The sequence below is a fragment of the Sapajus apella genome, unplaced genomic scaffold (genome assembly GCF_009761245.1).
Source record: "Sapajus apella isolate SASKATOON/1434 unplaced genomic scaffold, GSC_monkey_1.0 scaffold4, whole genome shotgun sequence".
Taxonomy (NCBI): Eukaryota; Metazoa; Chordata; class Mammalia; order Primates; family Cebidae; genus Sapajus; species Sapajus apella.
The window spans coordinates 9997059-10069147 of NW_022436944.1; the positions used below are offsets into that span (position 1 = coordinate 9997059).

Genomic DNA, 72089 nt, shown 5'->3' on the forward strand with positions numbered 1-72089 from the left:
CAAAGATTTTTGCTGATCAGCTGTCATTCTTGGCAGAGTCTTCTCTGAAGAGGGTTGAACATGCACTGCCCTTTACTTGACACCATGGGCCAAACCCATTGTAAACCAGACACTGGTCATAGAGCAAAACATGCACAAAAGGTCAGTGGCTATCAATGTGCTTACCTCTTATTTAGTTCCATCGGGAGCAGGACAAGAGGTTAATTTTTCAACAGGATTACATACTGTATATATCAGCACTAACAGTGAGGTTTTATTTCCCTGAGTCAGCTTTAAAAACAATGTTGACTTTTATGGTCGATACATTATAGATCACCATATTTATGTCAGAACTTATTGGCAGGAAAATAAATCAATCAAAATATTAATACATGAGCCTTGTGTTTAAATGAAACCCCTTGCAACTCCATATCTTCCCCTCATATTTTACCCTAAGGCTTCCAGAGACCTCCCCATTGACATGTTTTACTGAACAGGAAATCAAGGGTTTTATTCATTTTCTAAAACTACTGTTTTTAATCTGTCTTATATATAATCAGGTTAAAAAATACACACTTTGCTCTTTTACTATAAACATATATAACTGCATTCCATCATTAATAGTACTGTCAATTCAAATGTATGGTTTATGCATGAACAAAATATCTCAGAGCCAAAGCTCTGACTGGCATGCTATTAATAAACGCTCTGTGTTGGAGACCAGCTTCAAATATTACATTTGCTATTCATATTTGTTCTAGAGTCATGAGAAATTTCTATGTGTTTCACGAAGTAAGCTCATAATTTAGACATTATTTAAAAACATGAAGTGAAAAAGACAATTTGCTCTCTTAAGTGTATTTTCTCTTTCTGCTGCTTTTCTATACTCACAGGACATGCCATGTACCTGTTACTCCAGCCCCCTTCTGAGAGGAACACTGTTTCTGAAAGACCCTGCAGACTGAGCAATCCTAAATATTCATCCATCAAATGTGCACTGCTCATTAATTCCGTGAGCCCCATCCCACCAGCCTCTGGCCATAAGGAAGGGGCCACTTCAGCCAGCTAATATGTGTGCTGACCTACTGCCTGGTTAAGAGGCCTGGCTGTGCTGTCCTACCCAACCAGAAATAATGCTGACTACATGGGCCAATCAGTGTCTGGGAAAATTTCTTTGACTCTACCTGCAGAGTTAGTAATTTGCAACAGAAGCAGAAGCTAAAGGATGCTCAGAGGAAAATTAGAGTCAGGAGAGGCAAGGAAGAACTAGGAAGTGAATAGAAAAAAAAAAGCAATGAAAAAAAAACGAACACAAGAAAGGTGAAGGCATCAGTTGGTGGCAGCAGAAGAGTTGCTAGGATTAGTCCTTAAGCCCTCCCTCACCCATATATTTAATTCATCAACAAGTCATGTTCGTTAGCCCCCTACATACTCACCTATTCCTCGTCTATCTTCCAGACTAGAGCAATCGCCTCCTAATTCATCTCCCAACACTCCCTGCTCTCCAAACAGCATAGTGATATTTTTTAAATATGCAAATCTGAGCCGGTTTCTCTGTTTTTCTTACACACACACAGAGCAGACACACATACAAACACTAAACCCTTGAGTGAACCAAATCAATTTGATCTAAAGGGGAAAGGCTTTCCTATGGTAACGCAGAATATCTTTATGACCCCAAGGCAGAGAAAGATTCTTAAACCAGATGCAAAAAGGGCCATAAAAGAAAAATTGATAATTTGGACTATATTAAAATTAAGAACTTCTATTCCTCAAAAAAATCATATGTATATGCCTTTAAGCCAGAGAAAAGGTAAGGCACAGGGTAGGAAAAAATTATTGTAACATGTAACTGAAAAGACTTTTACCCAAAATAGATTTTTTAAACTCCTAGAAATCAATGACCAAAAGATAGACAACTCTATAGAAGAAAAATTACTAAAAAGAAACTGGAAAAATCACTTCCCATGAAAGTATCCAGGGCCAGATACAGGACGAACCCTTCATATCCCATGCAGAGGTACCCAGGAGTATGTGGGGAGGAAGGGTTTAATACTTCAATGGGCAAAAGTAAAATAGGGTTCCATGAAAACAGGAATCCTCTTTCTTGTGTCTTCTCTTTCTGATCCTCTTCTGTTCTCACAGGACGTGCTATGCACCTGCTATTACAGCCCCCTTTGGAGAACTCTCTTTCTCCAAGCCCCTGCAGGAAGAACAGCCTTGAAGCTCATCCAGGGAGCATGTACCTGGCCAGTAGGAGACAGGAGCTGCTAGATAAATCCTCCCATCTCCTATGCCTGAGAGTATGAGGCACAGTCAATTCCTGAGACACAGGAGATTCAGATTTCAGATTCTCAGAGGACAGTCCCTTGGGACTGGACACTCAGTTGCCTTGGGTGCAGGCCAACTCAACAAGGCATCTTCAAATCCTCACATTTGGTTCTCCCTCCTTCAACAGGTCATTCCCCCATCCCTCACTCCTGCTCTCTGGGATTGCACTCTCCCATGAAATGGTAGCCCATTCAGCCCTGGCTCTGCTTTCTGGGTGGCTGAAGCTAAGACAGCATCGTTCTCCCTCCTCCCCAACATGGTGAGTTTCCAGAGCTGCTGTGGATTCTTCCCCACAAGGGTAAGTGGCATTTTCCAGGCAGCCTGTCAGGGGAACTGCCGCCTGAGGGTAAGACCAGATCAAAGGAGGGGTCCTGGGATACAGCCCCTACTCTGCAGATGCCTGAGGCAACTTTGCCACGACTCCTGGAGCCCCAGGCTCTGCAATTGATCTCCTATCTTGCCCCAAACCAAATCAGCTTTCTACATTTCTTCATACACAGCACTCAGGAAAGACTCAGTCATGATGCATTTAAAGATCTTTGATGCTAAACGAAAGTAAAAGGAAAAAGGTTTCTTCAAGATCCCCTTTCAGGGTCCTGAGCCCAGAGGCAGTGATGGGCTTTCACAATCACAGGACAATATAGCTACAGCTATTTTTACCATGTCATTAATTGAGGTTAAAAATTCTGATTTCAGAGTCAATTTGTGGTATCACACAAATGTACAGGTGGATTAAAAAGAGAAAGGTAGCAATTATTTTTCCATACAGAGTAACATTGATTTCACAGCAGCCACCTTCTCTGCTGTGACAATACAATGTTTCACTCCCCCTGTTTCCACAAAATTGAAGATGCCAATCGTGTCAGATCCTTGTAAACAGAAAACAAAAATGTGCAAGCTGGTATACAAATTAATTATTAAAATTAAGTACTCACTGTCTCTAGAAAGTCTTCTAAATTATTTAAAGAACCTGATTTGCTGTCATTGTGAAAAATAAAAACCCTTGGATTCCCATATTTCAGGGCAATTCAGACATAGAAGAGGAGCCCAAGTGGAGAGAAAGTGTAAGCCTACATTGTAAAAATATAATACAAAATCATTAAAAAGCTAACATTAAGTGTCTTTTATGATCAGACTCAAGGTATATGTTAAACTGAGTATAGGGTTGCTATGTGTCTACGGCCATACCTCCCTAAATGCACCTGATCTCAGAAGCCAAGCAGGGTGTGGCCTGGTTAATACTTGGGTGGGAGAGGGGTCTCATTCTTGACAGTCTTTTTTCTTAATATTATATATTGTTATCTTTCTTTTTGTTATCTCCAGATCATGCTTTTTGAGCTAGGGCTCTGTCGTCTATGGCAGAGGTGCTGTATCTAGTGACTTGAGAGGTGACTTGCTATTTTATTTCCGCATCTTTCTTTTTCCAGGTGGTGGTGACAGGCACTGGAGAGACAAGTAGTAAGAAAACATTCCCTGGAAATCAGGGAACTTGCTTAAGTGTCTGCTTTGTAAAAAGTCCACACTTTCCCCAAATCATCATAGACATAACCTCTACTTAAACTCTCTGAACCTCAGTTTCCTTAGCTGTAAGATGGGGAAACAGTGCCTGCCATGCTTCTCTCACAGGATGGTTTGAAGAATCATTGCAAGAGGCAGCTTTCAGCTGGCTACATTCCACTACTTTGTGTGAACCTAACATAGTAACTGTAGACAACAGACCAATAAGAGATTGTTTGATTGGTGGGATTTTTTTTATACGTCCGCAATGAATTATATCTGTTTCCCAGCTGCTACACCTGGACAGGAGCCCAAGCCTAATTCTGGCTTCTATTTTTGGGGTGGAGAGGCAGTGAGGGGTGGGGTGGGGTGGGAGGGATTGTAACCTGTCTGTCAGTCTTCATTGCCACCTAGTGGTCAGGTGGCCAAATAACATCAAGTTATCTGGTGGATTTCAAGCACGTTAGAAAATCAATTCAAAATAAACCACCTGCTACTTTAATCCACCACCTAATTAATTGTACCCAGGAGACCCCCCTCATATAAACCTGTTAAAAATCAAATAATTATTCTGTGATGTAAATAAGTCCCTAGTTCATCCGTGCAAATTAAGAATTGTACATATGAATCAAGTTATTATTTTTAAAAACTTGTAAAACAAACTTCTATTGTCTGAAGGCATTTATGAGACTCCATCAAATGACTTCATTTGTTCAAGAAGTTCTCCAGATGGAGATAAAATATTAAATGCTGAAGTCAATTCACAGATTTAAATCCATGTGTTTACATGGCAGAGAAAGGGCAAGCTTTTTAATGTCCCCCTTTTTTTTTTTTTTCTCTTTCTGAAATGGAGTCTCACTCTGTCTCCCAGGCTGGAGTGCAATGATTTTGGCTCACTGCAACCTATGTCTCCCAGTTAAAGCAATTCTCTTGCCTCAGCCTCCTGAGTAGCTGGGATTGCAAGCGCATGCCACCACACCCGGCTAATTTTTCTATTTTTAGTAGCAATGGGGTTTCATCATGTTGGCCAGGCTGGTCTCAAACTCCTGACCTCAAATGATCCTCCCACCTCAGCCTCCCCAAGTGCCTGATTACAGGTGTGAGCTGCTGTGCCCAGCCAGTGTCCCTTTTTATTAGAATCCTAATCATATCTGACTAGGCCCTCCTTATGACCTCATTTAACCATAATTACTTTCTTACTCCAAATACAGTCGCGCTGGGGTTAGGGCTTCAACATATGAATTGGTGGTGGACAAAACTGGGTTCATAAACAGTAACAGACAAGAATAAAGTGACTCTGTCCAGTCCTGGGATAGCAAAGCCACACCTGCCCTTCCACCTAGCCACATAAACCAAAGAGCTCCAGAGTACACTGTCTCTAAAAAAGGGAGAGAGAAGAGATGGGAAGAGAAAATGTGTTGGTTCTCTCCCTTGTGGCAGCCCTGTGGGGCACCTGCCTCTCTTCTAGGTAATTCTCACAGCAGTCTCCCCAGAAAGGGATTGTCTCATTTTACAGCTGAGGAAATCGTGGCTCAGAGATAAAAGGAGTACTTTAGAGGGCATACTGGTCCCTGGCAGAGGCGGGATTTGAGCACTTCTCACTACCCCAACCAGTCCTTTGAAGGGCATTAGCCTGTGGCCAGATCAGTGTATTGCCTGCTAGATTAAGGGTCCTAACGGGCTCTAGAGGGTTCCCTGACTCTCAATTTCCTCATTATAAAACAGAGGTAATAATGTTTTGCTCACAACGTTGTTCTAAGGAGTAAGTAAAATCACGTGTGTCAACTGCCAGACAAGCCAGTGCTAAATCATGGCTGGATTCCCGCCTCGGCTTCCCTCCGAGAGCCGACACTGAGATGGGAAGGCAGCTTCACTAGAAATGACTAAGCATTTTCCAGCCCCGCAGCATGAACAAATTACAGGGTACAAAATGAATGAAAACGGCTTTCTTACTCACCCAGCCATAAAAGCTTTGCTCTCCAGATGTTAAAGGCAGGGAGCAGGATGGTGAGCCCCTCAGCAGGCTGAGGCATGGAGAGATACTGTCCCCCACAACCTCAGAATGCCAGTCCTCAGCCTCGTGCTCTCTCAGGCCCTCACCACCCACATAGTCCCCAACACTGTAGAGCTCAGAGACACCCTCAACTCATCTGGCTCATGCCTCACATCCAATGAGGGCTGCCACTCCTGCCTCATTAGCGTCTCCTGCTCTGCATCCACCCCGCACGGCCTTGCTTGGGATACTGGTCATCTCTCACCTGCATGTACTGCAACAGCCCCGCACTGGTCTGAGCAGTCTCTCTCTGTTCCAGGCCCAGGTCCATGTTGCCACCTATGTCTCCTATACAGATACAGGAGAGGAGATCTGTTACGGCAGCTGGCTTGAGCAGTTTTGGGGCCGAGAAGTCCGCCAATATGCCGTCTGTCAGTGGAGAAGCAGGGATGCCGGCGGTGTGGCACATTCTGAGTCCAAAGCCCTCAGAATCAGGGGAGTCAGTGTTGTAACTGTCTGAGGCTCGAGGACTGAGAACCCAGTGGGCAGATGGTGCAAGTCCCGGAGAACAAAGGCCAGTGAACCTGGAGTTCTGACGTCCAAGGGCAGGAGAAGGGTGCCCCAGCTCCAGTAGAAAGAATGAATTCACTTTTCCTCTGCCTTTTTTTTCCTATCCAGGCCCTCAATCTGATTGGATGGTGCCCGCTCACACTGGATGAGGGTGAATATTCCATACTCAGTCCACTGATTCACATGCTAATCTGTCAGAAACACCTTCAAAGGCATATGCAGAAAGAATGCTCTACCAGCTACCTGAGAATCCCTTAACCCAGTCAAGAAGACACCTGAAACTAACCAACACGGCAGCCTTATCCCATCACCATCCTGCTAAAGACAGCTGCTTTAGCTCCTTACAGCTGCTGACTCTCCTGCTCTCCCTGGACACACTGTGCCCTCTTGGCTTCCATTCCCGTGGGTGTGCAGTTCAGCCTGCACAGTGCCTTTCACCCACCTCTGCTAGCAAGCTCATGTTTCTTCTCCCAAGCAGCTCAAGTGCTGCGTATTCTACGAAGCCTGCACTCAATTCCCTCAGGGGAGAATTGGCTGCATCCTGCTGATTTTCACAGCACTTTCTTGGCCATTTTTCATATCATATTACAATTAGCTGTTTCTATTTATGTCTTCCCCACCAGACTGCGAGTTCCTGAAAAGCGGGCTGTGTCTTATTCATCTTCATGTCCCCAGGGCCTGACTCAACAAATGCTCAATCAACGTTTGCTGATTGATGGAGTGAATGAAGTCTCTGTTTCTTTGGTTCTCTCTGTATTATAGTTTGCAGGCAACACTCAATTTATCCCAAAATTACCTAACTTATGCCTTTCTCTCCTCCTTTGTTTTAGCCTGTCTTTCTAAATGTTTAGCTTCTAAGGTGAAGCCCTAGAATTAAACGTCAGTTCCCGTGGCTCCACGCCAATTGGCTGGCCGACACATTGGCTCCCCTTCACGCTCCGCACGGGGCTTCCTTAGCTACTTGGGCCCACCTATTGCATCTACTTTGTCAGCAAGGAAGGATTAAGGAAGAAGCTGCACCTGGCTTCATGGCTCAGCTTTGTTTTCTTGACTGCTCGGATGCTAAGATGGTTAATAAGCAAATCAGCCCCAGTATTCAAATACTCAGTTAAGAAATCCTGAAAGAGATACAAATACAAATGCTCCAGCAGAGCCTGTAGGCAAAACCTGTGCTTTTCCTAATCCTCTCTAATCCCCAAGATCACTTTCTACTCTACTATGGTCTGTGTGGTTAGGACCAACTTGTGGGCAATTTTGGCCCCTGGGAATATACCAGCGTCTCTGGCTAGAATATCTCCCCTTGGAGATTTCCTGACTCTATGCAAAGGATTCTAGCAGGAGGAGGAGCCACAGAGTTGGAGGTTCTGAGTACCCTGTTTAAATGACAGTGTCATCCCACCACCATTCCTATCACAACCCAGCCTAGAGCAGAGAACATACAAGTCCATGTGAGGCCAGCCCTTTGGACCCGGTAAGTCTGGAAGCCCAGTTTTGAAAGACTGCTTGGCCCTTAATATTCTATTTTCCTGGAGTTGGTCTCTCTCAAAGAAAGCCTCTGACTAGACTTGGGGAGACAAAGTTGAATGCCAGGCTGAGGCAGAGGCTGATGCCAGGCTGAGGTCATGAGGCTATGCTGTCCATTTTGTTTCCTTCCAGGGGAAGCCGAAGCAGGAGCTGTTGTGGAGTTCTGCTCCTTGGGGGAGACTCCCGGGACATGGAGAAGCTGGACATGAACACTTCACAGGAACGAGGTCTCTGTCAGCTCTCAGAGAAGTACAAGCAAGTCTACCTCTCCATGACCTACAGTATCGTCTTTATCCTAGGGCTGCCCCTCAATGGCACTGTCTTGTGGCTCTCTTGGTGCCAAACCAAGCGCTGGAGCTGTGCCACCATCTATCTGGTGAACCTGATGGTGGCCGACCTGCTTTACGTGCTGACATTGCCCTTCCTCATCATCAACTACTCACTAGATGACAGGTGGCCCTTTGGGGAGCTGCTGTGCAAGCTGGTGCGCTTCCTGTTCTACACCAACCTTTATGGCAGCATCCTGCTGCTGACCTGCATCTCTGTGCACCGTTTCCTAGGTGTGTGCCACCCGCTGCGTTCCCTGCCCTACCGGACCCGCAGGCATGCCTGGCTGGGCACCGGTGCCACCTGGGCCCTGGTGGTCCTCCAGCTGCTGCCCACACTGGCCTTCTCCCACACCGATTACATCAATGGCCATATGATCTGCTATGACACAACCAACCCAGAGAATTTCGATCGGTTTTTTGCCTACGGCATAGTTCTGACATTGTCTGGCTTTGTCTTTCCCTCCTTGGTCATTTTGGTGTGCTATTCACTGATGGTCAGGAGCTTGACCAAGCCAGAGGAGAACCTCATGAGGACAAGCAGCACAGCCCGAGCCAAGTCCATCCGGACCATCCTACTGGTGTGCGGCCTCTTCGCCCTCTGTTTTGTGCCCTTCCACGTCACTCGCTCCTTCTACCTCACCATCCGCTTTGTGCTTTCTCAGGACTGCCAGCTCCTGAGGGCAGCCAGTGTGGCCTACAAGATATGGAGGCCTCTGGTGAGTGTGAGCAGCTGCCTCAACCCAGTCCTGTACTTTCTTTCGGGGGGCAACAATAGAGTCAGGCTCCTCCAGAAACTGAGGCAGAACAAGGTGGGTGAGCATCCACCTGCAGGGAAGCAAGAGATGCCCAGGGATGCACGGATCTGGGTCCTGCTGAGGTGAAGCTTGGGGAAAACAAGCTCCAACAACACTCGCAAAAACTTGTTTCAACACAGACGAGTGCTAGTGGGAGAGGGCTCAAGACCTCCTGGAAGTGTCCTGCTGCAAAGGACACTTTTATATCGCTGTAAGACAGCTTAAAATGAGAGCTCGGACAAAAGTATCCTGTAATCCCAGCTACTCAGGAGGTTGAGGCAGGAGAATCGCTTGAACCCAGAAGGTGGAGGTTGCAGTGAGCCGAGATCACGCCATTGCACTCCAGCCTGGGCAACAATAGCAAAACTCCATCTCAAAAAAAAAAAAAAAATATATATATATATATATATATATATGTAATAAATAGAAAGAGAGAGAGAGAATGGAGAGAGCCACCAAAACAAGGGAAAACTTTCTTATTTTAAGGACAGCTGACATTGGTCTCTTGTCATTCAGCCCTCAGATCAAAAGTCACCTTCTCAGAGGCCACTCCTGCCCACCCTAGCTAAGTTGACCTCTCTCATAACCCAATCACTCTATTTCTTTATATACTGTCTTTGTAACATTTATTACTACCTGGACTTGATTCATTTACCAATTTATGATCTGTCTCTTTCCACTGAAGTATAGGCTTCAATAGGACACAGATCTCCCCTGATGGCTAACCTCTCGACACCAGTCTCCACAGCAGGGCCTGGCACATAGCAAGGGCACAATAGATAGGGGCTGAATGAATGAGTGAGCAAATGGACCTGTAGATGAAGCCCTTACTATGAAAGAGCACCTTTGCATGAAGTAATTCATTTAATCCTTGCAATAGCCGCTTGTGGTGGAGACTATTGCTTCTCCCATTTACAGAGAAGGAAACTGAAGCACAGGGCTTGAAGTAACCTGTCCAAGCTTACCCAGTGGGAGAATGCCCAATCAGAGGGTTGAATGGAGCTTTCAAAGCCAGGTAGTGGCCTCCGAGGCATATGCTCCTAAGCCTGAAAAGTATGCCTCCATCCGAATACCAGCCTAGAGCCGGTCCAAGTTCTCCTTGTCAGCACCGGCTTGTCACTTGAGGTCGGCTCGTTTGTTGACACAATTGCTGTTATCTGCAGAACGCTGAGTAGACCCTGTGTGTTCCTTTACTACATTTCTTAACCACTGTTCTTGCTAGGAAAAGCTCTGCAGGAGAAAGTGGGAGATACAGAGTAAAGTGGCTGCATGAAAACTGATTCACTTATTTTTAAATTTAAACATGTCAGAGTATATGAAAAAAAATCTTTATCAATGTCTTAAGTCATAATGACGTTTATTCCCTAGAAATTTTTTTAGTTATTTAAGATCCGAGGTAATCCAAAAAGATAATCTAAAAAAAAAAAAAAAAAAAAAACCCTCCCATTTTTGACAATAATGATTTCCAAAGGTTTCTCAGGTCTAAACATAACATTATCTAATAATTCACTAATCTCCCTATGAAGAAAAGGTGATTAAATTCTTCTTATAAGAAACAAGCATAACCCCTCATTACTATCTCACTCCAATTATGGGAAATGTCTGAGTAAACCATGTATATGTCTACATTATAAAATTTTATTCTAAAAGTACAGTTTATTGCTTTCAAGGCCACACAATAATTAGAACTGGACTAAGTGTTGCTTAGCAGAATTCTTCAGGATAATTGGTTTAATGAATAGGCAAGGATGTTTTCTAATTAGCAGGTCAGCTGTTTCCACATAAATAAATGTTTCTGTAGGAGCTGAGAGAGCTTAAAATGTTTGCTCCTTTAAACATTCTCTCAGCTCTCAGGCTTATATTATTAATTATTTCTGGCCCTTTCTTTGCATAACATATAGGCAAGTTTCAGCTGACTTACAGTCCCAATTATCACCCCGTACAAATTAATAAGGTTTCCCATTACTGGAGAACTGGTGTACCAGGCTCCCCCAAGAAAGGCTTAGAGCCAGCCCACATTGCATAAAGCCACTATCTCTACGCCCACCAGATTTTCAACCTGGGAGGTGGAAAGAAAACTAATCTAGAATACTCAGGATGCACTGTCTTTGTCTAACAGGCAAGTACATTACACTCCTAGCCAAAGATTTCCTGCCTTTAAGTTCATGTTAACCTATGTGCTTGCAATTATTTCTCTGATCCATAGAAGGCTAATTTGCTTCTGCAGTTTTTTGACCTACTTAACAGCAAAGTATAAACATCCATTTTTAACTTATTTCTAGACAGGATCAAAAAAGTTTAACTTAGTTGACATCATATCCTGGGTTATCAGGGACAATTATCTCAAGAGACTAGGATCAAACAAGGCTATTCCCTTTGGGAAAAGGACCCCATTGCAAGTAGAGCTAGGAATCCACTGTCCAACTTGAGGCAAAACGATATTCGTCACTTTCCCTATGATCAGCGAAAGATCACTTTCCCTGGAGAAAGCTGGGATCCTCAAATCCATTATCCCCCTGGGCCCTAGAATCTTCTGTAATCTTCCTGATTGTTCGGACAGGTCAAAACAAAACCAAAGGTCAGCAAATACTATGATGTTCAAAATCCCATGAATGGGGCTAGTATTTTCATATTGGATGAAAGTATGATGGCTATAGCCAGCTACAAAAGTGCCAAGCACAATCCCAGCCCTTAAGGAGGTTATAGACTGTTGGAGAAACAAAATATAAAAACATACAAACAACAATATGGGTACTAATTAACAGCTTAAGCAGCTACAGAAGCAATCACGTCAATTGTTGATCATCAAAATGAACAATACAGGCGGTAAGCGTTAGAGGAGGTTCAAAGCGGGCTGAGAGCACTCAGGCAGAGAGGGCCATGAAGTACCTTTGAGTACACTGAAGTCTGGGAGAAATTTCAACCAGGAGAATTTCCCAAGCAGTGGAGAAAATGGAAAGAGAGATCACTGTGAGCAAATGTAATTTGTGTGAAAGTCATTGGTTGGTTTCTGAAGGCGAGGAGCTGGAGACAATGCTGGAGGGGTGGGCTGATGTGATGCCGAAGCCCTCCTAATGCCAGTTGAAGAACCACTTCTCATGCCAGGGGGAATCACCAACGGCATTTCAGCAGAAGTGTAGTATGATCAAAGTCATGATTTAGAAACTTAATCTGGCAGCCCCCACATTTTGAATGAATTATAGAAAACAACACAGCTTAGACTCCTGCACAGTCTCCATATTGGCCTCCCTTCCCTTCACAGCATCTCCAGATTTTCTTTCAAACAGTATTTTCCATATATGCCATCCTCCCCAATTGTCTGCTCTCCCCTTCTTCACTTCTACAGAATAAAGCTCAGCTCCCTCACGCTGGCATGCTAGCCCTGTCACAGTTAGTCCCAACTGAACTCTTCAACTCATGGCTCTCCCACCACACCTTGTGGCTTCCAACTTCTTTCACGTTTGCCACAGGCCCACCGTCTACCTCTCTACCACCCCTGACAAAGCCTTCTCCAAATGCCTACGTTCCCAACTTCCACAAGCCATGGGCTCAGCATCCTCCAATTGCCTCAGATGTCACTCTGCACTGCTGACTCTCCCACAGGGCTTATCAGTTCACATGGGCTCCTTTATCATTTCAGGTCTGTTTTCTCTCCCTCATGACTCCATTTTTCAACCCACAGAACATGGTATCCCAGCAACATTGCAAGTATGCTAGGCAGTGAGCCCTGGTGATGTCGATCATGAAAAGAAAGATGACTGATATTTAGAAGACCACTGCAAGGATCCAAAAATGCAGATAACAGGCAGGACTAAGGTGGCATGAGGAGAACTAAAATTTTTAAACATATTGTAAAAAATGAACAGAAATAAAATGATTAAACATGACTGGCAGGGAGACATAACAAAAATGGCTCTGAGACTCTGAGCCAGAGGAATCAGAAGAATGATCAACCAGCACCTAGCACTCAGTGGATGGACAAGGGAGGAAAGGAGGGAGGGGACTGTGTACTGTTAGAGTGAGCTCCTGGTGAGACCTCAAGTTGGAAATGCAGGGTGGAGGTTCAGAGACAACTGGATCTCAAGCTCTGGGGCCAACTGTGTAGGCAAATATACAGGGCTGTATCAGAAAATGGTATCTCTAAGAGAGAAGTGAAGAAAAAGAACAGAGGACCTAGGATACACAGAAATCATAGAAAGTGCTGGCAGAGAATAGGAGTTGCTCTTAGATAACAGAGCATCAGAAAATCAAATAAGTAAACAGTGTCAAGACACAGACAGCTCAAGGGTGTTAACATGAAACAAACTAGTCAGAGAATGAACAGTTGTCTCTCAGTAAACAGCTCAAATGCCACCTCTTCCAAAAAGCCTCCCCTGATCACCCAGCAGAAGGCCCCCTGAGCCATCCTCCATACCTCTCTTATCACATCTCCCCTTCTGAAAGTATGAGAGGCATTATTTAAATCCTCTTATCTCCCTCACCCCCAGATCTAGCAGAGGCTTGAGCATATGGGTGCTCACTAAATCTTTGCAGAATAAGTGAATATATTGCAAATGCTTCTCCTGCGTGTGCTTTTCTGGAATTACAGAAAAATCCAATTTATGAATGTGTGCCTATAAAACTAAATCACAAGTTGTTTGGGATTTATTTGTTCTGACACCCACCAACTTCATTTCAAAGCAATTCCAGGACACACAACCTGCAGGCATTCTCACTTTTTCTTTTTATCCCATATTTCAAAAGCAATCAAAAAGGGAAAGTTTTTAATTGCTTGCAATTAAGCATAACCTGAGTTTATAAAGTTATATATTCTCATTATCTTTTACTTTCCTATAAACAAGCTACATCTCTTTAGTATTTGTACTTCCCAACTTTTTGTTTTGTTGAGGATTTTATGTATAAAACAACTTCAAAGGTAATGGCCTCAAAAAGAATTCCATGATAAGAAGCCAAACTTACGTTCTTGTAGCAAGCAGTAGCTGGGCCTTTTTATAGTGCTTAAATCATGAACAAAAAGCAAAAAGTGCCACTTCAAGAAAATTAAAGAATCGCAGAGTCTGAGAATATTCCACTCTGCAAGTAGAAAAACCCATTAAGAAAGAGGCCTTTATAAAGCATTAACCCGACAATCAAAGCAGCAGCCTCTGAAGACTTCTTACACTCTCTTCTTTTATAGCCTAGTTTCTTGCAAGGGCAGGCTGCAATTTTTACTGTAATTTCTACCTTGACTTCATACTCCAAACCATTACACCCTGGCTGTTGCCTACCCCACCACCTCAGTCCACTGAAATCGCTCTCAAAAACACACCAGTGACTTGCCAGTTACAAGTTAAATGGACACTGTCAGCCCCTATCCTCTCTACCCTTCTTGGCCTTTGACACTGTCATTCACTCCCTCTTAAACCCTTTTTTGCTTCCATATACTGCATCTCTCCCTGCTCCCACCCCATGAGTGGGTGTGTCCCAGGACTCTGTCCTTGGCCCTCTTATCTCCTCACCCCGCATTCTTTCTGGGCAATCTCATTGACTCCCTCCATGGCTCCCAAATCGCTCCCCAGAGCAATCCTCCCTCACATTTTGAACTTACATTCCTGTTCATACAAATCTCGGGCACCGCAAGTTTAGCCAAAACTAAACTTATTTTCCTCCCGACCCTGCACCTTCTCACCTGTGGTCTTGATGGCTGAATGGCACCACTGTCCACTCTAGGCAGGAATCTGGGAGTTTTCCTTAACTCTGGCCTCTCCCCCACCTCACATCCAGCAAATGACCACCTGTCAGTTTGATCGCGAAGCATCACTAGCACCTGTCCCTCCTCCTTTCCATCTTCACTGCAACTGCCTTAGTTCAAGGCCCATCATGTCTCCAGCTTCACTGCTCCAACCTATTAACCACTCTCCTGCCTCCAAATTTGTTCCCCTCAACCCCCAATCCATTCCCTTCCTATTGCTTAAAGGGTCATCTTTCTAAAATTCAAATCCTATCTTGACAATCACCAGCATAAATATCTTCCAGAAGCTCAAAAGGTGATGATCACAACCCTGAACATGGAACAAAAAGGCTTCAGTGATCTGCCTTGCACACCTCAACTCCCCACATGCCACTTCACTTCATTTCCATTAACTAGCAGCCTCTCAAGATTAGCTCTTCTCCTCCTCCTTTCCTCCCATCCTGCACCTTCTCTGCTTTCGATGAACTATCCTACTCACCCTTTACAATGCAGCTCAACGACCACCTTCTCTTCAAATCACGCAGGTGTCCTAGGTTCCCTGAACCCCATTAAGTCTTGTCATTGCTCTGACAGCCCTCAACATGCTGTGTCAGTCACTGAGTCACCGATCCTCTGCCCATTTCCCCACTCATTAACGAGACCCTTGAGCAAGATGAACCATGCTTTCCAAAGCTCTGAGTCGCCAGTTCTAGTAAAGAGCCTTGGAGTCAATTATGCCAGAAATAAAGGCCCAGAAGCTTACTCAGCAAGCAACATGACATGGCCATAAGCATCAACCCTGGTTTTCCCCACTACTGAACTCTGAATCCTGAGATAACAACAAAGATAAGACACATCCTAACTTCAGAAATGTTAAAAGGTGAAAAACTGTCTATGAAACATATTAAGTAGCATCATCATAAAAACATATGTACTTAGCATTAAGACTCAAAAGCATTTAAAAAATTTTAAGTGCTGAAAAATTAACTTCCTCAGACAACTCAAATATTTCCACATGAAGAGAACACATACATGTTATCTTAAAAGGCAATTATAATGTTTTTCCTTTGAAACGTTAAGGAACTATTTGTTCTGCATCCTAATTGTGGTGTCACAGCACAAATCTATTAAAATTCATAGAGTTCTGAAAAAGATGGAAGTCATGGAAAACATTTTAAGAAATCCATCAAACATGATTGTCCTCAGGCCCATTCCCTGCATCCTACTGTCCACTAAGCCTGGAGTCTACCAGAGCCTGAAGAGGACTCTTCCCTCTAACGCTCGCTCCATTTCATGGACATGACTCTGAAATCCTGGGATGACCTGCTGCCAGGCCCACCTTCCTACCACCTCCAGCCATTTTTCTCTCCCCAGCTCTTGATCTCTGTTGCTTCCAGCTCCAGCTCGGCCTTTCTCTTATCCTCCTCCCACCCACTCCATTCACTATCCATCTCTTGTTCACTTTACCCTGTAAAATCTGGGCTCCGCTGGGCTGGAGGCAGGGGTTTCCCTTCTGTCCTGAAATTTTTCTTTACCTCTTCCCCAGGACAGACAGGGTTGGCTTCAAAAGGTTAAAAACTGTCTGAAAATAGTAAGACACAGAACCCCCATAATAATCAGATTTTCCTTAGAAAACTGAACAAGCCTCAATACTGAGGGGAGTGGAGCAATACCTGTAAGCAGTTAGCATACACTCAGCTGTTTGGTATAATTCACTGACTCTTAGAAATTCCAGAGGGCACCCTGTTGCCTCTCCAGGGTGCTTCACTTACCACAGTGGCCAAAGGAATGTGAATGCAATCCTGGAGGTCCCAGCTTGCCCAACCCATCAACTACACAAGGTATGAAGAGATACATTTGTAAACATTTTAGGTCACCACCAATAAATACAGATCTAACATATATCAGTCATATCCTTCTGTTTCATAAATTAAGAATGAGAGTGCTATAGAAGGAACTCTAGTAATTGTCTATTTTGCTAAAAAGAAAATGGAAACACAAAAGCTACTATGTAGTAAAACTTGGGAAACACGCATCAAAGGTGATCCTCTTCAAAAAGACAAAATGACAAATGCCTACAAGTACATGATAATCTGAAATGAAGTGCCCTGTAGATCCACTAATTTTCATTACATGATAAATCTGCCAAATCTACAAGGGGGAAAATCAGCTTAGGGAATATGGTGGATTACCACAGCAGGCAGCTGCCAAAACGTGGAACTGATAAAGGTCCACTGAAGAAAACACATGCGCACAGGAGTACATGACCATATACACAAATACACTTGAGAGAAATAAATGCTATTGAGTTTATACTAAGTTTGGCTGTCTGGCCTACATGATGTCAGGGCTTTTTAGTATTTCTTACAAAAACTCAAAGCTTTCTTCCATGAACCTTTTGGCAGCAAATCACTGCTGAAGGTCTACGACCAAATCCCCAGAGGCACTCAGGAACCCTCAAATGGAAGAGGACAAAGGATATGAGGCTGGGGTTGAGGCCTTCCAGAAATCATGAGCAGCACACACACAAGGTGGGGCTGTTCTTTGCTACCAGTGAATACTAGGACTAAAAAATAAAGGCATTGTTTCATTTCTCCTTGATGCCACTCTCTTCCGTTTTTCTCTGAAAATTCCCTTTACATGCAATTGTATACCTGTCAATGCAAATTTGATTTCTAACTCATGGCACTGTTCAACTCCCATTCTACATCCCCAGAGTTCTTTGAAAAACACTACCTATTACTTCCCTACCTTCTGAACATTATCATTTTTTTAAAACAGTAGGACCCAAATTTGCATTGAATTATATTCTTTGTGGGGTTTTTAAAACCATTACATAATAAAAAGTTATTGTGGGCTGGGTGTGGTGGCTCACGCCTGTAATCTTAGCACTCTGGGAGGCCAAGGCAAGCAGATCACAAGGTAAGGAGATTGAGACCATCCTGGCCAACATACTGAAACCCCATCTCTATTAAACATACAAAAACTAGCTGCGTGTGGTGGCATGCACCTGTAGTCCCAGCTACTTGGGAAGCTGAGGCAGGAGAACTGCTTGAACCCGGGAGGTAGAGGTTGTAGTGAGCCGAGATGCCACTCCAGCCTGGTGAAAGAGCGAAACTCTGCCTCAAAAAAAAAAAAAAAAGGTATTTTGAAAAAACTCAGAAAATATATATAAGCCAGCAGAAACTCATCATTCAGAGACACTGGTGTGCATCATCATGCAGATATATTTTTTTTTACAAAAATGTCACCACTATGAATCTTCCATGTAAAAATGCCATCAACATTATTCCATGTCAATGTTTTCTAACAAAACCATTGAATGGCTACTTAATATTTCACTTTAGGTATGTAACATGATGTATTTAACAAATCTCCTATTCTTGTAAATTACAGTGGCTTTGTATTATACTTTTGGCTATTATAAAATCTGGCAGTGAAGATACTGTCTTAAAATATATTTACATGTATATTCATCGGATAGTTTCTTTAGGACAAATTATTAAAAATGGAATTGCTAAGCCAAAAGGCATGCAGCCTACCACCATCCCCCTTTTAGGTTTTTTATTCATATTGCCAATTCGTCCTCCAAAAGGGTTATTCTAATTTACTCTCCTTTTTATATATCATTCAAAAAAACATTTATTTTGTGCCTACTTTTGCTAGGCACTATTGATACAACCATCGATAACAAATAGATGCAGTCCTGCCCTCAAGGAGCTTACAATCTATGGAAGAGAGAGACACCCATGCCCATATTATCACAAATTCTTCATTATAAGTTGTGGTAAGCTAAAAAAGGAATACTGCAAGATTGCAGCAATGTGAGAAGAACCCAATATATGGCCTGAAGGATCGGGAAGAACTTGCATGAGGAAGAATGCTTCTGGGCTGAGGGCTAAGGTTTTCTGGTATAAATCAGGTAAAAACAGGTTCCAGAGAGCCTTAGATAAAACATTCTAAGCACAGGGAACAGAGTGGGCAAAGCCAGTGGGAGGGAAAGGAACACAATCCATTTGAAAACATGTAAGCAGCTCACTGTGGCTTGGGCAGAGGTGGTGGAAAGACAAGGCAAGAGGCCAGGCCACATGGGCCTTCCAGCAGAAGTAGTGTGGACTTCCTGCATTCTCCCCAATTTGTGAGGTCAATATTCAATACCCATGTGCTGAAACAGTCATATGGCAGTCAGAGCCTAAAGAATTAACAACTCAGGCCAGGCGCGGTGGCTCACGCCTGTAATCCCAGCACTTTGGGAGGCCGAGGCGGGTGGATCACAAGGTCAAGAGATCAAGACCATTCTGGTCAACATGGTGAAACCCCGTCTCTACTAAAAATACAAAAAATTAGCTGGGCATGGTGGCGCGTGCCTGTAATCCCAGCTACTCAGGAGGCTGAGGCAGGAGAATTGCCTGAACCCAGGAGGCGGAGGTTGCGGTGAGCCGAGATCGCGCCATTGCACTCCAGCCTGGGTAACAAGAGCGAAACTCCGTCTCAAAAAAAAGAATTAACAACTCAGTAATGACACATGTATTAGTCCATTCTCATACTGCCATAAAGATACTACCTGAGACTGGGTAATGTGTAAATAAAAGGCCTTCCTGAGGCCTTCCACATTACTGGGGTAGGCCTCAAGAAACTTACAATCATGGAAGAAGGCAAAGGAAAAGCAAGGCATGTCTTACATGATGGTAGGAGAGAGAAAGAGCATGTAGGGGAAGTGCCACACTTTTAAACCATCAGATCTCATGAGAATTATCTCACTATCATGAAAGCAGCATGGGAGAAACTGCCCCCATGATCCAATCACCTCCTATGAGGTCCCTCCCTCGAACACGTAGGGATTACAATTCGAGATAAGATATGGATGGGGACACAGAGACAAACCATATCAACACAATAAACTGTAAGTCAGAAAAACAGATTTAAACAGATAAATCTGTTTAAATAAAGCTACCAAGCTACCCTGCATAAGGAATATACTTTCGATCTGTTTCCGAACATGTAAGCTTACAATGTCATGCTGTAAACAATACAATCAGCTAAACACATTGGTTTTGCATTTTGTCTAAAATATCTGCATTCCTTGACTTTAACAAATAATATGTTAAGGCTGAAAAACATTAAAAAGTATTTAAAGTTTATCAGAGAAGCTTCATATTCACATTTTACTTAATATAAAAAACCACAAATGTTACTTAAAGTTCTACTCTGGAGAAAAAGCTACCCCACAATCTTTCAATGACTGTAATTGGGCAAGGTTTCTTTATTCTAACTTGGGTTTTCTTCTAGATAATCTTCTGCATGAATAAAAGTTAAAATCAAGGTGTTTGTATTTTTTAAAATCAAAAGAAGACATCAAGAACTCTTTGTGCAGTGTTTTTATTTATCCATGTAAATAGGCAATTATAATTTGAAGAACACTTTTTAGTTATTAATTAGACTTTAAGAAAAATTGTACAGGAAGTTTGTACCATAAAATTATGTCCCTAAGTGATTAGGGACATAACACAGACATAACTCAGTAACACAGAAATAAGAAATTCAAAAGGGTCATTGCTCAGCAATCCACGTAACTACAGTGTACAGCACAAATTACTGGTCGTGATCAGAAAGACTTCATAAAAACATCTTCACATATTCCCTAGCATTATGCCCTACCACTAAAAGGAAGGCCTATGAAAATGCCATTGTTTATTTTGTATAAAGTAGCCCTTCTATTCCCCTCAAAGTTTTTTTTCCAGCTATAAGACAAAAGGCGGTATTCCAGCTGGACACTGTGGCTCATGCCTGTAATCCCGGCACTTTGGGAGGCCGAGGCAGGTAGATCACGAAGTCCGTAGTTCAAGACCAGCCTAGCCAACATAGTGAAATCTATCTCTACTAAAAATACCAAAAAATTAGCCGGGTATGGTGGCACGTGCCTGTAGTCCCAGCTACTCGGAGGCTGAGGCAGGAGAATCGCTTGAACCCAGGAGGCAGAGGTTGCAGTAAGCCAAGACTGCGCCACTGCACTCCAGCCTGGGCCACAGAGCGAGACTCCGTCTCAAAAAAACAAAAAAAGAAAAGAAAAGGTGATATCCCTAAGGTATATACTCAATGAAGATTATCTCAGCAGAAGCTCCAATGCTTTCTATTTTTCACTCTCCTTCCTGAAGTTCACCTGGATGTTCCAGAGCAATTTTCTAACCCTTTCATTATTGATTAGCCTACTAAAAGTAGAATTCTCCAGCAACACACAATACAGAAGACACAGGCTACAATAATCCTCTGAAATACACTTTGAAATAGGTACAGTATATGTGGATGTAAATATAACTTTCCAGTCCATTATTTTTTCTAGTGACTAAACTCTAAATTTTTTTAAATGGAGGTTTTCAAACCAATGATATGTTAAGTCCATTCTCATGACACATTCATTTAAAATTCTCATCTGCAAAACATAATGCAATAAATTATCAAAAAGAGGAAGAAAAAAACATGAAGCTCATCTGACTTACAAAACGAAAACCATAAGCATTACAAGACATGTAACAGCAAATAGTAAGCTACACAATTTTTCTGAATAACTTTTTAACTCTTCTTGATTCTAAAAGTCACAAGAGATCAATGTAGAAAATTTGAAAAATATCCTGAGGTTTTAATTAATAGTCTGAGGTTTTAATTATTATTTTGAGGTTATTTCTAGTGGTATTTTTTTCTATTATACGTAATTGGGTTTAAGACAAGCAATTGACAGCATACTTTTTCTTTACTAAAATTAGGATATTATATTTGCATTTTTATCTTTTGTTTACTTAACATACAGCATGTTAAGTATCTATGACATTAAAAATCCTTCTAAAACATGATTTTAACAACATATTACATGGATGTGTCATAATATATTTAACAATTTCCCCTACTCTAAGACATTTATATTGTTTCCAAACTTAACATATGAGACTATCGTAAAGATATTAAAAACTCATATTTACGATTATTTTAAGAAGTATTTGTTAAAAGTGATTTTAACATGACCAAAGCCATCCCATCTCAAAAACACAGACTGTTCTACCAGATTTTAACCTAGTCGAAGGTCACAAAACTCACAACCACATGGTATATATATTTACAAATAAATGTTTAAAATCATAAAAACTTCAATATCTAAAAATATTAGAAATAACAGGAAACAGAATCACTACTATGATTCAGTATATACTTCGAGAAAAAAAAAAGTTAAACACCATGCTATATACTTAAATCCCTTCCAAATGAGTCAGAGAACACAGAACCACATATTGGTACCAGAAGATGAAAAATTATCCACTAGTTAAAAAAAAGAAAATATCTGAAAAAATGGAAGGGTAAGCCCAGCCCAGGCACTTAGGACAATGGCCTTTCCTCCAATAAACTACAAGTACCATAGATCTCTCTCGCTCTCTCTGTTTCTTTCTCTCTCTCTCTCTCTAAGGGCAACTTAAACCCAATTTTTTCCCTTCATTTTAAGCCTTAATATCCATCTTTAAATTTTCTGAATCAAACAAGAATTTTGTTATAATAGTTCCGGACATAATAGCTCTCAAAACTAAAGAAAGACTAATCTGTTAGAAGTTAAAAGCCCAGGCCAGGCACAGTGGCTCATATCTGTAATCCCAGCACTTTGGGAGGCCGATGCAGGCAGATCACTTGAGACAGGAGTTCTAGACCAGCCTGGACAATGTGGCAAAACTCCATTTTTACTAAAAATACAAAAAATTAGCCAGGCGTGGCAGCACACACCTGCAGTCCCAGCTACCTGGGAGGCTGAGATGGCAGAATCGCCTGAGCCAAGAAGTTCAGGCTTCAATGAGCTATAATTGTGCCACTACACTCCAGCCTGGATGACACGTGTGAGACTCAAACATAAAGTTCAAAGTCCAAACCATGAAATGAAATGCTCATATTTAAGATTTCCAAAATAAAGACAACTTTTCACCCTTTTTATACTTACTCGGTATGAGACAATTTTATTTCTTCCCTTTGTCTTGCAGAATAATTTAGGTTTCCACCTAAGACACAAATAAACACAGAATCTTTTCCATATAAGTATTATCAATAGGCAAATTTCAACCATACACAGGTACATACAACCATTTGCACAGATATACTGTATTTTAAGTAACAGAAAAAGCTACGGAGGATAAAAAGAAATCGTTTATCTACTGGAACCTTCCCAAAGGAAAAAAATGGAATTCTTATGTGATATAATCACCCCTTGATTTAAGCATTTTTTTAAGTTTGGACTTATGTATTGCTTCAGGTGTTGCTAATTAGGACACTGTATTAATATTCAATAACAAAAATTAAGAGAAATTAAAGGAAATAAATGGGTGTGGCAGCTCACGCCTGTAAATCTCAGGCTAAGGCGGAAGGATTGCTTGAGCTCAGGAGTTTGAAACCAGCCTGGGCAACATAGTGGGACCTCATAGCTACAAAAAATTTAAAAATTAGCCAGGTGTAGCGGCACACGCCTATAATCCCAGCTATTTGGAAGGCTGAAGTGGGAGGATCACTTGAGCCTGGGAGGTTGAGGCTGCAGTATGCTGTAATCGCACCACTGCACTCCAGGCTGGGCGACAGAGTGACTCTGTCAAAAAAAAAAAAAGAAAGAAAGAAAACTATTTAAAAAAAAAAAAAAAAAAGGAAATGACCTAAAATTAAGCAACTGTATATTATATTCTACTAAATATATATAATACACTTTAGGAGCAAGCAGTTAGAAAAATTACTAAGGGCAACATAAAATCTTACAAAGAACAACAAAATAATGCACTAATACATATAGTATGAATTAGAAAAAAAAATAAACTCTAATTTCTAATTATAAACCAAACACCTTCAACCTTAAAATGTAAATTATAGCTATAAATTTGCTTAGTTCTTATTTGTTTTAACGTAGGACAATAACACAGAGGGGCTTTAGGTTACTTTTTAAATGCCATATTTCTTTATGCTAGTGTAAAAATATCATCTAAGATTTTATAAGAAACTGATCTGGCTAGAAGATTTTTTAAATGACAGCAATTTGAATAAATGTGAAGGCCCAGAAAACATAATTATGTATTATATAATCACATGTGTTTCCATCATTATGAACAGAAAGTCATTACTGCATGAACTAAAGCACTGGCCCCCAAAGAGGCAGACAACCCAGAGACCCCACAAGATGACCACTGTGGTTTGAGAAGCAAATATCAGATCTTCTACTTACCCTGGGCACGATTCACCAAATAGAGTAAGACCACAGATAAAAGTGACACTAGGAGTGAAAGAAACATAGGGTCCTTAAAATATGTATTTCTTCTCAATGATTCCTATGCATTCACAATTATGAAGTAAAGCTTAGACACAAACCTTTATTAATTGGCATTTAAAATAAAAATATTATTTTCACATTATTTTGTTTTCCAAAAGCACTAAAAATAAGTTACACAGCATTTTCTCCAAGGGCTACTCAGTCCAGGGGCGGCAGGGCCAGAAACAAAGACTCTGAAGCCCCTACAAAAAAGGGAGCCACCCCAGCCACAGGCCAGCCCTGCCCCTCTTTCCTCTCCCTTTCTCAGTGCTGGTCCTTTCCAGGACTTTACCAAAAACTCCTGCCAGCCCCCGACTGTTTATCATTTTAGAGAAAGCCAAACAGTAATCTTTTGGGGGTTTTCAGTCTAAAAACACCATGTCCATTTTATAAATTTTAAGTAACCAAACATTAAAATGTGATCATTAGACTGCCAGAAGCCCATAGCGAGTCAAGACCTCAAAATTCAAGTTTTCCCTTAGCTTTTTCCCTTAATAAGTGAAGAACACTGTTTAATTTACTTTAAAATAATAGGGCAGCCCTATTATTTTATTATTTTGTCTCATGCCTGTAATCCCAAAGTCAAGAAGACCGCTTGAGGCCAGGAGTTCAAGTACAGCCTGGGTAACACAGCAAGACAACATCTTTACAAAAAATTTTAAAAATTAGCCAAGCACGGTGGTGCACACCTGTAGTCTTAGCTACTATGGGGCTGAGGTGGGACGATCACTTGAACCCCGGAGTTCAGAGTTACAGTGAGCTGTGACTGCTCCATTGCTTTCCAGCCTGGGTGACAAAGACAAATCCTATCTCTAAGAAAGTAGCAATAATAAAATAACATAATAGAAAAACATTTTCAAATGGCACAGTGTTTGGTTTGAGACCCAAATACATGTGTTGAACTGTGGACTGACATTTAACCACATCCTGCAGCATCAAAAATAGACAAAAAACATTTTATGACCTAATACCTGAAATTCTTACATGACCCACTTTTTAAAACATTTATCTTTAAAATTTGACATGCACATTTATTTATGACATAATAAAATGTATTCAAGACAACTCATAAGTGATTATCTGCAAATACCACACTTCAGGTATGGATAGTCTTTAATCCCCGTAAATGAAAACAAAGTTTGATAAAATCGTCAATGTGGTTTGTTATTTTAAGCACAATACTGAAGTATAAAAGACATCTTAATGTGTTAAGGAAAATTTTCTTTTCAGATAAACAAATTTATGTGCATGGTAAAGATTATGGAAAAATGCTAATTTATTTTTATATTTTTTTCAAGTTTCCTAATGCTTCCTATTTCAAATCAATGAAATTACAGACCAAAAATAAAAGCCATTTGAAACTGCCTAATGAATAAGCATGAGCACTTACACCTAAATTACACCAATGTTTCCAGAGTCACACTAGGGACATACTCAGGACTCTTCAAATTTTTCCACTTTAAGCGGGAAAATATTTTTTAAAAACTGTAAATAGTTAAAACAGAATATGAAACCAACTCCATCACTGCCTTTAAGGATAGGAATCTCCTGAAAATTACCTGTGCATCTTCAGAGGGCTAGAAAGTCACTAGCTATGAAATTCTAATACACAGGCAAGAATTATGCAAATCTGGGAGATATGCCTAAGTATAAATAAGAATAATCTGTTATGTAGCAAAAGAAACTAAATATTGTTACACGAAATACTCACAAGAAACACAGGCAATGAAGAAAACTTCTAAAAACAAATACCCCCGAGAATCCAGTATCATACCAGCAATGATGGAAATCACGGCCAACCCAAGATTCTGAATGGACTGCATGCTACAATGGCAGAAATATAAAGGCATGTTTCATTTTCAAAGGTCTTCAAACATAGGCTAACACTTCACTATAAATATTAGTATCTGTGAACCACATTCTATTTGTGTTCAGAGACGTTTTCAACCAGAGGTGACTTGATTAGATTTTGGATTGGTTTTTACCCTATAACTATTTCCACTACTAGACTGCTCAAAGGTAAAGGAGCTTGCCTCATTAAGTGCAATGTGCACTCAAGACCTTTGTGCTAAATGAAAGAAGGGCCATGTGAACACCAACCACAGGTGTGGTTCCCCCTTTTGCCTTTCTGTGCCAGGGACTGGACTCAGCTTCTCATTGAGAAGCTTCACATAAACAGGCAGGGAGATCATAATGTCAGCAAGGATCTCTTCTGGGTTAGTTTACTCCAGCCCTCTTCCTGGAGGCTCCTTAGTGGCCACAACAGTATCTTAAACAGATTTACTGACTTTTCCAGTTATCTCCAGGTTCAGAGCTGTCCCAGAAGCTGATGACAACCAGACTCAGATCTGGAGTTTTATATGATAATCAAATTGACACAGCAGAGAGAGACATACATGATCCACAGTGTAAATACTTACAAGCCATATGCAGTTCCCAGCTGATGTTCAGGAACTACAAATGCCACCATTGGCCACAACGCACAGGCAAGCAATGAATAGGAGATTCCCAGAAGACACTATAGAAAGCAACACAGAAAAAGGTCAAGGTCTTACATTAACCAAAATGTGATTTTCCTTTAATGCAGATTAGCAAACGTGACAGAGTAGTTAATATATGAATATTCAAGCAAATTTTGCTGTGATTAGGCTAAAATTCATATTCAAAATATACAAAAGAAAGTCTATGCCCTAAGAGTATCCCTCTAGTGTCGTAACTGTTTTCACTTGTCATCCTATTATAGGCATACATAACTGCCTAGGGCCCAAGATGCAGTCAAGGACCAAGTAAGAAAATAAAGGTAATTTTTTTTAAAGTTCTTACCCATGTTTCAGGCAAGTTAATTTTCCGGTATTTATTGGGAACTACAGATCAGGCAATCAAGGCAACATCATACCAGCAGTCCAACATCCACCTCTGAGTCACCATCACCCAATGACCACCACCAATGCTTGGTAAACCTCACCTAATGCTGATTTTTTCTTCTATTAAAAAGGAAATGTTGTGACTTAAATTTAAATGAGTACCACTTATACCTATCAGGCTGGCAAAGACTGACACAATGCCAATGCCCATGACTAGCAAGGATGCTAAAAAAAAGTCACATTTGCACATTTCTGGAGTTATACATGGGTGGAAAGTTATTGGAGAAGTTTTACAATTTCTACCAAGAGGTTAAATATGCAAACCCCCTGCTGTAGCATCTCTAATTCTAGGAGTCTGTACTGTATCTGCAGAAACAATTCTACAGAAATTCCCACTCACTGCACAAATATTTGTGTTCCAGATATTCCTTTATTAACAGGTAGGAAATGCAGCACTAGGGCCTCAGGTCTTAAAAATGACGTTTGGAAGAACAATAATAAAAACTTGAATTTATTATCACTTTTTAACCTACTAAGCAAGTCAAAGAAAAAGAATGCTTACTGGTCCAATAGTTTTGTTTTGTTTTGTTTTGTTTTGTTTTGTTTTGTTTTTTGCCATCTATGATGGAATGTCTTCTAAGTCATTTATTTTAGAAAAACAAATGGGGCTAATAAGCATTCTGACTTTTATAAGGTCACTTTATTTCAAATTCTCTTTCAGCACTGAAATTGACTGGTTAAATACACCAAATGAAATTAAAAGACACCTCATATGTTAATAATTCATAATTATACTTTAAAAAATTATTTTGTAGAAATTGGAATCAGGTCATTGTTTCCCCACTATCATAGGCCTTGTCATCTGAATTTGCTGCGCATGCTTACTTAGATGAACATGACAGACTCCTTGCTGAAGCCCTGAGCCCACCACGTGCTAACACAGACGTTACCATAGCAATCCAAGGGTTCCACATCGTAAAGGCCAGCATCATGTGGGACACAAGAGTGGCTGCTACCGCACACAAAACCCAGATGATGTTCCTCCCTGTTTTATCCACCAGGAGCCCAAATACCGGGGACATGGGAGCTGATATGACATATACAACACTGCCCAGAGAAAACATAAGACATTTCATGAAATGCAACACAGCCAAACATGACTATCAAGAAAGTCCTGAAAATATCAGGCAAAGCAAATCCTAACCCATTTAACATTCTTATAAAATGGTCATCAGAAAACAGAAATATAAAAAGCAGTCAAAGACTTCTTTGGTTTTCTACTAACTTAAACATGGCCACTTGGAATTCAAGTCCCAATGTACTCTCAGTTTCACACTAAAAATAGTTAAGTCACATACATCTTTTTTGCTTCTTATAACATTTGGTTATAAAGACCCACACTTCGTATGCAATAGGCACTTAGAAATTAATAAAAATACCTGTTAATTGCACTTGCTGCCTGAGAAGAAAATCCAAATTTCTCTGTAAAGAAAACTCTAAAATTAAAAGGATAAATTAGCATATTAGAGAGAACTACTCTGTTTTCAAAAAATAAATTTAAATAAAGATAACTCAAGTTTAATTAACTTCTTTCTTGATACTATTTCCCACCTTATTTGATATTCACCTTAAAGCAATCTGCTAAAACTTCAGTATTTATATTAATGTTTACTAAATAAAATAAAACTTAATAAAATATGATGCCTATTTTTTTTCCTTTTCTGGTATGCAGCAACTAATATACACAAATTTTCAGAAAATTAAATATACTACCACAGGGACTTAAGGCTACTTCTTTTCCTTAAAAGCAGTACTGGCTGGATACTTTGCTAAATAATAAATAGAGATCTTGTCTCAAATTATTTAAAAGGACAGCCTGAACTTAAAGGGTATAAACCATATACCTACACAAACACACATTGCTCAGCTTAAGCAGCTGCCAGTAAAAAAGAAGAGAGGAGTAGAGGATAAAGCAAAGAAGAATTTGCTTTGAACCCCAAATTTTATATATATACTTTAACTTATGGGGTACACGTGCATGCAGAACATGCAGGTTACATAGCTATACACATGCCATGGTGGTTTGCTGCATCCATCACCCCGTCATCTACATTAGGTATTTCTCCTAATGCTATCCCTCCCCCAGCCCCTAACCCCCTGCTATCCCTCCCCTAGTCCCCTGCAACCCCTTACAGGCCCCAGTGTGTGTTGTTCCCCTCCCTGTATCTATGTTGAACCCAGAATTTAAGTCTGGCAGAATTACAGTTCTAACAAATGGAGATGTGCCCAGTCACAATGCACCAATAAACAGTCTCCATTCTCAGTAAAAGCCTTTCTAATCAAGGAATAAAGAGGGAATAAAAAAGAATACTAGTCTAAAATCAACTATTAAATCAATATTATGAATCAAACATTATTAGGTATTGAAATGGTCTGGCTGTGTCCCCAACCAAATCTCATCTTGAATTGTAATCCCTATAATCCCCACAAGTCATGGAAGGGACCCTGTGGAAGGTAACTGAATCATGGCAGTGGTTTCCCCCAAGCTTTTCTCATAACAGTGAGTTCTCACGAGATCTGATGATTTTATAAGCATCTGGCATTTCCCCTGCTGGCACTCATTTCTCTCTCCTGCCATCATGTGAAGAAGGGCATGTTTGCTTCTCTTTCCACAACAATTATATGTTTCCTGAAGTCTTCCCAGCCCTATGGAACTGTGAGTCAATTAAACCTCTTTCCTTTATAAATTGCCCAGTCTTGGGCAGTTCTTTATTAGCAGTATGAGAACAGACTAATACAGGTATTTCTTCAAAAGAATAATAAAAGTATAAAACCAATACTAAACCTTAAGCTAAAATAAAATGTATATTCTAGGATCTAAAGTAATTCCTGTGAAAATATAACTATAACCAGAGAAGCAAGATTTACTGTTTTAAAAACTACATTTATGTGATTGAACTCTCATGATAATTTAGACAAAAAACAATGGAAACGTAGAGAATACTCACTTCCCAAGTCCAATAAAAGGGAACACAGCAACATAATAGCAGACACAGATGATAAATATGAGCCACAGGGGCAAAGAAAAGTCCTTTACATCAGTTAATTTAATAACTTCACCTTAGAGAAGAAAGGGAAGACACTATCAGCATAATTTTGCATACCTAAGGAGCTTTCATCTATAATCAAGATTATATTTTAAAATCATGTGATTAATCTTTGCAATTCAGTTTTTAAAAAATGCTTTTCTAGTAAATCACACAAACATTATTTCTAGGATAACTTACATAGACATAACATAAAAAAAAGCAAAACCTAAAACTGGCATCTACCTTCCCTGCTCCCTTCTAAGAACAATAACCATTTTGCTAATATACAAAAAACAATCAAGAATGTAAATTCTGCCAAAAGGTCTAAGAGGAAACAAAATATATCTAAAAATTTAGAAAAGTGAAAACCAATTTGGAAATAAAAAATAGAAAATCACATATTAAGCTCCACCTGGTTTTATAACACTTCTTTGGAACTTATCTCATTGTCAAATCTCACAAAGGCCATAGTTTCCTGAAGTCCCATTTTTTCATTTAGACTTACCTGTTTTTCCTTGTTCTTTATGAAGGATTCTCTCTGCTCTCTGATCCAAGTAGGCAAGAGCCAAGGCACAGATTAGTGAAAGAACACATGTTATACCCCCTAAATAAAAAAAAAAGAAAAACAGATTCCGACAAGAGAACCAAACTGAAGATTCCTAAAGAGAAGTACATTACATAAACAGCAGAAAGCAGCAATTGAAAGGGATGTCACCTAAAGACATGAGAAAAATCTACAATTACTAAGGCAGGACAGAAGAGGAAGAGGAAGAGTACATTTAAATACCCACCAAACAGTAGTAGCTTTTACTGTATTATTTCCCAGTTCAAAGTTAAAGATTAGAAGGAAAAGACTAGAAAAAAAATTGTCTAGTCCTGTAATACAGCATACAGACTGAAGAAAGCTAATGACCAGCTACTGAATTAGTCCTCATTTCTTAATTCAGTCTAAGCACCAATTGTCAATGGATGCCAGGAAAAAAATGATGAAAGCCAAGTTAGGCTCTTTAACTATCTCTCTTCCTTTGGATGCTTTCCCGGAGTCCCCAGCCTTTGCTCCTCTGCTCTGGCATCCCAATCCCACCCTCCCAAAGCACAGTACTCTCAAGCTCTTTCCTGTGAGAACAGCGTCTCTCTCTAATGCCAATCTCATATCACTATAGAAAATCAGGACAAAGAGTGAATAACGGTACACTTCTCAGGAATCACTTCCAAAAGAAGCTTATAACAAGCTGAATCACCTTGGACATGGAACATAAGCTCTCTCAGATTCAATTTCCCCAGTTTTAAATAAGAGGATTTGACTTGATGATGGCACAGGTCTTTTCTGGCTCTAAAAGTCTTATTCTAAAATTCCCCATTGTGGAGGAAATTACATGGAATACTAAGAAGCATTTAAGAGTAAAAAGGAGGTTTTAAGTAAGACAAAAGATTTGAGAGGGAGAGTTTGGAAGAATCTTTAAATATGCTTGCCTGTTTAGGATTACCACTCCATTGTCCTCTTTTTACCAGGCTGTATGTATCAAGGAATTATAAGAAATAAAACACAGAAAGACAAATAGTATTCATACTCGGAATCTAAAAAAAAAAAAAAAAAAAAAAAACCTGAGCGTAGAAGTAGATCTGTGGCTTAACTAGAGACTGGGGAGGAGATGGAAGACAGGAAGACAGGGAGAGATGAATCAAGGGGTGCAAAGTTATAATTAGAAGGAGTAAATTCTGGTGTTCTATTGCACAGTAGGGTGACTATGGTTAACAGCAAGGTATTGTATATTACGAAATAGCTAGAAGAGAGGGTTTTGACTGTTGTTACCACAAAAAAGTGACAGACGCATGAGGGGATCGATATGCTATATACTCTGATTTGATTGTTATACAATGTATCTGTGTTTGGAAACATCAAACTGTACCCATAAATATGTATAATTTTGTGGCAATTTAAAAATTGGGGAAAAATGGAATAAAAGATGTGCATATCTTGGGCACAGAGCTTTCACCCTATCATCACACAGGAGTCTCTAGAGCCCTGCAAACAGCCAAATACACACCATGGGTTGTTGGACAAACTGCCTGTCCAGAGAAAAGACAAAAGGGGTAAACCCAGAGGGCATCGTGTACTCCCCAGTGACCCAGCCAGCAACTAGCACCATGGAGCCTTGGCCAAGAGAACTTAGGGACAGTAATGACCTATACAATCTTGTTGAAACAAGTGTACTTTTACAGAAAAGAAAAGAGACAAAGAAGGTTAACTTTCTTGTCCAAGAAGACAGAACTAGTAAGAGCTAGCGTTAGAGCCCAAGGCTCCTGACTCACAATTTAGCAGTTTTTCAACTGTATCATATCACACCAGCCTTCTATAAAATCTAAGCCCTTCAGGCACACTGACTGAGAAGGTCAGTATTTGATTAAAAGGAAACGATTCTCCCTTATGCTATGGACTTTTAATTAACACCTGACCTAAATAAATTTTCAGGTTGTTCTCAAAGAGTTTTTACATACATAATCTTTTATGTATGAGATGCAAATGGCAATATTAAAGTAGACAACAGGCCAGGCACGGTGGCTCATGCCTGTAATCCCAGAGCTTTGAGATGCCAAGGTGAATGGATCACCTGAGGTCAGGAGTTTGAGACCAACCTGACCAACATGGTGAAATCCCATCTCTACTAAAAATACAAAAATTAGCTGGGCACAGTGGTGGGAGCCAGTAATCCCAGCCACCTGGGAAGCTGAGGCAGGAGAATTGCTTGACCCTAGGAGGTGGAGGTTGCAGTGAGCCGAGATCACCACATTATACTCCAGCCTAAGTGACAGACCAAGACTCTGTTTCAAAATAAAAATAAAAATAAGCAGACAACAAGAAATAAGGCCATCCATTTTAATAAATTTTAAATCCATTTTCAGAAGTGGAAATTAATATACAAATCGGGTAAATGATAGCCTATTTCTAGTTATGTCAAAGAGTTCATTAGAACCCTGGAAACAAAACTATAACCATATGACACAAATGCCAGTGTTCCTTCCTCCCTGCTACGATATTTCCTATGACAAGCTTTCTGGAGAGATGAGATGTGGGACATGGGACTCACTCACCGATCATAAGTGTCACCCCAAGGGTTGTGTGACCAGCAGAACCTAACAAAGCTTCAATCTTAGAATACAGCCATCCCATGAGGTTCATGTTTACTGTACTTCCCTAAATGAGAAGGAAAAGAAAACCAACAGTAGTATTTTCAATTATATATACCTCTGCTTTGTTCAAAAAAAGGGCTTTGTGGTGGCTCAGAGAAATAGGCATAATAGGATCCAAATTAAACAGGAGGTAATTTCCTTAAAAAAACACTACAAGAAAAAATTGACAAACCAAGATAAAGCCACAGACAGTTACCACAGCAAAAAAAAAAAAAAAGCCTATTTATTAGAAACTGCTAGTATAAAAAATAACACAGTACCTGTAGAACTTCTTATCAGCCAAAGCAAAAGTGAAACATGAGTTATAAAATCCAGAGTACCTAAGACAAAAATATACCAGTAACTCAGAAAAACCACAACTTTTCCTGGCACTGAAATCTGGGGGAAAAACATCTTCTTCTGAATGTCCATAAAGAAGACAGTAAAAGTTATGCACTTCGGAGCCCAAGGCGAGTGGATCACAAGGTCAGGAGTTCAAGACCAGCCTAGCCAAGATGGTGGAATCCCAACTCTATTAAAAATACAAAAATCAGCCAGGCATGGTGGCAGGTGCCTGTAATCCCAGCTACTTGGGAGGCTAAGGCAGGAGAATCACTTGAACCAGGGTGGCAGAGGTTGCAGTGAGCCAAGACTGTGCCACTGAACTCCAGCCTGGGCAAGAGAGTGAGACTCCATCTCAAAAAAATAAAGCATAAAAATATCCAACTTTCTTTGGTAAAAATATCCAACATTTTTTGGCAAAAAAAGTAAAAGATCTAGTATATTAAATATCAACAAGTACTTTTAAAAATAGGAAAAAAAAAGCTGGAAAAGAGAATATAAAATTGGGAGTGGAGGCCTCCCAGCTGAAAGTGACTTTGGAGTATAAACTTGCAGAAAACTGTGGGGATATCTAAGGGAAGAGCACTCCAGGCAGAGGAACAGCCACTGCACAGGCCCCAAGAGGAGCTCACCTGGAGAGTTCAAGGAATGGCAAGGAGAATAGAGGCTGGAACAGTACAAATGGAGAAGGGAGAGGATGACATGAGGTCCCAGTGAGAAAATGATGGGAAGCGGAGCTACAGGAGAACTTTCAGTTTTTATTCTGTTTGAGAGAGAAGCCACTGGGGTTTGCGTAGAGAAGTGTCATGACACTTTGACAGACTCATTCTGGCACTCACTCTACATTCAAAGCAGACCACAAGATAAAGCAAAGGCACCAGTTATGGAGCTATAGCACTAAACCAAAACAGAGATGAGGGGGCCTAGCCCCGGGTGGTTAGCAGTGGGTGTGGTGGGAAGTGGTCAGAGCATAGATACATTTGCATATAAGTTGTCCTGGGTTTCTAGAAGGCAATCTCAGAGGCTTCTTAGAGGCAGGTTAGGGGTTATGAGAGTGGGAGCGAGACCTTGAGGAGAAATGAGTCAGATCTCAGGCATCCACCTCAGTTTCAGCCAAAGCTGCTCAACTTTTACCTGATTTATGTATTTAGGGTCCATGTAAGATAATTTTATGATCAAAACAGCCAAGAGCTTTTCCATTAAAGAGCTGCCGAGGGTGGCATAGATTCCGTCTTTTTTGTGCTTCTCTTATTCCCTGTGCAGCCTTGGCAGGGTCCTGGATTTACCTCTCCATGACTTTTCTATTGCCTGAGCTGTTGAGTTTCATTTGTTTAGACACTTGAATTATTAGCATATACCACATATCTTCAATGGACTTCTCATTTTTCTTATTATTCATGTCTTAGCTCGGGATTGGAGATCCAGCACCCTTTTGATTTTCCTTCATTATCGTTACTTTAAAACTCATTATTTCATCAAACATTTATTGAGTACTTGCTAAGCCAGGTCATGGTATTTTATTTAACAGATATTTTAAATAGTAAATAGAGATTATAAATAGTTATTTAATAGATATTTTAGAATGAAAGGATAATTAAGGCAACATCCTATCTTTGCGAAACTTATATTTTTGGTGATACTGGAGAAAGCTTCCAGTAGGTCTCTGTTTACCTTGTCGTTCATTTGAGTAATGCCATTAGCTTGCAATTTATAAAAAACAGCCATGTAAAATTTGCTACTGTATTTGCTGTGAGAATATTGTTGAAGGCATATACATTTCTCAGTCTTCAGTAGTGTTTGACTAATCGATAGCATTTCATACAGCTGACATCCTCTCCACCTTGATTTCTTTTCTTGGGTTTCAGGATACCACAGCCTATAGTTTCCCCCTTGCCTTTCTGCCCACCCCAGTGGAGCCCTTTTGTTCGTTCCACCTCAATCTTCTCAATCTGCAAATGTGGGAAGGGCCCCAGGGCTTGGTCAATTGACATCATCTGTTTTCTTTCAACACTCACAGTCTTGGTGATCTTACCAAGTTTTGCAATTTTAAGTAGCATTTTCCTTGCTCCTGAACTTACATCACATGGCCAGATTTTTCCCCTAAATTCTACGCCTGTATATGCAACTGCTTACTCAACATTTCCACTTGGATGAATGGCAGGCATGTCAAATCTAACATGCCCAAAACCCAGCTGCCTTTAACTGAGGATGTGAAAACTACAGCAGGAGCTGGTTTGAAAGATGGTGGGCAGAGTATCAAGAGCTAGGTTACAGCACTTACAGTTGCTTAGGCAAAAACTGTGCTGTCATACTGAGCTCCTCTGTTGTTTTTCCCCCACACTCCACATATTTTCCATTAGCAATCCTATCAGCTCTATCATCAAAAGAATATGCACACATAGAGAAAGACAGAAACTTAGGGCTTCTCCGAATGCAGCTTAATGAATTATGACTAACTTAAAATGACAGAAAATAACCCAATGTTCTAGTGACCAGAATGAAGTCAGTTGAGTCTTACTCAACTGATTTCACTTCCTTCTTTAAAAAGTTGTTAGACAACTAGATTCACAAACTGCCACAAACATATCTTGACTTGCATAAGACTCGTAATGAAGCCTCTGGGAATATTGTTATAGATAAAATTTAGAAAACATGGAAAACCACACTATTTACCAAAGAATTACAAATTCAAATATTTAGATGTTTCCTATCAAAGTGATACAGTAACTTTTTAAAAAAGTAGTAATAGCCTGTACTATCAATGCTACAATAAAAGGGATCCTCTCGTATCCCACAGATGGGGATGTAAACGCCTCTGGGATGATAATGTGGAAATATGTCTCAACAGTCCTCAGGCATCCTAACAAATATACTGACTTAATAATTCCATTCCTAGCCACTTAGTCTAAGGAGACTAAAAGAAATGCATATAACTTTGACAGCAAGAGTGTTAGACTACAGCACTATTTATAATAGTGAAAAATTAGAAAGAACTACATGTATAAAAACACAAAAATACTCATATGATGAAGTATTATATTAAAAGCTTTTTATATAGAATTTCTTCTTCCCTGAGACTACGTTGTATTTTCACAACACTTATTAAAAGTCAAAACTTGAAAGCTTGATTTTTAGCGACAAAAAAAAATTTTTTTAATACTCTATGCATGGGAATTTATGAGGAAAAAAAACCTAATGGGGTTTGGGACTGCCAACACACCTTATAGTTTGCATTAATAAAAACATAATGTTGTCTCTACAAAAAATACAAAAACTAGTAGGGCATGGTGGTGCACATCTGTAGTCCCCACTACTCCATAGGCTGAGGTGGGAAAATCACTTAAGCCTGGGAGGTCGAGGCTGCAACGAGTCGAGATTGTGCCACTGCACTCCAGCTTGGGCAAGAGTGAGACCCTGTCTGAAACAAACAAAGGACGAAAGAAAAACCATAATGTTGTTCCCCCTGGGTAGCCTCTATCAGACCAAACCTGAAACACCATGATCATTTCTAGGTTCCAAATACCAACAGGACTACTGGCTAACTGAGGTAAGTTCAGAGAGGCTGCACCATGGTAAGGGAGCCAGATTCATGTCACGTGGCTGAGACAACCATAGGAAATGAGCACATATGACCAAGAACTTCAGAGCTGTGTACAAAGGAGCATAGCACAGCAGAGGAGGGAAGCTTTACCTACAGAGAGCAGAAGAGCCATCAGTAAAAACTACTTGTAAAGGGAGGTTTCATTGCTATGTGAGGTTATGCTTCATGAAGTTCATTGAAGTAGGTGGGCTGCTTGATCACAGAGCAAGCTTGCAATCCCTCGAAACATGGCAAACAGAACCTGGACAGCCATATGTGGAGAGGTTCATAGCAGGGATGCCAAAAATGGGTAAGAAATCAGACAACAAAACTTGTAAGATCCCTCCCTATCCTCAGATTCTTTGAACTAATTTAATGTACATGCCATTTTAAACTGTTTACTAAATGAAATAAGATTAGAAATGCCTTACTCAAGGGAAATGCTATGCTGTGTTCTAGAGAAATACATAAAAGTTAATATCTAATTTACCATACACAAATACATTTGATCCTGTGATTTTTAAGAGATAACTATAAGATTTAATCTTTTGCTTCCCGTTTGGCTTCATCAGGCTTTTCATTATACTTACAATTCTAGCCATGCTAAGTTGAAGTCCAAATACCAGGTTTAATTCTTTGCCTTTAAACCAGCTCACGGCATACGTATTCTGGGCAACTGCTAAGGACTCTCCACCAATCCTAAAAATAGGAAAAAAAAAAAAAAAAACACAGAAAAGTCACAACTTTAAAGAAATACTATAGTTAGCAATGCAGCAGTTGAAAATGTTGGCACTTCTCCTATCAAGAGATGGGGTCTCTGTCTCCTCCCCTTGAGGCCAGATGGGTTTGTGACTACTTCAACCTACAAAATATGGTGGAAATGAGGCAGTGTGATCCCAGGGCTCATTCATCAAAGGCGACATCACCCTTTCACTCCAACACTGGCACTTGGAGCCCTGAACCACTAACCCCATGCTATGGGAAAGCAATCCACAAGGAGAGGCCACATGTAAGTGCCCCGGTCAGCAGTCCCAGCCTTTGAGGCATCCCATTCCAGGTGTCAAATGTGTGAGTCAATGAGTTTTCAGATGATGAATCTTTGCCCCCAGACATTGAGGGCAAAGACAAGCTGTCCTTGCTATACTTTGTCCAAATTCCTGCCCACAAAGTCCATGAACATAAGGAAATGATTGTTTTATACTGCTAAGTGTTGGGTCATATGATACGCTGCAATAATAACCATGACAAGCAATAAAAGGAGCCTTGGTTACTACATCACCATCAATATTATACAAAATGCAGAAGTGGGAAAAGTGGTCCATGCTTTGTGAAAACATAAAAATTCACACTTTTCATAACAATATGCAAAGCTCTCCATCAATCACTCCCCCCATTCACTTTCCATATTCAACACTCTCCTGCTTCCTGGGTTTTAATTTTCCTTCAATAAGCTCCAGTATTTATGATTCTCCTCCAAGGGTCTTCAGTTAGGAGCTTCCTTCCTCAATATCCTTACAACAAGCCCTCCTCAGTATTAAGGACTAAGAAATAGTCTTAAGACAACTAAGAAATGGTCTTATTTCTTGTGACTCTGTCCTAGTCCAAAACTATTTTCCCTCTCTTCTACTAGTCCAAATCCTGTCCTTCTGTCAAGGCCCACTTCATCTGTAAGGCCATTTCTGAGCACTTTTCTGTTTCTGAATCCCTGTCATATCTTTACATACATTCTGCTTCCTTTCTCTCTCACTTCCTTCTTTGTCTCACTTTTGGGGCATGTCACCTACATCTATGTGCTCCTGATACCTGTGCAAAGCTTGAATAAGTTACGCTTTTAAGACTGAGTTAGTTCTGCCATCTGGGTCCCTCAGGGCACCAAGCCCAAGGCTGGTCTCAGAATAGGCTTGCTGACTGTATGATATGGCTCAATGAACCAACAGCGCAATTCAGGTAGAACAATTAGTCTATAAGAACTCACACAGAATAGTCAGCCTACATAGATTGAGCTCATTCAAGCAAGAATCTTGGACAGGGTTGAAAGGACCCTCACATCACTTGCTAAGAAAGAGTGAAATGTCCATGAATCACTAAGCTAGAAATTGATGGTCTACACTTTTCTAAAGGTGGTTCAAATCATAGTCTCTAATACAACAGAACAGGCAAAATGACTAGGAAAAATATCATTGCTAGAGAACTATTTAATACTTAAACCCCACACAGAGTTGACTAGGACCACTCAAAATTGTTGCTTATTTAAAAGGAAAACTAAGACAACTAAGAAATACTCTTATATATATGAAGCTAGATTTCAAGGATGTGAAGTAATCCCCCAGAAGAGGTAATGTTTTTTAAAAATCTTTCAGAGGTGAACACTAAAACAATAATACATTAGGATAAATAAAATTATGCATTACTTACCCAAATACAAATCTTCCAAATTCCATCAGCCAAAAAGCATTAAATATTCCACCCAGAGCAAAAATAACCTATAATGTAGAAGTTAATGTCAAATCAATGAAAAAGTAAATTCAAGGTATTAAAGAGAAGCAAAAAGTAACATGATAAATCACAACTTCTACAATGGTTTTAATATTCCTCCTTAATAAATCTGTGAAGTTAAAATATTAATGTTCATTTATTTCAAGGCTTAAAATAAACTATGGATTGCATCATATGGGCATTTATGGGTTCTGCTTAATTAAGCTGGGCATTAATTAAACACATCTTTGCCAATGGAATTAATTAGATAAGAATTTAAAAGTCACTATCAATAATCAATGAATGTTTTGGCCTTCCTTACCTGTCCAATGCAAACAAAGCAGCTAAAAATGATTGCCCCCCATCTGTTTGGGAAAGAACAAATAAGAATGAGAATGAGAAAGGAAAGAGAAAGACAAAAAAATTCTTAATTTCTGTTTATATTAGTATTAGTAATCACAAAGTCCTTTAGCAATAATTCACTTTGGCTTTCTTCATCCCCTCTGTATTCCCTCCAAAGAAAGAAAAATAAAGGGCTCATCTCCCTCTGAAGCCAGCAACTCTCCTAGGCTGAACGCTAATCTATAGAAGTCTAGACTTCTAAGGGGATTCCAGAGGCTTTAGCAATAGCGTATATTAGTTTAAATCATTATCATCTCTTAAATAAAACTAATCAACTAATCTTCAAGAAGCTCCCAGGGTCAAAAGTATTTAAAAACATAAATTCTTTATAAAATTTTTATTAAGTGTTTAGGATTCATTTCAAGGAATTTTACAGTAAGTAATCTTAAGGTTATAATTCTGGATAACTAAAATCTATTTTCAAAAGGACAACTATCAACCACGTTATACAAGTCTAACATCCTACAATCTGGGCATCCGATTAATGTTCCCCTAGAATAATAAAATGCCATCAGAGAGATTTCAGTTTAAGAAATATGGTTACTCTGATGGTCTAGACAGGAGCCGGCAGTAAAAAAGAAATTTAAAAAAGAAAGAAAGAAAGATAATTTTTGTCATCTCCTGACAATCTGACCAGGCAAACTCTTCATATTAAAAGGAATCTGTTCCCCAGAAGTTTCAAGCTAATTCTCTCTCTTGAGACCAAACAAAATAAACTTAATTCTTCTTTCATATTCTAACTCTTCAAAAATTTTAAAGGTTAGTCCCCAGGTACAAACTCTGAAAGTTTCTTTAATCTTTATTCACCAGACATGGTTTGAAGACCTTTCATCATCTTGGTCTCTGCCTTCTGAAAATATTCCCAGTCTATATTCCTCTTCAGTTCCACTAACAACATACAATAATAAGGATGAACGATGGCAAAGCTTACAGTGTTATTCCTTCCTCAGCATCTAACAGAACGGGTCACAAAATTTTTTATACCCTAAGAAAAGCAGAAATAGAAAATCTCACTGGGGCTGGAGGAAGCACATACTACCTATGTGCCAAATACTGTACATCCATCTGTCACTTAATCCTTAGAACCCCCTTGCAAGGTAGGAATCATCTGTATTTTAGCAATGAGAGAACTGAAGCTCAGGAAACTGCAAACAGCTCAGAACAGCCAGGAAGATGAGCAAGTGGCAACAATGAGGTTCAGAACCTGGTTTATCTGATCCCAAGAGTGAGCATAATTTTCCTATAGATAACTGAATTACCTATATCAACAGTATTTACTAGTCCTGACCTTAACTGAAATATCAAATTTCAAAAACCAATTCCAGAGATATAAAATTCATTTTTCGGCGTGGTGGCTCAAGCCTGTAATCCCAGTACTTTCGGAGGCCAAGGCGGGTGGATCACGAGGTCAAGAGATCGAGACCATCTGGTCAACATGGTGAAACCCCGTCTCTACTAAAAATACAAAACATTAGCTGGGCATGGTGGCGTGTGCCTGTAATCCCAGCTACTCAGGAGGTTGAGGCAGGAGAATTGCCTGAACCCGGGAGGCGGAAGTTGCGGTGAGCCGAGATCGTGCCATTGCACTCCAGCCTGGGTAACAAGAGTGAAACTCCGTCTCAAAAGAAAAGAAAAAAAAAAAAAACTCATGCAAACTATCACAGTTAATACAGAAGTTTATTCAGTTCTTTCTAGAAACACCTTAATCTAGCTCTGTAGTTTTCTAATAATCAGGTAAGATTTACTCACAGATGAAACTTTTTTGCAAGCTTACCGTATTCCAAATACTCGGTCTATCAAAAAGCCACCAAAGAAACACAAAACTACATTGGGCCAAGAATACCAGGCATACAGCAGCATGAATTTCGTGGTATTCACTTGCATGTCCTATATGAAAAGAAAATAAAATTATTTTTTTCCAAACAGTTAAGTTTAGCACCTAACAAATCAAAATATGACAATCTAAAATAGAAAGTCCTTACGGTCTTTTTTCATAAAGGGCAAGTTTTACTAATCATTTGTAAGTCACTAACTTCCTTGAGAATCTCATGAAACCTATGGCCCCTAGCCCAGAAAAAGGTCACACCTGGGAACCCTGGGAACTTCTTGAGTTCACATGCCATTTCAGGGGCTTCATGGGTAGGGTAGGTAGAGATAGGCTAAGATTATCCTTGCATGTGTGGACTCCTCCCACATACACAAGGATAATCTTAGCCTATTCCTACCTACCCTACCCCCTCCATCCCTTCAAGCATGCTCCTACTTCCTTTTTATTTAATTCTAAAATGAATGAAAGAGAAATGTATTTTCCCTGTCCAAAGGTTAAAAAGAACCTGCAAAGAAAAAAGGCTATCTAACTACCCAAAAAAACTGTAAATATCAAGTATGTTTTTACAATACAAAACCAGACTAAAAATCCTGACATGGACAATCCTTTGCAATCAGTATCCACATTTAAAAAACAAAATAACAACTGAAACCTATTTAAGAAGGCAAAAAAACTATCTTCACAAATCATTTGTCATTCAGATGACTAAGAGCTGGGAGAGTGAAATGCAAACAAAAACCTGCTCACATTTTTGGCAATACTATGGAAATATCACATTATTATTTATCTAAGGTCTGAAACAATTCCAAGTCACATATGTGCTATCAATGAATTATTTGTGGTAGGTAGCTTATTTCAACTTAAAAACACCTTTTGCAATTTGTGGATCTGGTGACTACAAAACAGATGCAGTGGACTCTTCAGACTAGGCCTCCTGAGGGTTGATAATACCTCCACAGCTACACTTGTTTTAAAGAAAACAAAAGAAATAAAGGTGAAAAAGCAACTTACCCGTTTAATCTGGGTCTGAAGGGCAGCAGGATTATCATAGCAAAAATAGCTGCCTAGAAAAGAGCAAATACTTTGTAAGTAATAATACTTTCTATATAAAATTTCAAGTTGCATTTACTACTGAAATTACAATTCTGAATGCTGATACTATGGGCTGACACTACAGAAACATTTCTGAACCACTTCCTTATCCACCAGTATTTTCTAAGTTGTATCAAATAATTTCCATAAGTTAGTAGTATTCATACGCAGCAAATATTGGGAACCTGAATTTAAAAGTCAACAATCAACAATTAAACGTGTTTCTATTTTACTTTCATCATGCTTCACATATATATTATTTTATTAACATCTTCAGAAAGCATCTATATTTTATTTCCTTATTTACAAACACACATACACTAAAAACATTACAAATAACCTAAGTTTCCTAATAATGTTTGCTTAGAAACAAAGGAATGGAGTATAACCATTCTGACAAAACCAATATTTGGAACAAGTTGTCTAATTCTACAAGCTACCTAAAATCAAATAATTTAGAGAATACAGTGCCAGGAATGAAGAAAAATAAAACTGAGAATACTAAAGGATTAAATTAAAACATGCTTTGGGGGGATTAAAAAGAGAGAATTCGGGAGAGATCTGATCATGCACTCAGATTTATTTTGAAGATAAAATAATTTAGATTCCTTAGCAGTCTACAAGACAATATTGCCTCCATAGCTCTACTAACTCTACAAGTACACGAGGCTATTGTTTCTAATGGCAATAAAAACTGTCATTAGAAAGGTAGGAATCTGGTTTCTGAAACCTAGGCCGATAACCAGAATTTACCAAAAAACTGCTTGAGTAGGGCCAATTTTTTAACGTTTTGCTGTTGTTCTTTCATCTTCTTTTTTTTTCTTGTTGTTGTTTCTAAACTCTGCTTTAATCGCTTTTAAGGGATTCAATGTCATGCTTTAAAGCTAAAGGATGGGCATCATCTTTTAAAAAAACAGGGCAGAGGGGGCAAAAAAAGTTGCAAGGAAACCAAAGCCCAAAGCATCCTTCGTGTCTACTTATACGGTCCAGCAGTAGCATAGTTATCCATCATAACATTCTTAAACCTGCTGATTACATGGGCTCCAGTTAGCCTCCTGAAAAACGCATTCATACCAAATTCATACTAGATTAGTTGCTTAATAAATTAAAAACTGTAACGTAGGAAGAAAAATTTTTTTTCTAATTATCAAGAAATGGTTTTCAGAGCCATCAGATATCATAAGTGAAACAAACCAATGCCAAGACTACCACAAGTCCAGTCCAGTATGATTGCTTCACAGTGGCAGAGTGAAGATTAAGAGAACATATTCACTCACTGAAGTTATCAGCAAGACACACTCATACATTTTCTCAAAGAGGGTGAGAAATACATAAAAGACTGCCAAAATCATTCATGTGTTTTAAAAGCTGGACAACATAGCAAGATCCAGTGTCTAAAAAAATAATTTAAAAAAAATAGTTGGGTATGGTGGTGCCTGTCTGCGGTCCCAGCTACCTGGGTGGCTGAGGCAGGAGGATCCCTGGAGCACAGGAGGTGAAGGCTGCAGTGAGCCACGTTCACAGCACTGCGCTCCAGGCTGGGTGAGAGAGCGAGCCCCTGTCTCACCAAAAGCCAAACAAACGAAAGTCGTTTAGGAACAGTTAAAGCTTTCTTAATTTCCTCTGAACACTTGTGCCAAGAGAGCAACCTTGAAAATCTAGAGTTACCTTCACATCTATGGCCTCAAGGGCGAGTTGCTAGCCCCTGAGACTTCTTGAAGAGCAAAGGAGCGGGACAAAACTCGCCCAGCTCAGTCCCCTCGGCCTCCACGTACCGGTCGCGGAGTAACTAGCAGCATCCACAGGTGTGGGTGGAGCCGCAAAGGGGAAAATGAGGAGGCCCAGGAGCTTAAGACAGAAGCCGCGCTGGGGCCTGGTGGCACCAGTGACCACGATGATGATCTACCTCAAGAGAAAGTCAGGAATTCCTTAAAGATCAGCCCCAACCTCCCCACGACCCTCCCGGCTCACCGAAGCCAAGGAAGCACATCAGTAACAGCACCAAAAGCCGGTGCGCCAGGCGACTGGGGTCGCAGAGGGCTGGCAGGGCCCCGGGGGCGGCGGGGGCACCGCTGTCGGCCTCGTCAGGGCCGCCAGCCAGCAGCGCCCGCGCTTCCTCATCCTCCTCCTCCATTGCGCGCGCTGGAGACGGAGAAGGGAAAGCAGTGACAACTCCTAGACCTGGCAGGAAGCAGCGCCAGCGGAGCGCAGCGCAGACGGCGATCACATGACTTCGGGCGCTCACGTGACATCCCGGCGGGTCACGCACGGCCACGCCCACGTGAGCGGCAGCTAGACGGCTGGGAAGGCGCACCGGGTGGGTGATGAGAGGGCGTGGCGCCCCGGCGAGTCACGCATGGCCACGCCCACGTGAGCAGCGGCGAGACGGCTGGGAAGGCGCAGCGGGCGGGTGATGACAAGGCCGTCGCAGTTCGCTTTCCCTGGGTGACTGTGTTCGTGGGGCTGAGGCCCCAGAGGCGCCCACTTCCAGCTTTCCACCAATTACCGCGCTGTCTTTTCGTTTCCTGCCCTGCTGACGCGTGCACCTATTTCAGACTCTGCGGGGCTCCCTCTCCGCTCCACACCAGACTCCGGAGTGCTCCGACCTGCGCTGGGGTCGCCAAGACGCGCGCTGCCCTTCTCCCAGCACTGTTCTCCCCAGCGTCTTTGACCACCCTTAATACCCACGAACTTGGTCGGACAACTTCTGGTGTGTCCAGCCATGTGTTACGGGAATACAAAATGGATTGAAGCAAGCTCTCTGACCTCAAAGATTCCAGAGTTCAGTTAGAGAAACTGACAGAATCTAGTACTTGTAAAACTCAACATGATGAATGAATGTGATGAGAACAGCAGCAGAAAATGGCACTGAATTCCATATAAGTATCTGGGAAGGGCATTTGAAAAGGGAAGAAAAGGTGTACAGTTTAACCAGCCTGGAGCAAGGGAGTGAGAGGCTCTGAAGCTCCTTGAACTTGAAACCAGGCTAGAATGAGTGACAATGAGCCAGTCAGGGTGCTTGTTTGAGCGGGTTGGTTGGAGGGCGGGCAGTTACAAGGATAAGAAAGAAATAAGCGTGAAACAGAATTGGGTTTATATGAGGAGGAACTCGAGTAGAAACACTAAACCGGTTTCAAAAAGAGCCATGCAAGAATTTCGAACACAGCAGCAGGACTGCAAGCTTTGTGTTTAAAAAAAAAAAAAAATCAGTCTGCCAGCATAGGACCACTTTGCTTTCTGGGAGCTCTCAGGCTTTACCAAGAGAATTTTGAGGGTGTCAAAGCTAGAGGCTGAAAACTGTGAGCATTACTAGGAAGATGCTACAGTCGGAACGATTAGAGATGGTGAGGGCTTAATAGCAGTAAAAAGCAGAAATGGCACAGAAGAAACAATCAGTAATTATTTAGAAGGTAAAATGGGAATAACTGTAAATAATAGCCTATGCGATCTGAGAGGAAGGGCTTGAGAGTGTCTCCCAGATTTCTAGCTTGGGGCCCCAGTAGAGATCAAAATTTAGGGAGAGAAGGGGGTAGGGGAGAGTGCCAAGGATCAGGTGCTGCCTTTGAGATGTCTATGCATATCTCCACTTTCACCGTCCATCCTCTCTTCAGCTCCAGTGGAGGAGCTCCCAGTCTAATAAAACTGTCTTGCTGAGATGAGTAATAACTCCATCTATCCAAATACATTAGTCACTTCTCTGTGATCTTACTCGACTTGTTATTATCAATTGATGCAGTTGACAGCCCCTCCTCTTTAGTATCCTTGACACCATACTTGCCTTGTGTTTCTCCCACTTTACTGGCCTATCTCATTTGCTGTCTCATCTGTCAACTCCTCCTCTTCTCAAAATCTAAATATTCAATGCTGCAAGACCCAGTCCTGTGCTCTCCTCCTCTCGTCCATTCCCATAGCTTTAAATACCCTCCCTCTGCATCCAGTAGGTAGCCATGTAGGGCTGTTGATCATTTGAAATGTGGACAGTTGGAAGTGAGATATGCAATGCATATAAAATACACACCAGATTTCAAAGGTGTGTATGAAAAAAATAACTTCCTGATTTGAATACTGATTAAATGTTGAAATTTTTCTGTATATTGGGTTAAAATATATATTGAAACTAATTTCACCCATTTTTACTTTTTATGTGACTGCTCAAAAATGTGAAATTACATATGTGGGTTATACTGCATTTCTGTTTATCTGTGTGGATTTATATGCTGTTGCCTCTAAAATGCCTACATTCCAGACTCCTTTCTTGGGCAGTAAGACTACCATTCCAACTTGCTTTTTGACATCATGTGGATGACTAATAAGCATCTCAAACTTACAACATCTAAAACAGAAGACTTGAATTCTCTCACCCATGCTATACCTGTTCCTCCCTAAGCGTCCCTCAGCAAAGTAAATGGGACAAGCTAGCCACAAGTCTACCAGTCATCCTTGGTGGCTTACTTCATCTCCCACATCTACTCCTTCAGCATGTCTTGTCAACTCTCCTCCAAAATATACCCTAGTTGTGCATGTTCTCCGTGACTACTACTCTTACCAGAATTATATCTATCGGACAACCGCAACAGGCTCTTTAAAATTTTTTTGTTTTGCTTATTTTTGATAAGAAGTACATCTGGTATATCATTCAAACAGTACCAAAGAGAATAAAGTTCAAAGCAAGTCTTTCCTGCCTCCCTATACCCAGTACTCATGGGAAGTAATCATCATTACTGGATTATTTTGAATCCTTCCAGAGTTACTACGCAGAGTTATTTTTCTTCCTTTCAGCCCAGCAGTATAGCCTAGAAATTGTCCTTATTCTTGAAGACAATCTTGGAAACAGCCTGTTTGCCACACCATCCCTAATCAAGCTTGTTATCACATTTTTGGTCTTTACAAGTATGATCAGTGAAAAATTCCTATCATAGTGCAGTCCCAATTTATATTTCTATTGTGTTGAGGAATATTGAACCTCTTTTATATGATTAATAGCAATTTACATTTGTTCTAGGAATTCGTTCATATCCTTTGCTTATTTTTCCAGGTGAGTTACTGAGGTTTTTTCTTATTGATTAAATAGGCTCTTTGTTGCTGATAGGAGTTGCAAATATTTATTTTGACTCTGTTTATGGTAAATACATGCAGTTTCTAATGACAAACTCTCTTTTTTTATTTTATAACTCCAGGGGTTTGCTCCTCACACAAGATTTTCAACAGCCTCTATCAGTCTGTCGACTTCCATTGTTGCATTTCTATTATATGTTGCCCACACAACAATAAAAATGATCTTTTTAGTTTGGGGCTTTGGTTTGTCAAAAAATTATGAGACAATCATCAATATCTGAACTAAAAGAAACAAAACTGGGCCGGGCACAGTGGTTCACACCTGGAAACCCAATATTTTAGAAGGCTGAGTTGGGTGGAATGCTTGAACTCAGGAACTGGAGACCAGCCTGGGCAACATGGTGAAACCTCATCTCTCCAAAACCCAAAAATTAGCCAAGTGTGGTGACATGCACCTGTAGTCCCAGCTGAGGTGGGAGGATCACTGGAGCCCAGAAAATAGAAGCTCCAGTGAGCCATGATTGTACCACTGCACTCCAGGCTGTGTGACATAGCAAGACCCTGTTAAAAAAAAAAAAAAGAAAGAAAGAAAGAAAAAGAAAAGTAACGAAACTGGATTTACTGTATACTCTAAGGACGAAAAGCTATGCTGGGTAGGCAGTCTCCCCAAGCAGAGGAGGCTGCTGATGCTCTATGGAGCTTTAGGGAATATGAAATTCAGGAATAGGTGCATTTCAAAGGGAAAAGTGTTTGCCATCATCTGTAGAAGAATAGATATTCTGGTAAGACTGTTGTTAATTCTCCATTGAATTTATTGAAGTGAATATGTCATTGGTTGACTTTGAGAAAGAAGGGTTTTTTTCAAAATAAATTCTATTGAGGCAGTAGATTAATTGAATGGGTTTAAAACTGGTTCTAGGAGTGTGGAAACTTCCTTTAATTCTCAGGTCTTTAAAAAATTACTATAGAAATTTAAAACCTAGAGAAAAAATCAGAGAGTAATATAATGAAAAAGGTAATGTACCCCCCAAACTGAGCACCCAGGGAAGGACACAGGAAAGAGCTTTTTAGGCAGTGCAAACTACCCTGTAGTCCCAGCTGAGGTGGGAGGATCACTGGAGCCCAGAAAATAGAAGCTCCAGTGAGCCATGAGAGCTTCTCCTTGGGGGCTTGCCTTTCTTAAGAATTCAGGTTACTTGGTTGCTTGCAACCCAGCTGCATCTGATGGTTTCAGTTAAGGTTGTGACTTTGTAGTTCATCTGAGTTTTTCCCATTATTGAGAAAGGGAGGATGTTCATTGCAGCTTTTCATAACCTAAGCACAAAAGAAGTCTTTCCTCTCAATTTTAACAGCACGTTAATGGTATATCACCCTTTTACTCCCAGTTTCTTAGTTGTCTCTTGTCTTTATGAGGTTTCAGCTTATTTGTTTTGTCACAGAAAGCGTTTTTTCAGAATATAGTCAAATTTATCAATTTTTTTCTTTTATTGCATCTGGATTTTGAAACATAGTTAGAAATCCTTTCCTTGTACCCAGCTTATAGAAGAATTCACTCATTTTTTTTTCCTAGTACTTATATGGTTTCACTATTTAGATTCCTGACCCATTTGGAGTTTATTCTTTTGCCTAGTATGAGGTAGAGGTCAAACTTTTTATCTTTTTCTAAATGGCTAACCAATTGTTAGGTCCATCTTTGTCCAAGTGATTTGAGATGCCACTTTTTTTGTATACTAAATTCCCATATGTATTTGGGTTTACTTCTAAAATTTCTTTTCGGTTGTACTGGCCTGTCTCTCTTGTCATGCACCAGGACCACAGTTTTTATTTTAGAGGCTTCAGAGGATGTTTTAGTTACTGGTAGAGGTAGTCCCCTTTCATAGCCCTTATTTTTGTTTTCCTCAATATTCTTCCATGTTTTTTCATCTGAAATTAGTATCAGCTTGCCTAGCTCCATAAGAAAACTTGGTATTATTTGATGAACTTTAAAAATTAACTCACAGAGACTTCACTTTTTAAAGTTAAGTCATCACATACAAAAAGAAGGGGTGTTCCATTTTTTCAAACTATTTTGTGTCTTTTGAGAGTGTTTATACACATTTTACATATTTCTTACTAACTTTATTATTCTTTGTTGCTTTTGTAAATGTAGTTTTCTCTCTCTTTATGTCATGCTACTGATTATGTATGTGAAGGCTGTTGATTATGTATGTTAATTGTATGTCCTGTCACTGAATTCTTCTCTTGCATGACCTAGTGTTGTTGTTAATTCTCTATGATTTTCCAGGTGTAGTATCATACCATCTGCAAAGACAGAGAGTTTTACTTACTCTTTTTTAGTCCTTCTGCCTTCAATTGATTTTTCTTGTCTAATTGCAGTAGCCAATATCTCCAGTTCAATGTTAAATAGCGGTGAAGATAGTGTACACTCTTGCCTTGGACCTGGGAGAAATACTAAACAAACAGAAGAGAAAGGAATGCTCTTCCTTGTAGTAGAAAGCCAATCAGTAAATGTAGAAGGAATGATGGAAATAGAAAACCACTATTTGCTAGGCATCATCATATATTTGATCCAGGCAAGAATCATTAATAGTTGCTAAAATTAGTGGATAAAAGTTTGAAGTATAAAAGATATATGCATAATCTCAAAGTGGCTCCTCACCAGAGATTTATTAATGACAAAGGAAAAAATAGTGCAGAAACCTGGCCCACACACCTGAACCAAGGGATCATAGTTAATATTACCAGTATTGAGACAAAGTGACATTATGTGCCCCCAGATATGCACTGAAACTGAAAACACAAAACTGTGGTTTACTTAACAACAGCTCATGCCAAAATCTCAGCATAAGGAAACACCAAACAAACCCAAATTGAAGGATATTATACAAAATAACTGACCTGTATTTCTCAGAGTCATAAAAAACTAAGGAATTGTCCTGATTAAAGAAGACTGCAGAGACATAACAGCTGAATGCAACACATGATCCAGGATTTCTTTGGCTGTAGGGAACCTTATTGGGACAGTTGACAAAATCTATGTTCTGTAAGTAATTGATTTATATTCTATCAGCATTGATTTCCTGATTTTGACTATTCTACTGTGGTTATAAAGGAAGGTACTTATTTTTAGAAAACACATACTCAGATATTTAGAAGTCAAAGAACATATACATAGATATAGTATTTATATATACATATATGTATATGGAAAGAGAAAGAATAAAACAAATGTGGTAAAATGTTGCCATTTTAAGAGTCTGAGTAGAGGGTATGTGGGAACTGTTTGTACTAGCCTTACAACTTTTCTGTAAATCTGAAACTATACCCATCACACTTTGACCTCCTGAGAGTCTTGTGCATCTTTCTATCTCAAGTATCTGGAACAGGGCCCAGCTTGAAAACTGCCTAAGTAAATCAGTGAGCCCCTTAAATCAGGAGCACGTTGCACCACCTAGTGGTGTAACAAGGGAAGCTTACTGCTGTGGAAAAATCTATTCCTGTCCAAACAATGAACTTGTTCATTCTAACTTCATTGACCTATTATTAGCTAAACAAACTGCACTTATTTTATAATTACCAAGTGATGGAAAAGTGAGAGCAATTCGAGGTGTAAGTATAGGCTTTATCATCTGGGATACAAGGTCACTGGATTGACCAGTCTGGTTTCACAGGTGTGGGGGTAGCTGCAGCCTCTGAAGCAAAGTTAGAAACACAGACAGAAAAGAGAATAGGGTAACCCCCCAAAATCCCAAGTTTTGGTTTCGGTCTTCATGTGCATTTACTCCTCCTGAGCCAAAACAAAAAAAGCCAAAACATTCTCTTTATCTTCACCCTTCATCTTGGAAGCCAAACTGTAAACCTTTTCAGTGCCTTCTTTTGTCTCCCTGGTCTACCCCCACCCCCACCTCTCCCCACCTGCAGTGCAGGTTTCTGTATGTGAAAAGAGAGAAGGAGTGTCTGGTTCTGCTTGGGAGCTCAGAGCAGTGAAAAATGAGCCTGATCTCGAAGAATGAAGACGATTGGGAGTGGGGGTTGGAGGGGCAGAGGAAGGGCATTTTAGACAAAAGCAACATCATACACAAAGTTCTTAGAAAGGGATTCAGACTCCCTTGACTTCTATATTAGCTTCCTCCAACTCTACATAGAGGATGTGCAAAGAAAGCCTTTGAAGTCTGGTGAAAATAACCACACTGATTTGAATCATGGGACTAGACATTGGTTTACTTCCATATATTGACTCATGAAAAAGTTTATAATCTCTGATTTATGTAATCACAGGAATGAAAAGTTTGTGTATTATTATGTGAATGAAGTACTGATTTTAAAAGAAAAATTGTACTTTAGGAGTCTAAGGCTGTCCTTATATTTTAGAACTGAATTGGCAAAACTAGTGGCCAAGATACTGGGAAAGCATCCACTGAGCAGTACTGGGAGCTCATGTTCTCTCTGATAAGTGGCTGCTAACAAATGTGAACACATGGACATAGAGAGTGGAATGACAGATGGTAGAGACTCCGAAGGGTAAAGGGGCCTGTACTGAGAAATTACTTAATGGATACAATGTTCATTATTTGGGTGATGGATACCCTAAAAGCCCTGACTTGACCACTGCATGATCTACGCATGTAGCAGAATTGCACTTGTACCCGATAAGTTTATACAAATTTAAATAAATAAATAATAGGTCTGAAAGAATGTTTATGTACCAAGTACATAAACATTCCATTACAAAACAAAAATTGCTTTTATTTTGAGCAATAAAAAATAATGTACAGCTGGAGCAGTGGCTCATGCCTATAATCCCAGCACTTTGGGAGGCTGAGGCAGGTGGATTACCTGAGGTCAGGAGTTGGAGACCAGCCTGACACACATGGTGAAAACCCATTTCTACTAATAAATAAATAAATAAATACAAAATTAGCCAGGTGTGATGGCACATGCCTGTAATTCCAGTTACTTGGGTGGCTGAGGCAGGAGAATCACTTGTACCCAGGAGGTAGAGGTTGCAGTGAACCAAGATCGTGCCATTGAACTCCAGCCTGGACAACAAGAGTGAAAATGCACCTAAGTAAATAAATAATACAATAATGTGCACATAGTTGTAAATTACATATTAAAAAGGAGAAACACAAAAGATGATAAGAATATATTTTAAGAAAAAGCTAACTAACCTGTTGGAAGAATCACTATGGGAAGTATATATGAGCATTCCCCTTGCAGCTTATGAATTTACTGCCTCGGGTCCAAGTTCATTCTTTTCATAGACCGAGTGTTTAAAATATTCTTCCTTTGCCAGGTGGCATGATGTTCAGCTTTGTCAGTAGATGGCGACAGAGAAACGTCTCAAGAAAAAAGTATTCCTCCAGTTCTGCGGCACAGGTGAATGAATGCTTCTGCACCAGCCTGCTGTGTTTGTTTTATTTTTAATGGAAATTTTTAAGATCCCCACCTCTTAATAGAAAAAAAAATGCAACAAAGATACCTTTGAAATTCAAAGCGAGAAGAAGAAAGAGAACAAGATAAGAAAAAAAAAAAAACATAAAAATAAGCCCATTGGGATAAAAGCAAGAGTAAGGGAAATGTGAGCATTACTCTACCAAGCAGGACGCATTTTACAATTTGGAAAGTAGTAGGGTTTTCCCACATGATACCAACTCAGCCTTTCAGGCCAATGAGGGACTACTAAAAATAAGACAGAAATATAAATCAACACACACCCACCTGAACAGATCAGTGTGAAATCTTGGAGTAAATGAAATTACCAGACTCAAGAATGATTTGTCTGTGAATATTGCAACATGGCAGAGTCCGTGTCTGTTTCAATTCATACACCTAGACCCAAACACGTGTTTATTATCTGCTTTGGATCTCTTATCTATCCATCTATCCATATACACATCAAGATAAGTGACCTGACCCTCCAAATCCCCAGTAGACTACATTAGTATGTAGGAATGCTGGCATATGGAAGCCAAAGGTAGATGTTGTACCTGGCTCAAAATGCCTTCTCCACCCACCTCCACCATTCCTGATTCACCCAAAATTTCTAGTACTAAAAATTTAATGACTGGATTAGGAAAATAAAAAAATAAAAAAACGCACTAATATGGATGTCAGTTGTTAAAAGTTCTCTATTTGTCTGCTTAACAATATGTCCTGAGGATTGCACCATATAAGTTCATACAGATTTTCCTTGTTTTTTTTCTTACACCTGCATGGTACTGCATTGTGTGTATGTATTAATACTATAGTTTCTTCAAACACCTTTCTATATTTGCGTATTTAGTAAGTTACCAGTATTTTGTGATTGCAAATCATGTTGCAATAAGCAATCTTGCAAATACGTGTCTTCAGGCTAAAGTGGAATTGCTGAACCAAAGAATAAATCTATATATGGTTTTGTTAAGTATTTCCAAATTTCCTTTTAAATGGCTGTAGCATTTCACATTATGAAAATACCTATTTTTGGCCAGGCACAGTGGCTCATGCCTGTAATCTTAGCACTTTTGGAGGCCAAGGCCGAAGGATCACTTGAGCCCAGGAGTTCAAGACTAGCCTGAGCAACATAGTGAGACCCCCTTTTCTACAAAAATATTTTAAATTAGCCAGGCATGGTGGTATGAGCCTGTAGTCCCAACTACTTGGGAGGCTGAGGCAAGGGGATCACTTGAGCCTGAGAGGTTGAAGCTACAATGAACCATGATCACACCACTTCACTCCAGTCTGGATGACAAAGTGAGACTCTGTCATGATTTAAAAAAAAAAAAAAAAAAAAAAAAAACTATTTTTCCACAGTCTGACCAAGAAATTGTATTGTTAAGCTTTTGAATTTTTGCCAATTTAAGCAGACATGCTGCATAGATTTCCAGAAATAGCATGGAGATCTGTCTATAGTAGTGGATAAATTTTTAAAGGTAGAAATCATTTGCTTTTTGGACAAATGTGTACAATTATTAAGAGCATCTATCTTCAAATGTTTTCTTATTTGGCACTCATCAGAGGTAACATCTCTCACACAGCCAATAAAGCTGTCTGGCCAGTGGATGTCACTCAAGTGCTACTTTAAAAGTTAAATTCTAGTACATCTGTTTCTATATTTTAGTACAATAACTCTCTCTTAAAATCCACTTGATGTGTTCATTAGATAAATGAGGCAAAAGATTCCTAGGGTTAAGTCCTGTTTTATTTTTTTACTAACCTGGCTTTGTAAAGCTAAAGTCCTTTTGTAAAAGCCCACTACTAATATGGTTAACAAGAAGGAGCTTTTTGAAAGGATAAAGAAAACCAATTCAGCATGTTCTGATTTAAACAAAGTGTGTGATGGTTTTGATCTGATAACTAAAATTATCTAAATTAGGAACAAAATTCATGGCAATGAGGACTAAACCACAATCATGTGGCTCTTTGATATATGTAAATATTAACAGCTGGTCATTTTTATCCTTTGATGAAATGTCCTACACAGACCCAGAGAACAAGAGAAAGGCTCTACCTACACTTCTGCGGACCCCTCTCTAGCCAAGGGCAATGTCATTTTCACTTAGAACAGTCTCCAATCATGAAACGCAAATATCTTAACTAAGCTCTTACAGTCTTTCTCCTAATACTACTTTCAAAAAATGAGCTTTAAAAGAATTCTGAAAGCATTGATGCATTAAGAGAAAAAATTGTGAGGGCCAGACAATACTTAATTAGTTCATGAATTAAAGGACAGAAAATCTAAGGTATTAAACTGTACATCTTTAATTTTCGTTAGTTTATTTCAAAAAGGAGGCAATTTTCAAATCAGAAAGAAAGGCTAAGTTCACAGATTATAGCTGTTATTTGTCATTATTATCACTCATGACATTTGTTATTAAAATTAAATATCATATAAATAATATTTTTAAATAGGTGTTTTAACAGTAGAGTCTCAGCAGAAAAACATTAGGATACATCAAAAAAAGTTTTAAGAGTCTTAACAAAAACCACGAAAGTTTAATCAAGAATAACTGAACTTCCCATTCTGGACTAAGCTCAATATTTATTAAACATGAGCATGACTAATAAAACTGATGACAAAATATATACATTAAGTCATTATATCAACAGTTAAATTTATCCTTATGATACCCTTGCCAGGGGTGGCTAAGAAATTCTATCCATTCTAAATTTTTCTCTCTGCACTGCGGAAGTTCTGCCACATGTTACTACCCATTGACACAGGCCTGTGTGGGTTGTACAGCCCTCATTCCAGTTGTAAGATGGCCCTGAGTTGTTGGTTATGCTCTTCTTCCAAGGTCACCTCAAGTGCAGTCTTCACAAGGAAGTTCCTGGAAGTCCCTCTTCCTTACAATGTGCTTGCTAAATGTTTGTTTCTAATTGCTTATAACCATATGACTGATCTGTTGACGTGTTTGTGAGACCCTGGGGCTACTGTTTGTTTCTAACTTGAGCATTTTACATTTTCTGGCATTGTCTCTCCATTATACAGGGAAGGATTCTGAAGTTTTTTCTGTGAATATTAGACTGTTTTTTAAAGGGAAGAATAAATTGTATGGATAGTAGAGGCTTGGAAGAGTTACCACATCATTTCCTTCCATTTCACTGAGTCTTCCTAGCAATCTTGAATGTAGGAGTTGCCCAGATAAATCACTCATAATTATTTGAGAGGAATAATATTTTGCCTAGAATTTTGATAATTTTTCAAACCTGGAATTGAAAATGTTAAGATTTCCTAAAAGACCCATTGCCATTATAATCTGTTGCCACATTGCAATTATTATATATGTTCCATATATATATTTGTATAGTAAATGTACTTAGTAGTAGTGAACACTATTATCATCTACTGATCTGGTTTTCTTCATTATAGTTTTGCTTTCTCTAGATTTTCACATAAGTGAATTCATAGAATATGTAGTCTTTTGTGGTTGTCTTCTTTCACTTAGCAAAAATCATTTGAAATTCATCAATGAATTTCATAATGAATCTTGTATACACCAGTAGTTTATTTGTTTTTATTGTTGAGTAGGATTTCACTTAATGGGTATAGAACAATTTGTCCATTCACCTGTTGATGAACACTTGAGTTTCTTCCAGTTTGGGCTACTATGAATAATACTGCTGTCTTAGTCCTTTCAGGTTGCTATAATAAAATACCTTAGACTGTAACTGATAAACAGCAACTTATTGCCCAGAGTTCTGGGGACTGTGAAGTTTAAAATCAAAGCACCAGCAGATTCAATATCTAGTGAGGGCTCTTTCTCTGCCTCATAGATGGCACCTTCTTGTGTCCTCACATGACAAAAGGGTGAACAGACTCCCTCCATCCTCTTTTATAAAGGCACTAATCCCATTCATGAGTGCTCCACCCTCATAACCTAATGACCTCCTAAAAGCTACACTTCTTAATACTATTGCATTGGGCAATAGGTTTCAGCATATGAATTTGAGAAGGGATAGCAGACTATAGCAGCTGCTAAGGACATTCATGTACAGTCTTCTTGAGAACTTATGTTTTTATTTTTCTTGAGTTAATACCAGTGAATAGGATTACTAAATTGTGTGATTATTTTTCAAGATCGTTTTAGCTATTTGAGGTCTCTTACATTTCCATATGAATTTTAGGATCAACTTGTCAGTTTCTGTAAGTATATGTTTAACATTTTAAGAAATTGCCAACTGCCATGAAAACTGGCTTTGGCTTTTTGCATTCCCACTAGCTGCTCTATATCCTCATCAATATTATATTATCAGGTTTAAAAATTTTTTATTTTAGCTATTCTAGTATCTCCTGGGAGTTTTACTTTGTATTTCTCCAATGACTAATAATGTTGGTAGTTACAAACCTTCTTTTATTCTTGAGTTTTAGTCATTTTAGTCTTCTTTTTGTTGTTACTGTTGTTGGTCAACCTGGATAAAACTTTGTTAATTTTGTTGATTCAAGAACCAGCTTTCGGTTTTATTGATTTTCTCTATGGTTTTTCTGTTCCCTATTCCATTTATTTTCATGCCAGCTTTTATTATTTCCCTCGTTCTTCTTGCTTTGGGTTTTATTTCCTGAAGATTTATTTCCTGAGGTATAAAATTAGGTTATTGATAAAGTATTTTTTTTTTCTTTTTAAACATAGGCATTTAGAGTTATAAATTTTCCTCTAAGCATTGCTTTAGTTGCATCATATAAATGTTAGTATTCTGTTTTGTTTTTATTTATTTCAAAACATTTCCTAATTTCCCTTGTGACTTATTATTTGACCCATTTGTTATTTAGAAATGTTTTAATTTCCATATATTTATGAATTTCCTAAATTTTCTTCTGTTATTTCTGATCAGAAGACATACTCTATATGATTTAAATCCTTTTCAATTCATTGAGGCTTTCCTTGTGACCTACCATATGGTCTGTTCTAGAGAATGTTCCATGTGTACTTGAGAAGAATGAGTATTCTGCTGTTGTTGGGTAGAGTACTGAATAGTTATATGTTAGGTCTCTTTGATTTACACTTTTGAGAGATTTTCAAGTCTTCTCATCCTTCTTGATTTTACGCCTACCTCTTCTATCCATTATTGCAAGTAGGGTACTAAAGAATCCCATTACATTATTGAATTATTTATCTCTCCCTTTATTTCTGTCAGTGACTCATACTACCATTCCAGAAACCTCATCTTCTATTCTTGAAGATTTTATGTTTATAATTTTAATGAAGGTCCAATTAACCTATTTTTTTCTTTTATTGTTTCTGTTTTCTTATCTAAGACAGTCTTTCCTAACTTAAGGTCACAAAACTTCTCCCTTGTGCTTTGTAAGTTTTACGATTTTAGCTTCTATATTTAATTGTATGATCTAGTTAACTTTGTAGATGGTGTGACTAAGGGTCAAGGTTAGTTTTTTTTTAGACACCCAATTCCTCCTGTATCATTTGTTAGAGATACAATCTTTTCTCCCTCTGAATTGCCTTAGTACAAATGTAAAAAATTAATTGAAAATACATTTATGGGTCTACTTCTAGGCTCTCTATTGTATCCATAGGTCTTTGTGTCTATCCTTATGCTAATACCACATTGTCTTAATTAATGTTGCTTTTTGTCCATCTCAAAATTAGGTATATAAATTCTCCCACTTTGTTCTTCCTCAAAAACTGTTTTGAATATTCTATATCCTTTGTCATGTCATATATTTTTTTTTAGAATAAGCTCTTTAAATTCTACAGAGGAGGTTTACAGTATATGAATATCATTAAATTCAAATTGAAATGACAGATGAGGTGGCTGAAATAATTAACTTGGAATCAAGCCTCCATCCTTTATGTAAGGTTCTGTATGTGGACTGAGTAAGAATGAACAATCATAGTATTGTGGTATAGTGGAGGAAAAAAATCTGAAGTCCTTCCTTGGTACTTGGTTCTGACATACCATCATTTAATGTCCCTGAGTCTTCATTTCTGCCACTGTAAAATAGAATTCATGATTTTATTCATTGTTTTCTGGTTACAAATGATCCCAAAATTTAGTGGTTTTAAATAATAACCAATTGAGACTATGTAGAGGAAAAGCACTGTACAACTTGATAAGCCTTGTGAAAACATAGGGATTATGGAATTTCAAGACCAGCCCGGCCACATGGCAAAACTCCATTTCTACTAAAAATACAAAAATTAGCCAGGCATCATGGTACATGCCTGTAATCCCAAATTTTTGGGAAGCTGAGGCAGGACAATCTTTTGAACCCGGGGGGGCGGAGGTTGCCGTGAGCTGAGATCATGCCATTACACTCCCGCCTGGGTGACAAAAACAAGTAAGTAACACTTTCCCTTATTCACTTGAGTTCCAAGACAGAGGAGCCAAGAGAGATGGAGATCAAATTGATAGACTAAGGCATTACACTAAATGTGCTTATGGGCAGAAAAGACTTACACAGCAGGCCTAAGCTGCTATCCTTGAAAAGACCAGCTTGCAAGGCTGGCGTTTGTCTAGCATCTGGAAATTCAGATTTTGGGAGGATTCCCTCCATTAGTAGATAACAGTGGCTCACTGTGCCTGAACCATTTGTACAAATAATATGGTTTATGCTGACCACCTGCTTTCCTTCTGGGAGCCTGAAATTTGGGTATGTGCTAGATAGAAAGTGCTATGTCATCACCCCCAGTGAAAACCCTGGGCATGAGTCTCTAATGAGCTTCTCTGGTTGGCAGCATTTCATACATATTGTCAGCTTGCTGCTGGGGGAGTTAAAGGTGTCCTGTGTGACTCAGCTAGGAAAGGACCCTTAGAAGCTTGTACCTTGTTTCCTCCGGACTTCAGTTGATGTGCCTTTTTCCTTCGCTGCTTTTGCTGTGTATCCTTTCTCAGTCATAAATCATAATCCTGAGTATGACTTATGCTGAGTCCTATGAGTCCTCCTAGAGAATCACTGAACCTGGGAGTAGCCTTGGAGACTGTGACACAGCCTGCAGACATTCTCCCTAAAATAAACCAACCCCAAAGAGCAGACCTCCTTCTGTTGAGGTTATTTAAAGAGAAATTGCCTTTGTCATACTTTTCACTTATTTTTGAAAACAAACATAAACCTACATACAATATCTTAAGAACAATAGCAAGAAACACATTGGCTAGTCAAAGAAAGGCAATAAAATGTGTACCTTTGGCCCATGCAGATTTTGTTTTTCCATGATTCTGGGCTTACCAGACACACACAAGGTGAATACAATAAATGTTCATAAATTAATACACATTTGGCACATGTAAAATAAACATTGTATATTTTCCAACATTTTTCATATTTTTTTTCTTAAATGTTTACTAAAATACTCTTAAATTAGCATTAGGGAATTTTGGTGGTTATTTTAATCATGCTTTCAACTACCTCACAATTGAACTAGGTGCATTTTTGTCCAAACTTGCTCTAACATAGTCTAAAAATAAATATTCATCATTCATTACTACGGACTCATAATTATAAATAATCTTGCCCTGTTAAAAAATTACTTAGAATTTAGACTCTCTTATTTTGATTTATATTGAAGTATTTCTTGAATTAGTCAAATTCTGCCACCCTAGTTGTAACTACCCTGGTGAAACAAGCATGAGGCAGACATTCCACATAAAACTAAAAAGACTTCAAGGGAATTACGCTGAGTGGAAAAAAGAAAAGTCGATCTCAAAAGGTTACAGACTATGTGATTCCATTTACATAGCATTCTTGAAATAACAAAGTTATAAAGATGGAAAACAGATTCGTGGTTGCTGGAGTTGGGGATGGGGAGAAGAAAGCGGGCATAAAAAATAAACAGAATATGATTATTAATCAGGAGTGTATAAAAATGAAATTCTATATATCATTTATTTTCAGAATATTTATCTTTATACATTTGATTTTTTTCATTTTCAGCCACATACAGTTTTCACTTTGAAGGTGACCTTGCTGAGTGGAAAATATAATATCTTTAATACATGAGTTAAATCTAAGATGATGTTCAAATGGACTGCAGGTAACTGTTTATGTCAATAATAAATACAGTAGATTACTTTTAAAACCCATACTTTGGACTTTTTATTACAGATGCAATTGCTGACTTACCATAAATCAATGTGCTTAAAGTGCCATATGATGTCAAATATTTAGCTTAACAACAGAAACTATAAAACATGTTTTACAGGTGCTACAAAACCCTGGGGCTTGAGGTCCTGCTTTTTTGCATTACTCTGATCCATCAAGTTCCCTGGAAATTCTAGATACTCAATACACTTGGGAATTGAAAATTGGCTTTCAGAATTTTACTCATTTAGGTTATTATGACCTCCAGGACAGCATCCTCTGTTTCCTAACGTGAGGAGAGCACAAGGAGAGAAGTACAGGCTAGTATAGGACCAACAGAGAGTTTAAAAACTTTATAACCTTTCTAATTCTCTTCTGTCAATAACCCATCCTGCTGCATCTGGTCTTCCACCCACCCCACAACAACAACAAAAATGGGTCCCTTTAAGACCTGAAAAGAAGCTAATTGATAAGGCAAGATAGTAGTCGTTGTTTATCTTAAAATATTTGTCTCTCATTTGGAAACATTCATCCCACAAACCGACTTACTGCTCTGAGTTAAGCACTGTTCTGTGGTTCAGAAATGGACAACACAGGATAGAGGCAATGAGGACATAAAGATGGAGAGAAGTGGGCAGATGTGAGGGGCCTATAGGAGATGGAGGCAATCATATAAGATGATGGAAAAGGATGAGAAAAAGAGAGGAGGCAAAGATAACACCCAGGTTCTTGGCGTGACAGCTGAATAGATGGTGTTGCTGTTTCCTGAGGTGGAGTATGGAGAAGAGCCAGGGGCAGGGAGAAAGGGCAGATACATTGAATTTGAGATATCAGTGGGTCTTCCAAGTGGAAATTTCCAGTAGCAATTCGTTATATGGATCTGGAGCTCAAGACTAAAAGGTAAATTTAAAAAGTTAATTGTGCTAAACATGACTGGGTTCTTACCACAAATCATATCATTCCAAAATATGACTTTCTTGCTACCAAAACTACTATAGAGGATTAAAATACCATAAACTAATTTTCCCAGTCCTTGCAGCCAGGACATGTGACCTTATTCTGAGAAAATGGCATCAGAGAAGTCTGATAAGGAGGTTTTGAAATGCTTTCCTTCCTGATGGAAAGAACTGTGAGAAGGAAAGTACTTTTTTTTCCATCTCGGACATAGTTCTGTGAAGTGTGATGCCTGGAGTTATGACAGCCATCTTGCAACCATGAGAAGATAAGGCTGTGGATGAACACCAGCATACCAAGAATGGTTGCATTAAAAGATGAAAAGAGCCTGGGTCTTGAATATCATCACTGAACACTTCACCAGTTCTCAAATGGCCCTGTCTCTGAACTCTTGTCATGTGAGATTACTAATATCCTCATTATTTAAACTACATTAGTAGTTGGATTTCTTGTCACATGCAGCTGAAAATATCCTAGCTAATACATCAACAAATAAATGAGTAAATAATAAAATTTTTAATTAAAAAGAAAAATTGAGCTCTATACATATTGTATGCATGTACCAAAAATATCACTTGTACTCTGTAAATATATACAGTTGTTATGGATCCATTTTTTAAACATACAAATTTGAACTCTTTTTTTCCTTTTTATGTTTCTGCCAGCAGGAAGTCCAAATCTGAGCTCTTTTTGTGTTTATATGCATCTGCTTTTTAAATGACCTGATTAAATTAAACCTTTTGAGAAACAATAAAAAGAAATGAGTAAATAGAAAATGGAAGTAGAGGGAATAAACCTTGGAAAAGAGATCCAAGAGACTGAATGTAACTAGAAATGGCAGGAGAGACAAAAGATATATTCTGAGGAGAAACCAAAAAGGTGACAGCAAACATGCCAAAACAGGTGAAGGTGATATTCCACAGGAGGTGGGTAAGGGTAAGCTAGAAGGAGTTGGGAATATTAGCTTTAGAAACACATTAGTAAAAATTCCTCCTCTAAAATCAAAAAGAGGCAGGGCATGGTGGCTCATGCTTGTAATCCCAGCACTTTGGGAGGCCAAGGTGAGTAGATCATTTGAGGTCAGGAGTTCGAGACCAGTCTGGCCAACATGGTGAAACCCCCTCTGTGCTAAAAATACAAAAATTAGCCAGGCATGGTAATACTTGCCTGTAATCCCAGCTACTCGGGAGACTGAGGCACAAGAATCACTTGAACCTGGGAGGCGGAGGTTACAGTGAGCCAAGGCGGTGCCAGTACAGGCTAGTCTGGGTGACAGAGTGAGACCTTGTCTCAATAAATAAATAAAATCAAAAAGAAAGCTAGGAAGAGGAAAGATGATAGAATAGGTATCAGATAATACCAATTACTTTTACTAAAATCATCCAAAGGATTTCAGAAAAGTAGCAATTAAATAGTGAGGCTTAATTTTGACTTCAGAATGTCAATAGCATGGTTTATTCTCAAAGGATAGAAGTATCTGTAAGTGTAATCAAATTGATAAACTTGGATACATTTGGAGCCAAGGAAGTTTTACTATACAGTATTTAGAATAACTGACATTATTTCTCTTTTCCGTTGTTGAAAATGCAGCCCCTTCTATTATAAAACCATGTATCTCATAGATCCCTTCAAATAATGTGATTCTCCATGTCTATTTATCTCTATTCTTCCTTCCAGCCCATTCATTTCTAAGCTTAAACCATCTACTGTTCTGTACACTTGGAGAATCTGTTACTTTTCCTCTTCAGTTGACGGAAGCCAGAACTAAAGGAAGCCAGAGATTAGCACTGAAGAAATGGAAGCAGACAGTAATGAAGTCTATTCTATTTTACTCCTTAGTGTAAAACAACAAATATTTTATCAATCAAAAAAAAGGTAAGAAAAAAGGAATAAACCCAAACGTATTCATAGAAATAAACCCAAATGTATTAGTCATTAGTATAAATTAACTAAATAACCCAAGTAAAAAGCCAAGACTATAATACTGGATAAAAATATATGTTGCTTACAACAGCCACACTTTAAACATAAGAAATAGATTGAATATGGGAAGACAGAAAAATAGTCAACATGTAAATGTTCACCACAATGGAGCTGAGGTAGCTATCCTAATATCAGACAGAGTCCCGGGATTGTAAGGCAAGAAGTGTTCCCAGACATAAAGAGAGGTACTTTATTATGATCAGGACTCAGTCCAACAGAAAGATATCACAGTCCTAAATCCTAACACACTCAATAACATAGCTTCAAAATTCAAAAAGTAAGAAAATGAGAGATCTAAATTCCACTGAGGTTGGGAAGCCAAGGCGGGTGGATCACTTGAGCTCAGGAGTTTGAGACCAGCCTGGCCAACATGGTGAAATCCGTCTCTACTAAAATTACAAAAAAACAAAAATTAGCTGGGCTTGGTGGCGCATGCCTGTAATCCCAGCTTGTCAGGAGGCTGAAGCAGGAGAATCACTTGAACCTGGGAGGCAGAGGTTGCAGTGAGTTGAGATCGTGCCGCTGCACACCAGCCTGGCCAGCAGAGCAACACTTCATCTCAAAAATAAATAAATAAATTCCACTGAGAGAAGTCACTGATAGAATTCAAGACAAGTCTAAAGAGTGAAACCCTATTAATTCTGAACTCACTATCACACAGCTCCTGATGTGTGAATCCTGATTGGAGTTAAGTTGTCTCAGGGACTCAAACAGGGGCACAAGTTTGATGGTTAGCCTTGTCTGGACCACCAGATCTCTTGCTCAGTGAGATCTCTAGAAAACATCTCCAGCACTTCAATTAAAGCATTATGTGTATATTATATCCTTAAGTAAGAAATGGTACAGCCCATCTGCATTTTTCTAAATGAATTCCAATCAGGGTCAGCAGGACACTAGGGCCCTTTCCCAGACTTGAGATCTACCAGCTCCTGTTCTTGTTAAAAAATAAACATATCTGGCAGTTGCATCTTGGAACCCAGCAGCTCAATAGTCCTCATCAGACACTTAGAACAGCAAAGTGCTCCAGGATTATAGTCCAAAGGGTCATAAATATGTAGAAAATTTTTAAACACTGGTTTCCTCCCCAGCAAGGAGCACATCACTCAGTTCTGCTCTGTCATCAGTAATGTCTACCCCAAGGACTTCTGTTTCAAGAGGACCAATTCTCTTTCTCTATTCTGTCTGCACAGCAGGCCAGTGCCTGCCCCCACAACACTCACTGCCCACTCTCAAATCTCAGGCCATAATCTCTGCATTAGAATCACTTTCTTTAGAAACAGATCACTCTAGGCTGGGTGCAGTGGCTCACACCTGTAAGCCCAGAACTTTGGGAGGCCGAGATGGGTGGATCACAATGTCAGGCGTTTGAGACCAGCCTGGCCAACATGGTGAAACCCCATCTCTACTAAAAAAAAAAAATACAAAAAAATTAGCTGAGCATGGTGGCGTGCACCTGTAATCCCAGCTACTCAGGAGGCCGAGGCAGGAGAATCTATTGAAAACCTGGGAGGCGGAGGTTGCGGTGAGCCAAGATAGCGCCACTGCACTCCAGCCTGGGTGACAGAATGAGACTCCATCTCAAAAAATAAAAAAAAAAAAAAAAAAGAAAAGAAAAGGAAAAAGAAAGAAAGAAACAGATCACTCTGCTACATTTTCTCAGCTTTAACCTTCAATTTCAAGTTTGCTTCAGAACCCACAACCCAGCAATATGCAGTGATTGTCTTTTCTTCTTCTACTGCAAGCTTTGTCATCTAATTTGTACCACAGGAAGAAAATACACAGGACAAGTTTGGTTATTCTGAAGTTTTCTAATTATCTCTAAGAGTGCTGTGGGTAGTTGAGGGACTCTGGAATGTCATGGGACATTCATACATTCATAGCTTACTATAATTTACCAGTTGTGAAACAAATCACTTTCTTTTTCTTTTCTTAACATTTTCTTTTATTAAAAAGAAAAAGTCAACAAATTTAGCACTTGATGGGTTCCCTTAAACGTAAATAGCCAGTTACCTTTAGAAGTCTAAAAGTAAAATGAAACTAAGCAAATAGTTAGTGGTTTCTCTACTGGTGTTGGCCAAATTGGGAGAAACAGAGGACCTAGAAATTCATATCCTTCAATTCTGGAATAGGAGAAATTAAAGAAATATAGCTATCATTTAATCCATCTTCTGTCTCTCACAAAAGTGGATTGAGTGGCTTGTGCAAACCAAATGTCCTAGACCTCAGAAACTCTATAGACACACAAATCAGGCCCCACTTCCAGTCTGTAACACAGCCCCAGCCTGTAATGCTCCAACTTAGTTGGTCAAAAGAACTTAGTATTTTAATCAGATTCTTTCCCATGCACCCACCCAGCCAAATATCTCCAGGGAACCCAGAATGTTTGCAATCCACACGTCTTCCTGACAGCCACAACTGCCCCCAAGCCTGCCAGGCAGCCTTCCCACCCTTCCCCAGGCCCCTCTCCCCAGCCCTGGCCCCCTTCTACTTCCTGGGTTACTCTTGTGCCACTTCACTCAGACCCAGACACAAACTCAACCAGAGTTGTGTGGGAAAATCCCAAGGCCCTTTCTAATGCCACCCTGGATGGTGCTGGGATGCATGGGGGTGGTCATGCCCCTGCGTCTTGTTCCTTATGTCACTTCTTTCCCTGGTGAACATGGTCCTTTTTTCCCTTTAGTCCCCAAACCCACCTGTACAAATTCTCCAGATATGGTGGGCTGTCCATGAAGTTTTCAGGTTACACAGAGGAAGCAGAGCCAACCCATCAAACAGAGAACAACCTTGAGGTGGAATAGGGTCTGTAGGCAGGGAACCTAAGGCTGTTTCACACTGACTTCAAAGAATTGAAAGGAAAACCCTAACTTTCCACACCTAAGTAACAAAAGACCAGAGGCTATACTCCCTTTGCAAACCCCACCTTTTCTGCAGGGCAGATGGGAAATTGAAAGCACCTCTGATTGATGCCAAGCAACCAATCAGATGTTTGCATAGGAGTGCAACTTGGTAACTTCACTTTAGCATCTGATGCTAAAGTGAATCTTAGGAGTTTGCATAAGAGTGTGACCTTTGTAACTAGTTCAGCCTCCGAGTGGAAAGCAACCAACCAGACTGATTGCAGGCCACCACTTCATTCATATGTGGTGAACACCAGGTGGCCAGTGGGAAACCTCTAGGAGGTATTTGGACCTCAGAAGATTCTGTATCAGGGCCCTGGAGTCCCTATGCTCGGGCCGCCCCCATACTATGGAGTGTATTTTCATTTTCAATAAATCTTTGCTTTTGTTGCTTCATGCTTTCCTTGTTTTGTGCATTTTGCCCAGTTCTTTGTTCAAGATGCCAAGAACCTGGACACCCTCCACCAGTAACAACCTGAAACTAAAAACTGGTAATCATTGTTCTTAAAAGGTCCTTGGCCATCCAAGCCCTGGGGGTTCTCTGCTGTCAATCCGGACCTCAGATTCATCCCACTACCACTCCCTGTGTCCTCCCCATCCCTCTGCTTCTATCTTCACTGCTTCTCCTTTCCCAGGCTCTTTACGCCTCTCCAGAGCTACACTGACATTTCAGTTTCATCTTCTTTTATTATACTGGGTGGTTCAGCAATCTGAGTGTTACTGTCTCCCACTCATCCTCACCTGTCTCCAAAAAGAACCAAAAACAAAAACCAATAGAGGCCCTTCAAGATACTCCAAAAACTTAAGAAAACAATTTTAAGGCTATATTACAAGACCCCAGAAAAATGATGCTCAACTCCTAGAAGACAAAAGCAGTAATTTTTAATTTAAATAGCACTTTTCTCTTGGAGTAACTACATCAGGGAGAGTAAAGACTTCCTCCTGGAAAAGCGTACCATCTGGTTCTTGTCACACTATTGTGCTCCTTAACTCATTTCACTCAAAATTTCCAGCACCATGTATGAGGGACCCTGGTTACTCCTCACCCATGCAGTTTCAGAGCCACAGGAGAGATGCGCGTGGGTGGGCAGAAGTGGAAGTTGTTTATGAGCATGGAGTTCTGAGAAATGAACGCATTGGTGTTGGGATTTGAAATCTGATTTATCTCTTTGATGATCACGGGAGGAAATTTTATTATAACAATATTATTTGCTGGCATATGTATGGATGTCTGAACTCACATGATAAAAACTAGAGGATTTTGAGCATTTTTTTGGGAAAAAAAACAATCTGTACAATTAAAGATTTCTTACATGACCTAGAAAATGAAAAGGGGAAGCAAATATACTGGAAAAAAGCAAAGTGGAGGAGGATCGCATTACGCCTCCACGATTAATTAGAAGAACTTTCAACCAAAACACATAACTGGGTAACAAATACCAGGTAATTTTCTTTGACTGAATTTTTTTTCACTTCATTTTCTTTGAACAGAAAAACATAATTTTTAAATACAGGAACTAACATTTTATGACTATTATCTTCAAAGAATCTGGGTCAGCAGCTCATTTCAAGTTTTCAGTGCCTAGAGGATGATAATACTTAGTACTGTTTGCTGGTGATTTACAACACGTTCCTGGCCTAAGAGCAGGAATATACATATTAAAAATCATGCTCTGCCTGAATCCAACAAGCAGATGCCCCACCTTCTTTTAAGAAAGAACATGACAATAAAGAAAGGATAATAGAGTTGAAAGACACTCAAATAGCATTTCCTAACGCTTGCAAATGCTAATATTGTGTAACAAAGCACCGTTTCTATTAAAGCTGGCCTTTAGCCACTCCCTTATGAGGTGGAAATAAATCATTTTACTTTCCCATAATTCTACTACTTATGGGAAAGCAAGTTGACTTTGCCCAGCACTGATGCAAAAAGCATGACGCAGAATTCAAGCCTGTGGTACTGCTGCTCAGGAGACTGGAAAAGAGAAAAGTTATTGGCACAATAGCAACCAAGCGTTCAATCTAAATGTTCTGTTTCTCAAGCTCCCAGGTAACTCAGCTTCATATTCTTTCCTTGTACAGGTCAACTCCATTTAGGTAGTATATAAGTGTATAGTATGAGAGGCCAAAAACCCACATCTATGTAAGCAAAATTATCTCTCCCACTCCTACTGCCAATTCATAAAAATAACACCTGCCAGATTGGAACAGAATGCCACAAAGTCACCTTGAAGACAGCAGTGGTTTTCAAGCCAAGAAAACTTGAATGTATGAAACCCTTTGAAAGAATGTGTCACCCAGGGAGTAACTGGCCAGTCACAGAAACATGGAAGAGAAAAGGAAGACAACAGGGGACAGTGTTCATAAGAAAGAGACGCAGGATGCTTTTTCAGAAACTTGGATTTGAAAGGAAAACAGGTAATATTTAAAAAGGAACTTTTGGTCAATGGATGAAAATGGGTTAAATTAGGAGCTGTTTGCACCTTATCTTCTAAGGGGAAGGAAGCAATAGAAAGAGAGAGCAGTTGAAAATGTAAGGAAGAGAGGGAAGAACTGATGTCGGTGAGGGTGCATGTCTAGAACACGGGCTGGGAAGAGTCCGCGGTGGGAGTCACAGCGCTAATAAAAGGGACCTGGGGTTTTTGGACCCAGGTGCAAATTGTGGTCTTGCCACTTTCTAGCGGAGGGACCTGGTCACCCTGACAGTAAAGAACAAGCATAACAGAAGAAAGGGAGGACGAGAACTGAGGCTGTGATAAGAGAGTTGCATTTATCAGCAGTGCAGGAAGCCTGGCTGTTGACACGGTTCTTAGTGACCTCAAGGTTGCTGGCTCCTGGAAGAGTAGAGATCTTCAGCCTCAGAAACACCACTGGCCTCTGATGGAAGAGACTTTTATAGATGGTCTCAGGGCCTAATGAATGCTGAACAATTCATTCATCCTTTCAGTGAACATGACAGAGGCCTCTCACTTTGTTAGACATTTTGGGAGACAGAAGTAAAAATTATAGTTCCTATTCTAAATGAGCTCACAGCCCTATACTAGATATGAACAGGAACCAGTATGTGACAGTTCGGACTAATAAACCCAACAAGAGAGGGACATACAAGACACTGTGGGACCCCTAAAGGGAGCACCTTGTGCAGAGGTAGAAGGATGGGAATGAATGAGGGGTGGTGGATAACAGGAAGAAAGGGAAGCACTGTGGGAGTCTCTGCAAAGAGTGTTCACAGTGGGTGTGAGGCTTGCTGTGCAGAAACCAACAGGGGCAGGTGAGAAATACTGACCCTGAGAGATGAGCAGGCCCATGTCAGGGTGCTACAACCATCCCCTCCTCTTTACTCTTTCCTGTACCCCAGACCGCAAGTCTTACACTAGGTTGTCTCCCCAGTGGCCTGGCCTGTACCCTGAATGCTCCCAATCCAGTAGCTTCTAACCCTAGTCAAAAATGACCCCTTCCCTTCAGCCAGCCATTAGAATTGAAACAAATTCCCACCACCATGTGAAAGTCTAATTATCCTATGTTCCCATGGCACCAGCCTTTGAGTGGGATGCTTGCTGTAGTAGATTGTATTTTCCAAAAACGGCCACAAAATGTTTCCAATTTCACATGCTCATCCAGAAACTTTCTACTCCCTCATTAAGAGATAGAATCGATTTCCCTACCCCTTGAAATTGGGCTACTTTTGTGACTTCTTCAAAAAAGTTGCTTGGAACCCCCACCCACAGCTCTTACCTCCCCCCATCCATGAACACACCCCTCTGGGGTTATGTTCTCTCCCATTGCCTTCCTGACTTGGGACTTTGGCTCTGGAGTTCACTCCCTCCAAGGACATAAAAATCCCCACTGCACTCTTTAGTCCCTGGGCTCCAGCCACTGCTCCCTCCCCAGATTCCCCTGTGTTCTGCCACCTCTGTGGGATCCGCGTAATCTGCCTCCAGTGGTTTCTGGGAGTGAACGCAGCTATCTTTCTGAGGGTAAGGTAGGGGGTGGATGCAACAATGGGCTGATTGTTATTTAAAAAGGTTACAAGATATTATCTTGAGATATTAATCTGTGGGTTTTTCTTTGCTCGTTTCCTTGAACAGTGACCAAACAGCGTCATGCAAGAGTACAGTTGATAAAGAGGGACTGACAAAAGCCAAAAATGTCAACATTCAGATTTGTGACTCGAAAACAGCATCTGAGAATCAAAAAAGCGAGGCTTGGGGCATAACGCACAGAGACATGTGGACCAGGGATAGGAATAGACAGACAGCCCCATCCCAATGCCTCCAGGGAGACCAGAGTAAGGTGTGCTGGGCCAAGGGAGGGGAGGAGCACATGGTGAGGAGCAGGTCCACAATGGAAGCCTGGGGAGCACCTGGAGTCTTCCTCATCATCCCCAGCAGCCCTTCAGCTGGCTGCATATTCCCAGAGATGTTTGCCAAGCCCTGTCTACACATCCACACTCCAGTGTCTAAGGACTCTCATGAGCCCTGCAGATCTGTTAGGAACACTTTCAGCTGTAAGCAACAAAAGATATGATTAACAGTGCCTTAAACACTACAGGTGTATTTTTTCACATAACAAGAAGGCTATACATGGGTACTTTGTTGGTAAAAATGCAGTTTATCCAGGACCTAGTTCATGAGATTAGGATTCAACTTGTTCTGGAATCATCTCAAGGAATCTATAATTCTGAAAACTTCCTAGGTGATTCTAATTTGCAATCAAATATGGAAGCCACTTTTCCCCAAGTTTACTATGGCTGCTGTCCTCTCCCCTCTTCTGAGTTTTCGGAGTCCATTAGTTTTCA

At 39.8% G+C, this 72089-nt stretch overlaps 2 protein-coding genes and 2 long non-coding RNA genes across 7 annotated transcripts in view; 2 read left to right on the forward strand and 2 right to left on the reverse strand.

Annotated features, from left to right (window-relative positions):
• Positions 1-8000: 8000 nt before the first annotated feature.
• LOC116537729 (P2Y purinoceptor 3-like) lies at positions 8001-9099 on the forward strand. Its single transcript, XM_032260041.1, is given in 4 exon segments — positions 8001-8675; positions 8678-8982; positions 8984-9047; positions 9049-9099. Coding segments are annotated over 4 exon segments (1095 nt in total).
• An 11761-nt stretch (positions 9100-20860) lies between these two features.
• MFSD1 (major facilitator superfamily domain containing 1) lies at positions 20861-45206 on the reverse strand. Of its 4 annotated transcripts, XM_032262244.1 has the most exons (16): positions 44858-45206; positions 42806-42858; positions 41741-41853; positions 39887-39929; positions 39505-39572; positions 37680-37788; positions 33090-33192; positions 30502-30600; positions 29916-30027; positions 28347-28403; positions 27858-28014; positions 26464-26561; positions 25755-25867; positions 23960-24007; positions 22700-22757; positions 20861-21157 (listed from the first exon to the last, which is right to left on the reverse strand). In XM_032262244.1, the coding sequence occupies exons 1-16, from the start codon at positions 45018-45020 to the stop codon at positions 21154-21156; spliced, it is 1398 nt and encodes a 465-aa protein (XP_032118135.1). In that variant the 5' UTR covers positions 45021-45206; the 3' UTR covers positions 20861-21153. The 4 variants fall into 4 exon arrangements, with proteins under 4 accessions (XP_032118135.1, XP_032118146.1, XP_032118154.1 ...); XM_032262255.1 differs by lacking the exon at positions 20861-21157 and having other exon boundaries at positions 22696-22757; XM_032262263.1 differs by lacking the exons at positions 20861-21157; positions 41741-41853 and having other exon boundaries at positions 22696-22757; positions 44858-45122.
• Positions 45207-50849: 5643 nt separating this feature from the next.
• On the forward strand, positions 50850-53399 carry LOC116539398. The gene is made up of 2 exons (XR_004264029.1): positions 50850-50984; positions 53238-53399. It is a non-coding gene; the product is annotated as an uncharacterized LOC116539398 (long non-coding RNA).
• Positions 53400-59134: 5735 nt separating this feature from the next.
• The window catches only part of LOC116539395, a 33939-nt gene continuing 20984 nt past the window's right edge, over positions 59135-72089 (reverse strand). The window contains exon 2 of the long non-coding RNA XR_004264027.1: positions 59135-59370. This is a non-coding gene — a long non-coding RNA (uncharacterized LOC116539395). The remainder of the gene's footprint in view (positions 59371-72089) is intronic.

Bases quoted from the DNA above. Each gene is read 5' to 3' on its own strand.
- MFSD1 (XM_032262244.1), bottom strand. From the start codon at position 45,020: ATGGAGGAGGAGGATGAGGAAGCGCGGGCGCTGCTGGCTGGCGGCCCT. The intron at 39,573-39,886 runs GTAAGGAAGGCC...TCTACATTATAG, and splicing joins GCTTTGTTTGCATTGGACAG to GTTATTTTTGCTCTGGGTGG. The intron at 28,404-29,915 runs GTGAGTATTCTC...TTTTAATTTTAG, and splicing joins CCTTTTATTGGACTTGGGAA to AGTTTTCTTTACAGAGAAAT.